Genomic DNA, 72,089 nt, shown 5'->3' on the forward strand with positions numbered 1-72,089 from the left:
TCAGTGGTTAGGACGCTCGGCTACTGGTTCGGAGTTCCCGGGTTCGAACCCGACCGCGGCGGCTGCGTTTCCATGGAGGCGAAACGCTAAGGTGCCCGTGTACTGTGCGATGTCAGTGCACGTTAAAGATCCCCAGCTAGGTGGTCGAAATTATTTCGGAGCCTTCCACTACAGCACCTCTTTCTTCCTTTCTTCTTTCACTCCCTCCTTTATCCCTTCCCTTGCGGCGCAGTTCAGGTGTCCGCCGATATGTGAGGCTACACCATTTCCTTTCCCCCCAAAATAATAATAATTGGTTTTGGGGGAAAGGAAATGGCGCAGTATCTGTCTCATATACATATATCGTTGGAAGCCTGAACCGCGCCGTAAAGGAAGGGATAAAGGAGGGAGCGAAAGAAGAAAGGAACAATGAGGTGCCGTAGTGGAGGGCTCCGGAATAATTTCGACCACCTGGGCATCTTTAACGTGCACTGACAACGCACAGCACACGGGCGCCTTAGCGTTTTTCCTCCATAAAAACACAGCCGCTGCGGTCGGGTTCGAACCCGGGAACTCCGGATCAGTAGCCAAGCGCTCTAACCACTGAGCCACCGCGGCAAAAACTAATTTTCATTTTTTCATTGGAAATAAATGATCTGATTACCCAAAATTATTATTATTAATATTATTTTAAGCAACGTAGTAAACAATGCCGCATTTGAGGTCTCTGCAATTTTTTTTATTGGGAACATTTCATTCGCGTACAGTCCGCAAAAAAAAAGAATTTTAATAAGTTTCATTGCGACGTGGGCACTCCTTCGCTTTTAATGAGTGGTAGGATGGTTTGGGGCGACCACCGGCAAGCTCGATGTGTTTGCCGCTGTCAATGCCTAGCCTATTGTGAACAGTCAAATACATAAAGTTTAGTCTTTCGTGGTATCTTCTGAGCTCCAAAGTAGTTTTATGTTTAAGAAAAATGATAGAAGACGTCTGCAATGTTCTCTTTACTGTACCGCCTTAGAACTTTGCTGATGAAACACTTGAATGAAGAATCCGTCGTGTTGGGTGAGGAGACCTTCCTCCTCCGCTGGTCAACGAGGTTCATTGTTGTTAGCGATAGAGGTACGTCCACGCCCATCCTACCGTGTTAGGAGGTTTGGCGAGTGTTGCTAATTGTTTCTTTTCTTGTATTCCACTTAAGCGGATAATGAAGCAGCTTTAAGACAGCTCGTGTAGAAACCACGGATTGTTCACTGAAATGTCATTTGTATATATGTGATGCCTGTACAATGATGGCTCATTGTGATGTCCTTGGAAACCAGGCCACTTGTATAAAGAGTCCTAGCTTAGCACTGTAGATAATTTCGGGAAAATAAAATTCTCTTAAAAGGTGTTGTGACTAGTTCCTGCGTGCCACAGTCAAAAGAATATTGTCTGTGGTTGTCCACACGCGACAGCGCGCAAGATTGGAGCTAAAAGTATTAGGCAAAGTCAGCCGTGCTGTATGCATATGAGAACGGCCTCGAAAGAACACGTGCTCAAGAGTCCAAGCGGGCGTCTCGCTCGAGTAACCATCAGTACCTCGGGTAGAGCGGGGTGCGCTTGGGGACCTTCTTTCCGGATGCACTGCTTTTCCTTTCGCTGTGCAGTTCTTTGTACGCGGTGGATAATGCGCACGAAAACACGCGCACATGCAACCTCTCAAGCACAGCACGGCATAGTTCATTTATTAAAGGTATGTATACGATGCCTGTGCGCTGTCGCACATGGGCTAGAGAATACATATCCTAGATAACGTATTTCTACTGTATAACACTAGGCGCAGAGAAAGAAATTAGTGCTATTCGTCGGGTGCTAACGCTGACGAATCTGGTTTGCAGCGACTGCGCAACTCTGTGTTTGCGTACACAGCGTCGCAAGGCAAATGGTTTCGTTCGTTCCGGGCAACGACGTAAACTGACGAAAACCAGTAGCGAACGTGAGGGGTCATCCTTTGCTTTTTCATACCATGTACACCCGAACTGCACGCTGTTCTATAATAATAATAATAATAATAATAATAATAATAATAATAATAATAATAATAATAATAATAATAATAATTGGTTTTAGGGGAGGGGAAATAGCGCTTTATCTGTCTCATATATCGTTGGACACCTGAACTGCGCCATAAGGGAAGGGATAAAGGAAGAGAGAGGTGCCGTAGTGGAGGCCTCCGGAATAATTTCGACCACCTGGGGATCTTTAACGTGCACTGACATCGCACAGCACACGGCCGCCTTAGCGTTTTGCCTCCATAATAACAAAGCCGCCGCGGTCGGGTTCGAACCCGGGAACTCCGGATCAGTAGCCGAGCGCCCTAACCACTGAGCCACCGCGGCGGGTCTTTTAAAATTATTATTTTTTTAATTTTCTTTCCAATTTCTAATTTCCAAGGCCGCGCTGCTCAGCTCGGACCCGGAGGATCAACTCCGAGTCACGGAGCGGGCCGAAGAGGTCGCCGAACGACATCGTCGGTCGGCCACCTGGCGTCCTGCCTAGAAGGGGAGCTCACCGAGGGGAGGGGAACGTCACCCCAACCCGCGCCTAAGACCTCTTCTTTAATAAAGTTTACCCCCTCCTCCTTTCCAATTTTTCCCTAACCCCTGACACCGTCTTTCGGTGCTCTCAGCAAGCAACCAGGCCGAGCGTTTCTCGTGTCGACATGGGTTGCCTCTGCCATTATTCTCATAAAATATGGCAACATTCATTTGCACTACACTGAATTGCGCCATTGAAACCCATTTCGTCCGATTAACAATTCGATGCAATTTACAGAATGCATTATTATTTATTATTGGAGGAACGGTTTCCTTGTAACCTTAACAAACATATAAACTGAATATGGCAGTTAAACCATCGCATGTTGTAGCGGTGGCTGTGAAAGCGTGCTCTAGCATACCTAATACCTGCCAGCGACATCAGCATTGCAAACGACCAGTTTTGGGCCTGTTTATCTGTCTCTTATATCGTTATCAAGCTTATCACGTTATCCAGCTTACCTTATCAAAACAAGCATAATTGATTCCTTATTCTACGCCGCAAAAATATCGCGCCATCCTCGCCGCGTCCTCCATGCTGGCCATAGTGTGCGGATCTTTTTTCTCGGGTGGACACGCAGAGAGCGTCGCAAGAGTTTTTATCCGCCTGTCCAAGGACATTTGCGCTTCAGCATCCCGGATCTGGAAGTTAAGTGCCGTGTATTGGCCTTAACGGCCATGTGGGACCTTATCTCAGACGCAGCGTACCGAGGAAGAGCACTCACCGCATATTTGACGGGAACATAGCGTCGCTTCTTTCAGATCAAAGTGGAAAGGCCCTGCGGCTGAAAAGTAGCCAGCTCTCTATACATATGTCGTGAGATCCTTACATTTTCTTGAAGGTGCACTTCCTGATTGTGATTTGAAAGAATTGTCCGCGAGTGAAACTTGCGAATATGCTGCTTTTCGCACCCTGAATGTAGACCAGCGCAGGAAAGTGAGCAAATGCGGAAACAATGAATCTTTGTCTCTCTCCCCGCTGATATATCCAATTTTACCTGGCTTCGCGAATGGGAAGCGTTACCTACAGCTGACCGCCTTGCGGGGTTGGGCGCGGCGCCCTCCGCCTCATGTCCGCAATGCGGTCGAACTGAAACTCAGAACCATGCCGTTTTTGAATGCCCAGTCGCGCGCAATTCCTGGCGCTTGGTAGCGCGCATGTTGTAGTAGTAAGTGGATTTTTATTAAAATAATAGTAAAAAGGAAGGAAAAGATTCTTGCTAGACCCGGCATCTGCCATCGACACTGAAGCCCCTGAGCTGCTGCAGCGGAAATAAAGGATAGCAGGCAGAATGGAGAAATGTGTGCGTGCGTGCGTGTGTGTGTTTTATGCCGCATTTCTTTGGGGTACTTGCCTGAATAATTAAGAAAAAGTCAGCTATTGGCATCGTCTGCGGCGACGACAAAACGAAACAGGCCGCTCTCAGCGATTCTATTGGTGGCGGCATCTCGGTGGTCGACCGTGGAGATCAGGCAAAGGAGGGGGTGTAGGGTCTGCGAGAGGTTTGAAGACTCTTTAGACGCTGCTTTATCAATGATCACACCTTAATTAGTATGAAAACTCCACCCCGATGATTACGGCCCGGAATGTACACTATGTGGCGAAATAGCCGCCGCGGTTTCTGAGTGGTTATGGCGCTCGGCTGCTGGCCCGAAAGACGCGGGTTCGATCCCTACCGCGGCGGTCGAATTTCGATGGGGGCGAAATTCTGGAGGCCCGTGTGCTGTGCGATGTCAGTGCACGTGAAAGAACCCCAGGTGGTCGAAATTTCCGGAACCCTTCACTACGGCGTCTCTCATAGCCTGTGTCGCTTTGGGACGTTAAACATCCAAAACCCTAAACCCTAAACTATGTGGCGAAATAGCCACTTAACGATCACGTATTGTAGAACTGTAAAGAGAAGCAATTGCTGAGCAAGCGTTGCTCAGCTCAGACATGGGCGTTCAAACCCGGGCCATTAAATGAGCTACTCAGGTCGCCATCAGTCATGTACTGACAGCCACCTAGCAAAGATCATCTGCATTTTGCCTTCTGACGAAATAAATAATTTGCAATCCAAATCAAGGATCACAAAAAACTTAACCTGGCCAAAACTGCACTAAGCTTGAATGAATGAATGAAGTTTGTTTCCGTCATTATGGGGCCGCATGGTTGGGGCGCAGCATTAGGAAGGGGTGCCTACTAGCCGGCTCTCAGCACCGGAGACCGCGGAGAGTGTTATAGTAAGCTGTCTCCGCCTGACGGATGATGAGTCTTTGCTTATCCGGGTCGTGGTTCCGGATCAGCTCTTCCCAATTGGCAAGGTCTGGGATGCTTTGGGATTTAGCTCCAGGAGCATCCTGACACTCCCAAATTAAGTGATTTTGCGAAGTCATCCTGTGGCAGCTACCGCAGAGCTCAGGCTCTCCAGTGTCTTCATCGAGTAGTATAGAGTACGGAAAGAATCTGTTGACTTGAAGCCTCCTCCAGGAGGCTTTGGATAGGAGAATTTAAGAGAACTTCTTGTTGGGCTAGTTGGTAATTGATCACTGTACTTTTAAGGCCGCAAACACACACACACACACACACACACACACACACACACACACACACACACACACACGCACGCACACGCACACACACGCGCGCGCGCGCCTTTTTTTAAAATGAGAATGGGAGGCGCTCTGTCCCGTTCTCTTCCTGTGTGTGTGTGTGTGTTCGTTCTCGTGTGAGTGTGTGTGGTTTTGGCGCCTTAAAGGTATAATGGATAGGAGAAGACTCTCACTTGCACTAAGTTTGAAGACATTCATGGTACAGCATCTTCAACCCTCCCGCAGAACACCCCCCGTTTCTTCTGCCAAATCTCTAGGACCTAGGACCAAGAAACGAGATGGCGCAACCAGTGCACTCGCTGAAAAAGTGGCCTTTTTCGTTTCTTCATCGCCCCAGACGATGCGAATATCCGATTTTTCTTGTCGATTCAGGCAAGTACCCCAAATAAATCTGGTATAAAACAATTCTGCCTACCAAATGCCATTTTTGTGCGAAATTTCGCCTCGAACAATTCACCGGTTTACTTGTGAGGAGCATTATACGCGCTGCATATGCTCCCGCTGGAAGCATTTACAGGAACACTTATGTCATCGTACTACACTCTTACTGCCAGCGCCCTGTACGGTTTTCGTCGCTCCGGTGCGCTACGGGGACCACATGCTCCTCAGTATTCAAGGCTTATAGTAGGGTGGCTCATAAAGAAAATCAAGAACAATAAAATTGTCATTCGACAATCCTCATGAAGCCAATCCGAGCTGCTGGCTGTCTGTTTGGCGCCAAAGTTTTCGTACTTGCCATGCGTACATGGGGAACTTGGGGTACTTGTTACTTGCGTAAGCCCGGTTGAACGGCGCGTGAATCTCCATATCGGTCGTGGTCTGTCCCTGCAGTGTACTAACGTTTTCAGTCTGGCATCTTCGAAGAGAGCTGAAATGGCGGCAGCCAACCTGGCAAGTGGTGAGTATTCGGTTCGTCTTCCGAAAGGAGCGTCTCGGATCCGTCAAAGATGATGAGTCAGTGGCGGCAGTTTCGACGGCTGACGAACCGGCGTGTAGACGAATGCATCGAACTTTTGGCGTTTGCCTAAAGTGACCATATTCCTCAGACCCCAAAGCGGGACATAAGCGGGACGTGGGTGGGGGGCCCCTGAATGACACGGCTAGTAGTTTAGACATTCACTTTTTTTTATTCTATCCATATCATGCAGCATTTCATTTCCTCCAGCTTTGGCCTAGCTGGCGCAAACATCTAATACTTCTGGCTTTAATGGATCTTCTGCAGCAGTCCATTTTTGCAGATGTGTCCGTGGTATTGTTCACATGTCATGTGCCCATTCACTTTGAGCATCTGCAGCGCTTTAAGTGTCGTCACTTGAAACTGCATCTTCTCTGCAGACCACTGCTTGTTCATCAACAAAAACGCCCTCCCCACTGGTGCATTTATTCCTGGCAAGCACATGCAGTACTCAATATATAATTGCCCTCATGTTGACGCAAGGCATATCTTTTGTCTCAAAGTGCTGGAGAACATCCACCCGCCGTTCCCCATGCGGCTTTTTCTGTCTCCCATTCCTCTAGTTTCTCAGTCGTGACATAATGTGAAACGTTACAGGCTTCGTCAAATAAAGCATTCTCATCAAGACCGATGTGACAGAACTCTCAAGTCATAAGCGCCTGCCTATGGCTTGTTTCTTCCATTATTTAGGCTGGTTTAATGGAGCTAGGCAGAGCAGGTGCAGCCAGTGTAGCCAGTGCAGCGAAGGCGGGACAAAACGCTGTCCCACAAGCATGCTGACGGGACAGCGGGACCAGACCCGCAAAACATGGACAGGTCCCGCCTAAATTGGCACGTCTGGTCACTTTACGTTTGCCAGTGATGAAACTTGTCGCACTACATCTGCCGATCACCAATGTCAGCGAGTAGAACCGGATGCAACTAACGCTTGCGTTGAAGTTAATACATCAATACGCACATTACTGAGTATGCCTTGTGACGATTTCTCGGAGGTCTGCAATGATCATCGTGCTGTGGACATCCAGGAACATGCAATTGATACTGAACAGCATCGCGATATCGCCTGTGCCCAGTATAAGTGAAAGACCCCGAAGTTGCAGAGATGACCTTTCTGCATTCCTGTTCAGACTTTGGCAGTGGAATCGGGCACCTCGCATGCATCCGTGACTGCTCCTTTGGGGGTATTGCGCAAGCATTCGTGCTTTTCTTCTTTGCCACGTTCGACAAGAGCGTTGTTAGAAATGCCTAGGAAGTCCCTCGGTAGTGTACACATTGCCGGTGGAAAGTAATGCCATTTCGGCATTGCTGAACGGGTTCGTTAAGCAGTGAGCCACGCCAGGGAGGTGATTGAGAGAATGCGGCTAGCACCGTGTCTATAAACAAACCTAACCAATGATACGCCGATACTCCAAAGCATGTCATGCTTAAATCAAGTGTTGATGAGGAGATAGTCTGGAATTTTTCCCCCAGTACTGGCATATCATTTGACTCAACATGAATAAGTGTGAGTGCACATCCTGCATATGTGCATAGATGGTATTTCAAAAGTTACAGCACGGAAAATGGGGACTTCAAGGGTAGAAAACACAGGACAAGCGCTGACTCTCAACTAAAGTTTAATGACAGCAAACAGGCAAATATAAGTGAACAAGCAACAACCAAACATTAAGACCACAAGGCACTCTCCCCGTTTTCCGCGCTGTAATTTTTCAAATATGTATCACCAACTCGCCCGCCTTGCTATTGTATTGCATAGGTGGTGACTGCGGGAGTGGAATATGTACTATTATAAGTGACTGTGCGCAATGCGGGGCAGGTCCGACAGGTCTTTTGGTCATTATTAACATATAAGTGACGCTACGGTGGAGCAATTGCTGGCCGACAAGCAAGGCTAATCCCACCGGTAGCATACAACAAGTCCACTAACATCGTGAGCAAGAACTTTTATGCTGATTAATAAAAATATTACTTGTGCAAGGATAGCCGTTTATGGGCTCGCTTATTTTTGCGGGCATCACTCAGCTTTTGTTAAGTACTGCATCTTTGCTGGAGTGAAGCAGGCATGTTTTTCTGCTCTTATTCCTTGTAGGGTCATATCCAGAAGACACTTCTGCTTTAATGGGAATGTTGCATTCCTGCGTCTGTTTTACATAAAGAAACTGCTCCTGTGGCATGTGAGCCTGGACAGTTAAGTTTCTTTTTTTCATCTGGAAAAGCTTTCAAGCTGAAACTGTGCTTTGTGTTTATGTGTAGATTTTAGGCATTGAAATTTGATATTTTAAGGCAAAAGCCTTGGCTCATGGGTGTGCGCAAGGCCTGTCCGCAGGAAACGTGTGCACGAAATGTCCGCCCCACCTGTCAATCAAAGAAATATAAAAAAATCTATGAAAGGCAAAATAAAAATAAGTGGGAAAAATAAAAATATAAAAATAATACAAATAGAAATAAAATGGCCATGACAAAAAGAAAAATATAACAATTGAAGAAAATAAAAAGAATAAAAATGAAGGGAGAAAGGACATGGAAAGGCTTTTTGCTTTCGCTTTTCCACTCATAAGCAGACTAATTGTAAATAATTTTTTTTAATATACATTTTCAGCAATTTTGTTTTGTTTCAGAGACGGCAACTTGCAACTTTTGTTCTCCATAAGAATTGATTCTATGGCTCTTTATGGCCATGTTGGTGTTTGTCTAACCCCAAAAGGCGTATTTGTTGCCAAGAAAAAATGGGTTTGATCATTTGAGCCACTCAATTCAAACTCGTGTCATCTGCGCTGAAACAGAAAGATGTTCTCCAGTTATCACTGCAATCTGCACCGAAACAGACCCTATGATCCCAAATTTTAATCTAGAACACTAAAATTTTTATGCTCTTCAGGCAAACTAACAGGAAACACTTTGAATATTTAAGCAATTTAAAAGTATACTTGCTTTTCATCTTAAAGAATACAATTACTGTTGACATAGTTCTTGACAAATGTTGTATTGAATAATAAATTACACTGTAGAACCTAATATTTTAGCTTGAAATGCATTTTATAAGAAAGCACATGACTCATATGACTGTGTCTAAGTTATGAATTATCTTGCCGAAAAATAATAACCAACAGAAATGGCCCACTTTTTCCACCACAAGTAAAGAATAAGGTAGGTGTGCTTTTAGCAGAAGCAGTGATGCATTTTTGTCTGCAATATTGTGTGCATTGATTTCTGTGTGTGGATATTATTGATGGTTTTTGTATACAGTGTGCAGTCTAGGTGGGCTTGTCAAAGCAGTCAGACCACCGTATAAAGTGTACAATCTCTGGTCAAGCAGGCCCTTGGAAAAAATGCTTTCAAGGAACAGTCTCCACATATGCCAAAGCCATTGCAAACATCATGCCTTCAGAGACACTTGCCACAAATTTCGTCCACTGGAGCAGATGTTACAGTACAACTTGTTTCATTCATTTCTGTGTTAAAAAGGTGAGCTATGGAATGTTAGGCATAGATTTTTTGCATCAGCCACTCCCATGGATTCTAACTTTTTATGGTACTACATAGTTGCTAACAGTTTTTTGAACTTAGAATTGGGAGCTGAAAGAATTGTACTGTGTGGTTACATAGATTTCTTAATGCTGGTAAAAGAAGTTTAATCTGTTTTGTGTTGCATAGATCCTCAGGCATAGACATACATATGTCTGAAATTACTGAGGAAGATAGCTACAATTTCTTGATTCATGAATTGATTCATGATTTCATGAAAGTGTGTATCTGTCAACTTGCAGCAAATGTCTTTTTTTTTAATGCACCATAAAGTTTCAATGGCATTAATATTTGTTTATTACGCACCTCTGTATAACTCAGCTATGATGTGCTGGTAAAGTGTTAAAACCACTGCAGCCGTGTGAAGAGCCTCTTAACAACGTAAAAAAGGTAGAAATAAAGAGTTTGGTTATAGTGCCTGCCTCATGTGAAGGAGGGACTGCTTTCAAGTGTTTGAAAACAACCACTGGTTACATAAAAAAAAAAGTCTGTTCAGGGCTGAAATTGCACATGCTGTGCTGCCTATTCGTAATGAACAATTCAGAGGGTCAGTGAGGCTATTTTTTTATTTGTTTATGTTTTTTCACTTTCAAGCCAACAGCACAGCAGCCTACAAGGACGGTGCACATTACAAGAAGAGCACTGCAATGCACAAAGAAGACCACTACGATACACACAGGAAGTTAAATGACACAGTGGACATAGTGTGCAAAAGAAGTAAAGATTGCAATGAAAACGTAATAATAGTGGCAGCCACCTCCAGTTATGTGCTGATAGATAGAAAAAACATCAATGCACTACAAGAAAAATCATAATAACAAATAAGATAAATAAATGTCACAATCTGTATACTTGTAGTAGCACAGACATAGAAGTCTGTTGATGAGATTACAATGGCCAGTGTGTCTTCGTTAAAAGACAGCTTTTTTCCTTAGGCTTGTATTCGATGGCTGCCTGTCCAGATCCAACAATTCTTAGCACCTTTCGCTACATCGGAGGCATGACCGCCACCTTGGTCAGCTCATCCACAGCCACTGGGGACTGAGGGCCGAGGGTTAACTCACAAATCCACAAAGGCGGCGGTGGCAGCCAAGTACAGTATTAATGGCCAATTCCTGTTCTGTGGAGGGAGCATGCTTATATAGCTCTTCACTTAGTGAGCATTTCTTTCATGGTTGCATCTCACTTATTTACTATTTTTTGGTAGCGCAGAGAAAAGCAGGATATTGCTTTCCTGTACAAGGTGCTCCACGGTACCACTGATTGTCCTGAAATGCTATCAGATATTTTTATAAGAGTTCCCACGAGAAACTAAAGTTTTCAGTGTTCAATGCAAGAATGTTATCCAGTGAGGCTAGCCTAATTGTTCTGTTTGAAGAATATCGGGCAGTGAATGGGACTTCACAGTGCTTTACAATGTTATAAGGAATGATGCAATGCATACACTAAATAACAGGTACATAAGGAGGTGGTTGTCATTATAATCAAGATTAATAAAAAGCGAAAGTTGAAGATACTGCGAGCCTATGCACCAACACCCAGTCAAACTGGCAAGGTGGTTAAAAGGAACTGTAAAGATGCCATATCAGTGATGAATAAAATAGGAAAATAGAGGTTTATAAACAAATAGTATGTAAACCTAAGCTGTAACTTTCGAGCCTTATACTATGCCTTATACTTAGCCTTATACTTAGCCTTATACTTAGAGCCATGGAAAGAAAAATGATAGGTGTAACATTATTAGACCGGTAGCAGGCAGAGTGGGTGAGAGAACAAGTGCATGTTAATGACATCCTAGTCGAAATCAAGAGAAAGAAATGGGCTTGGGCAGGGCATGTACTGCAAAGGCAAGGTAACCACTGGCCCTTAAAGGTAATGGAGTGGATTCCAAGAGAAGGCAAGCGTAGCAGGGGGCGGCAGAAAGTTAGTTGGGCGGATGAGATTAGGAAGTTTGCAGGCATAGGGTGGGCGCAGCTGGGAAAGGACAGAGTTAATTGGAGAGACATGGGAAAGGCCTTTGCCCTGGAGTGGGTGTAGTCAGACTGATGATGATGATCATGATACTAGAGAATCGTAGCGCAGGTTAACCTCTCTGCCTTAAATTAAGTAAGAATGCACTACACTGTACTGATGGGCAACTTCGAAGTCAAAGTATGGAAGTTGGAAAGAAACATGCAAACAAGAAATAAACATAAAAGAGACTGAGTGGGGAGACAAATAATGAAATAGACTTCACAATGAATGCCCTTCGTGGCACCATGCAGGATGTAGAAGAACTAGAGGAGGTGAGGTGTAGTGACTGTACAGTTGTGACGTCTAGAATCAGCCTGGATTGAATAAATTGTGGAGGAAAGTTGTCATGAAGAGGGTAAATGTGATGGCCTTCCCAGCATAATTCCGCAGTGCTCAGTTGAAGTGGGAGGTACGCTAGCTAGGTAGAATATTGGCAAGCTCTCCAAGGAAACAAGGTGCATCATACTATGAAGTGGTAACGCATGAAAGTCTCAGACCTCTCAGATAAGGTAGAATATGCAGAACCATCAAAATTTATAAGTGCAAGGTAGTTATGCAAAGTAAAAAATTGTACTAACATGAAGAGAACTCAGCAAGCACTAAAGCATCCAGAAAGCCTGAAAGGTGCAAAGACTAGAATAGGCGTGTGCAGAGATACATGTTTGTAGAAGGGACAAAGGCAATAGTGTCGTGAGAAATTTAAGTATAGTAGGCAAGGCAGGAGAAAAATTCTGTGTAGCCTGCTGATGATGGTGCTGAATGTAATATATACATTGATATCTGTGTTTCACCTCGATGAGAAAGATAGCTGATGCTGCCTAGTTTTGAACCATGGACTTTTGTTTTTCCAGCTAATCTCTTTAGCTGCTCCACTACTTTGATGGACCATGAATATGCTGAAAGGTCGCAGCTCTGAAGCTTCTATAGCTAACTTGGGCTTGTACTCAGTGTTAACATTTCTTTTACGGTAAATATGCTATGATCATAACAGTTAAGGTAATATTAGACACTTGTGGTTCTGCTCATGAATGCAACCTAAAGGAGCCACCATTCAGACTCTTGTCTGCACAACCCACATTGTCCTTTGAATTTGAAAGGACAAAGGCTAGCATTAAAGAGGTGAACCTTACGAATTACTTGCTCTTACTGTTATCATCATTCTATTTCCAATGCTTAAAACTATTTTCATTATATGTTTTGTACATATTTCATTTCCTAATACAGGCAGCAAACAGGCTTGGAATGAGGAGGAGTGCCATATCCTGCCTAGTTCAACATAGAATCTGTGGAGTCCCAAGACAAAGCCATACCTATCAGAATGATGCAGCTGCAAGTGCTTTTACAGCTTATGGCTGTGATTTGCAGGGTGTGTGCTTAAGATGGTTAAGAACCATCTTTTATCATATTAGTATCATTTTATTTCGACAGATCCCGCCATTTAGAGTTACAGCAAAACCGCGTTGATACATTCCCAGTTCGTACTATTTACCAGTTTGTACGCTCAAAGTCACGGACATTAAAAATCTCCCATACAGTTTCACTGTTTTTTTTGTTTTTTTTTTCTGGTGAATATGTTAGTGGATAACATGCTTTTCCGGCTTCTGTGTTTCATATTTTGACAAATTGTGGTCGCATAATACATTTCTTTACCAACCCGCACACGTGCAAACATATAAGTGCACCAAACATGAGGGCATGCGACATGAAAAGCTGAAATGCAGCGGCAATCATCCACCCTGGTGGCTTCTCTGCGGTTCCTTGGTGCGAGGAGGCGAAGCACCACCACCACTGCCACCACCACCACCACCGCTGCCGCCGCCAACAACAACAAAAATAAAAACGTTGCGCTAGCACTCAAGAGAGCCGTTTTTGCGGGGACGCGACATAAATTATAAACTCCAGCGACACACATGCATACGAGCGGGCCGGGTCTGGGAAATGCTGCTCAAAAATTGCAAACTCCTAACTAACTCTTAGGAAGCCGCAAACGACAGCGTTAAAAGTCACTTAGCTCTCCTTCGCAACTCCACAAGCACAAATTGAAAAGGATGTATCTGTAAAGCTGTTTGCCGATGACTGTGTTGTTTTCAATGACATAATAAGTGATTATAACTATACTTGTCACTACAAAAAAACCATAGTAGCAATCACAGAACGGTGAGTGTTCTTGGGTGTGGATAATAACAAAGATAAAACCATATTGTTACAAATTACAAGGAAAAAAGTTCCCAGGCAACGTAGTTATATACCTTACAGCCTTTCTATTTTAGAAGTGGAGAGCTATAAATACTTATGAGTAACCCTCACTAACAAACTTACTTGGTCCTCACATCTGCTCTAATGTCTCCTCAATCCGCAATGAAAAAATTATGGTTTATTAAAAGAAAACTTAGAAATTCTCCCATCAGCACTAGAATCACGGAATACAAGTCTTGAATGTGCAGGAGCAGTCTGAGATCCACATAATTAAAAAGACAGTGCTGAACTGGAGCGTGTACAGCGAAAACCAGTTCATTTTATTTATGATAAATATAGAAGGACAGATTCTTCAAGTGCATTAATTCTAAAGAATAATTTACAGTCCTTAGCAGTAAGAAGAAAAGTTACAGGTCTAGCATTACTTCAAAGTTTCATTTCAGGAGACCTGAAGCCAGATCTTCCCGATTTTGCGAAATTGGGGACAAAGCTTGGCAAAGTAAAATGGATACGGTCTGTAAAGAAAATTACATCCCTAGGGGTGTGTTTTTACCTATAACTCGCACCATTGCACTCCCAATGTGGCTGGAAAGTATCTGCCACACTCCTACAGTGAATTGTTAAGAGTTGTACTGATCTTCTCAATTGTGTGAAATTCGCTAGCACTACAATAACTACAATTTTTTTGAGAAGCACTCCTTCGCCGATTCTTTACCCCCCCCCCAGCCAGGTCATGCACCCTGTCACATGACATGGCGTGTGATTCTGAATCATACTCGGGGGTTTGCCGGGCTGGTGGGGTGCCAGTGCCAGCTGCGCAACAGTCAGCATGTGGAACGTTTCCACTGCTCTGTGGTTGGCGCGTCGAGTCATCTGACATGGGGCATGAACTAGCTGGGGAAGGCGGATAGAGAAGCGGCGAAGGAGCGCTTTTTAAAAAGAAAGATGCTCCGAGACGGATGCATGCGACTCGACTCTTTGGCCATGTCTGACGTCATACCTCACTCACATTGGTTGACTATGCTGTGACGTCATGAGCTATGACCAATCCTGAATTAGTGTGGCAGCGCTTACGGCTTCTCCGAACGTCAGCTCTACAAGCTAAAAGCTAAAACGCTGCGGTTATAATGCTTGGCTACTTATCCAGAGTACCCGAGCTCGATTCTGACCGCGGCGGCCGCGTTTCGATGGAGGCGAAAAGGAGAGGTGCCCAGGCGGTCGAAATTATTCCGCAGTCCTCCACTACGGCACCTCTTTCTTGACTCAGTCCCTCCTTTATCTCATCGCTTAGGCCTTACGGCGCGCGGTTCAGGTGTCCGCCGAGATGTAAGACAGATACTGCGCTATTTCCTATCCCAAAAACCAATTTTCAATTTTTTTCGAGTGATGTTGCGGTGGCTTACCCGCAGTACTAAGGTGCAAAGGGGCGAAGCATCCGAAATTGACGCGAAAGAGATTTTTGTTACCTTCGTCGTTGCCGCCGACGGACCGGATGCGTTACGAAGTTCCTTCCGAGCTTAAGACAGCGAAAATGCGGACTGGATTCTGCGAGCGCTAGAAAAGGATATGTTCAGATCCTGTGCCAAGAAATTCTGACATTTTTGTGAAGTGAATTTGTCAATAAATGTTTTTGTACATCTTTCAACAGCCAAATTAAAAAAAAATTAGGTGCTTTGGATCATGTTTTCCCGAATAATATGTTTTTCTTGCAGTTTTTTTTACGTATCAATGAGTTTTTACTGTATTGCATAGGGAGTAGGATATCAATATTTTTCTCATGAATGATAAATTATTACTTCTTTCTTCCCATCTAGACGAGCAGTGATGTCTCGAGGAAGGCCATTTCAGTCAGCAGCTTTGCTGCGGAAAGAAGATGCTGCAAGAATATTTTGCAGGAACATATGGGAGCAACTGGGAAGGAATGGGATATACGGTGAAATCTGTTGGCTGGCAGAACAAGATATGGTACATAATGAGGTGAGCTGTGGAAAAACATATGAAATAAGCAAAAGATATGGTGATGGACAGCGAGATTCACAGGCCAGATTATTTTCTTTGTTAAGGGATGCTGCCATCACATAGAATATTATGAGTCTATGAACTTAGTAGCGTGGCGTTGAAGGGACTGTAATACATTTACTGGATACATACTTGATGGCGGTTCTTCATTGCATGTGCATATTCGAGTCTGGAATATATGAGTGTCTGGTATATGCAAGTACTTTGCTTGCTGTGGAGCATTACGTAGGTGGACGTTTTTAGTATCCAATTATTTCATGTGAGCAGCATATGATGCGTGTGTGTGCCATATGACCAAGTAGTGCACCAGCTGGCAGTGCAGAGGAGATGTTATCAATCGAGGAAGCACTAAAAAGCAACTTGAGGAGGCAATGACCTAAAACTACTTTGAAGAGGTAGGCTTAATTAAGGTTCATCACCCAGTAATCATCATTCTGCTCATGGTAAATGTCATCTTTAGGGATGGTTAAATACATCAACCGGTGTACTCTTATAGGTATTCACACACGTGCGCACGCAACACACTGACCAGTCCCTATATATAGCCTTCATAGATAATGAGAAAGCATTCGACTGAGTCGAAACCCGAGCCAGCAGTCATGCAGGCATTATGGAATCAGGGTGTAGATGAGCCTTACGTAAAACAACCGGAAGATATCTATAAGGGCTGCACAGCCACCGTAGTCCTCCATAAAACCAGCAATAAAATTTTAATAAGGAAGGGTGTCAGACAAGGAGACACGACCTCACCAATGCTGTTCATCACCTATTTACAGGAGGTGTTGAGAGGCCTGGTTTGGGAACAGATGAGGACAAGAGTTAATCGAGAATACCTTAGTAATCTGCGATTTGCTGATAACCTAACCTTGCTAAATCACTCAGGGGATGAACTGCAAAGCACGATCAGTTGCTTAGAGCAGAACGATTGATCTAAAAATTAACATGCAGGAAACGAGAGTAATGTTGTACAGTTTCGGAAGTGAACAGCAGTTTACGATTGTTAGCAAGGTGCTGGAAGTGGTAAGGGAATACGTGTAATTAGGGCACTTAGTGACCACAGATCCAGATCACATGAGTGAACTTACTAGAATAAGAATGGGTGGAATTCATTTGGCTGGCTGTCTCAGACCATGAATGGAAGTTTTCCAATATCCCTCCCCCGCAGGGGGCCGCCTGCAGCTTGCAGGCGTCGCGACGGTGAGTGGCGACACCGCGGGTTCCCGAGCATCCGCAGGGACATCCCCGCAAGGGGATGATGGTGAACTGTGCATCACCACGGACCCGAGCACCCGCGCCTCGCCGTGCGTGGCATCGCCGTGTCCGGGGAAAAGGGGATCCTGGTGGTTGAGCCGATGCCGAGCGTTTGGACCCTTAAGGCCCCTTGGCGGAGGCAACACACCACTTTGGCCCCAGCTTCCTGCAGACGGCACCTCCGGCCTGACACGACCGGGAAAAATCCTCCTCTCCATCTTTCACTTTCCTATCTCTGTCTCACAACTCTCCTATATCCTACTCACTCCTTGGTTTTTCCTGTTTTCCTGGCGGCGAGGGTTAACCTTGTGTGACCAACTACCCTGAGTTGAGTCATATTTGGTTATAGTTGAGGTGTACAGCTGGCGTGGGCAGGACTTGCTTTCAAGTTCCTGTCCCGTCCCCTTGTTGGACTCCGTGGTGGGTTGCTGGCACCATGACCGAATAACAAAATTTTCTTTATGGCTCCCCCCCTTTCAAAACCTGATCGCTCTCTGAAAAGAGGGCGGAACGAAGCAACAGACTTTTTCCCGAAAAAGAAAACAACCTTCCCAAAGTTCCATGTCATACATAGTACAGTAGAAGGAAAGCAGGCAAGAATACTATCCCCCTTTCTTGTGTCAAAGTGCCTAACAGATGCACTGGACCCCGGATATAAGCTATCGAAAATGGCCAGTGGCGACTTATTACTAGAAATCCGTGACCATACCCAAAACTATAAGATCTCAGACATTCTCTCTATTGGAGACATCCCAGTCTCCATAACAGCCCACAGATCCCTCAATACCGTCCGTGGTGTCATCTCAGAAAACGACTTCATTCATCTAACAGAAAAAGAAGTGCTAGAAGGTCTCAGCGACCAAAATGTCACATATGTCTATCGAATTAAATTCCGCAAAGACAACAAGGAAATAGATACTAAACACCTGGTACTCACATTCAGCACAAGCACATTACCTGAAACTATCGAAGTCAGATACCTTAAAGTTAATGTCAGGCACTACATTCCTAACCCACGCAGATGCTTCAACTGTCAGAGATTCGGACACGGCTCTCAGAGTTGCCGCGGCCGCAAAACCTGTGCGAAATGCGCTTCTAAGGACCACAATTCAGAGGAATGTGACGCAGCACTGCGCTGCGCAAATTGCGAAGGAGACCACGCTGCGTACTCCAGGGCGTGTCCATCCTGGAAAAGGAGAAAGAAATTATCACCATAAAGACCAAAGAAAACATTTCATTTAAAGAATCCAGGAGGCGTTTTGCACTAACCAACACATTCTCGTTCACAGCGAAACCAAACTTCGCTGATGTGGTGCGCAGGGGCGTAGCACCACACAGCACTCTGGCACCTGCCGAGGCCACTTCCACCGAGCCTATGGCAGGGCCATCCACGCCCCAGGCAGGGTCAGCGAAAGCTGCCCTGCCATTGTCACAGCAGGGAGCTCCGGTCCATGGGTCGGCATCCCGCAGGACTTCCCCCCGTCAGGGGAGGCCTGAAACTAACACAACCGCGGCTGCGCGGTCCTCTAGCACCTTTGGCGAGGTGATGGATACAACTCCCAGTCCGCCCGCATTGCAGCGGCGGAACAGCTCTCTTGAGCGAAAAAAAGACAGACCCCTCATAACGGGCCCTGAGCATAAGTAAACGCCTTAGCGTTCTCACCCCAAAAATAAACATGGCTTTCTTAATTCAGTGGAATTGTCGATGAATTATGCGGAACTACAGCGACGTAACACATATTTTAGGGTCAATGTTACCCACAGTTTTATGTCTTCAGGAAACCAATCTTGGTCCACAACATGTGCATATCCTTAAACATTATAACATTTTTAGACGCGATCGCGAGCAGGCAAATCGACTCTCGGGAGGCGTCGCGATTGTCCTTCAAAGCGGCGTCCCTGCTCAAGAAATCAAACTTTACACAAAATTTGAGGCAGTTGCAGTTAGCGTCGTTACCTGCAAAACAATAACAATTTGCTCTTTATATCTCCCCCCACACATCACATTAACAATACAAGATTTAGAAGACCTGATCAATGAATTGCCGGAGCCATATCTGGTAGTTGGCGATTTTAACGCTCACTCCCCGTTTTGGGGAAGCGAACGCTGTGACTCTAGGGGCAAAACAATCGAAGATTTTCTCCTCTCGAATAATGTCTGTCTTTTAAACACAGGAAAGGCCACATATTGTTGCCCAAGCTCAGCAAAACTGAGCTTCCTTGATTTAGCTTTCACATCACCGTCGCTTTTTAACGATTTTAAATGGGATGTTTTAAATGATCCTCTGGGAAGTGATCACCTGCCCACTGTCATCAGGCTCTCGTCTTCCACTCCAGTCATCCCCACAAGACCACGGCGCTGGAAATTTCACCTCACCGACTGGTCACTTTTTACAGAAAGTGCCACTCTAGATAAAGAATTTTCTGAAGACCTCAGCATAGATGAAATTAATGAAAGATTTACTACATGCATAATATCTGCTGCAACACTCGCTATACCACAAACAACAGGACTCGTACAGAAGAAACACAAAGTATGGTGGACAGAAGAATGTACATTTGCAAAAAAACAGCAAAATAAAGCATGGGGCACCCTGCGTCGGTATCCCACTGCAGAGAACTTACTCACTTTTAAGAGGGCCAAGGCGAGAGCGCGGTACGTGCGCAGGAATGCTGAGAAAACCTCCTGGCAGAAATATGTGTCCTCTATAAATAGTTCAATACCATCAAAGAAAATGTGGGACAAAGTTCGTAAATTCACTGGTGACCATACTTCCTTCACACTTCCGCTTTTGACAACACCCGGTACACAAACATCGTTGGAAGAACAGGCCAATTTATTGGGCGAGCACTTTGCTGAAGTCTCAAGGTCATCCCACTACACAAACACATTCCAGAAACACAAAGCTATAGCTGAAAAACAAAAACTTCCATTCGGAGCAGGCATGCAGGAAGACTACAACCAGCCTATTACGCTCCAGGAATTAAATAGGGTATTATATTCCGGTAAAAAGACAGCACCAGGCCCAGACAATGTGCATTACAATATGCTTGCCCATCTCTCTGAAACTGCCGTACAGGCACTGTTAAAATTCTTCAATAAAATATGGATGACTGGCAGAATACCTGAGGAGTGGAAGAAAGCAGTAATAGTACCTTTTCTGAAACCCGGAAAACCACCAAGTCCTGACAATTACAGACCAATAGCCCTCACCAGCTGCATTGCTAAATATTTTGAAAGTGTAATAAATATTAGACTCACCTTTGTACTCGAATCTCGGCAACTATTAGATGTATATCAATGTGGATTCAGAAAAGCATGCTCAACCACCGATCACATTGTCCGCCTAGAGAACACCATACGGGAGGCGTTCATCCACAAGCAGCAGTGTATCGGGGTCTTCTTCGACATGAAGAAGGCATACGATACCACGTGGAAGTTCGGCATCCTCCGCGACCTAGCAGAGCTAGGTATCCGAGGCAGGATGCTGAACTGCTTGAACGACTTCCTGGCTAACCGCACATTTAGGGTCCGCCTAGGAACAACTCTCTCCATGACTTTCACCCAAGAGAATGGCGTACCCCAAGGTTGCATTCTAAGCACGACACTCTTCGTAGTAAAAATGAATTCGTTAGCCAAAGTAATACCCAAGTCCATAATGTATTCGGTTTATGTAGATGACCTAGAGATAGCATGCACTTCCTCCAGCATATCGTCCTGCGAGAGACAAATACAAATCACACTAAATAAACTAACTGCTTGGGCAGAGATAAATGGGTTCAAGTTCTCTCCTCAAAAAACAGTAGCTGTTCTGTTCTCATTGCGACGAGGCCTACAATTCAATCCCAACCTATACTTGAATCAAGCAACACTACCAATTAAACAAGAATATAAATTTTTAGGACTCACTTTTGACAAGAAACTCACATTTCTACCACACCTTAACAACCTTAAAAAGAAAGCATCCCAAGCCCTCAATGTATTAAAGGTGCTCTCGCGAAAACGGTGGGGGTCCGATAGAACATGCCTATTACACATCTATCGCTCTCTGGTACGCTCCAAGCTGGACTATGGGTGCATAGTATACGGTTCAGCAAGAGCATCCTACTTGAAACGACTGGACCCTGTTCATAATCTTGGTCTGCGACTATCAACTGGAGCATATAGAACATCCCCGGTAAACAGTCTTTACATTGAAGCTAATGAGCCTGCACTAGAGGATAGAAGAGTCACACTGACATCCGCATACGTCCTAAAAACCCGTTCTCTTCCTAAACATCTCTGCCATCCCATTGTTACCAAGTGCCCATCCAAAAGATTATTCAACAATAAACCACAATCCATCCGGCCACTAATAATGCGCTTTGAAGATAAATGTGAAGAGTTAGGAGTACTGGATGGCCTGCCGAATATTGCACAAAAATATGAAAATTTACCACCATGGTACAGCCTGCCTTCAGTGTGCGACTTCACACTGACACACTTACATAAAAAGGAAATGCCACATCAGCTCATACTACAAGAATTCTTTGAACTGCAAGAAAAATATGACACCTTCACTGAATTTTACACTGATGGGTCAAAAACAGAAAGTCATGTTGGAAGTGCAGTAATTCAAGAAAAAAATGAAAAAATGATACGACTGCCACAGTATGCATTGGTTTTTACTGCCGAGAGTTATGCAGTCTTTGTAGCCGTAGACCAAATAGTAAAAGAAAACATTAAAAATATCGTCATTTACACCGATTCACTGAGTATGCTCAAAGCGCTGCACTGTAGAAACGCTGCTGAACCCATTATAGGAAACATCATACATAACATAATTAAAATAAAAAAAACAAAAACATAACATTATATTCTGCTGGGTGCCCAGCCATGTTGGAATTGTCGGTAATGAGAGAGCAGATGCATGCGCAGCACACGCTCGAATTGATCAAATAAAACAAGATAACATACCACACAGGGATTTTTTGAAATTAGTGCACAGTAAACTCAGAATTAAGTGGCAGGCTGCATGGGAAGAACAGGCAAACAACAAACTGCATTCTATAAAACCCGTTTTAGGAGAATGGAAATCATGTAGACATCAAGAACGTTTCACTGAAGTTATTTTATGTCGGCTACGCATTGGGCACACACACCTTACACACAACTTCTTACTGACAAAACAAGACAAACCTCTCTGCGAAATGTGCGGCGATGTACTCACTGTAAACCACATTTTAATTTCATGTACAAAACTGGAACAACTGAGGAAAAAATATTTTACAACACTCTACAATGAATACATCCCATTGCACCCCAAGTTGCTTTTAGGTGATCAAGCACTGGTTGATCTTTCAAGTATTTTTAAGTTTCTTAATGAAGCCAATGTTTTAAACAAACTCTAGTTATAAAAAGTGTAACATTTAACAAAAACCTAACCTTGTGTTTGGCGCATCATAGCCATAGTTGCTTTTGCGCCATTAAAATCAATATAACTAACTAACTAACCAATATCCCTCAAGAGAAAAGAATATATAACAGCTGTATCTTACCATTACTTACAGGGCAGAAACATGGAGGGTGATGAAAAGGGTTCAACTTTAATTGCGGACAACACAGTGAACTATAGAAAGGAAATGGTAGGTGTAACATTAAGAGACAGGGTGAGGGCAGAGTGGGTCAGGAAACAAACGCTGGTTAATGACATTCCTAGTTGAAATCAAGAAAAAGAAATGGACTTGAGCAGGGCATGTAATGCGAAGGCAAAATAACCGATGGACATTAAGAGTAACGGACTGGATACCAGGAGAAGTCAAGCATAGCAGAGGGCGGCAGGAAGTTTGTTTGACAAATGAGATTAAGAAGTTTGCGGGGATAAGGTGGCCGTAGCTGGCATAGGACAGGCTGACTCAGAGAGGTATGGGAGAGGCCTTTGTCCAGCAGTGTTAGAACAGACATGTGTAGAACAAATGTTAGAACAGACATGTGCAGGTAGGCCATTAATATATATTAAAGAAGGGGACATAGCGGTGAACATCTTTTTTTGGCCTTCATTGAACTGTTGCACCCACAACCACAGAATATTAACGTTCATGGTGCACTTGCGTCACACGGCTCAGTCGATGACGAATTTCACTTGGTACCATTCACACAAGGGGAAAAAACGTTCTTTGAGCAAGAAAGTTATGTTTTAGAGTATCTAAAATACTTATGGCATGAGACAAGATCAGACGATTTTTATATACTAGACAGTGTTGCCGTCTGGCTGACCTAAGTGTAATCAATGGCTGCATTTTTTCAAACACACTGCAAGATGGCAACTACTTCTATTTTGGAGAAAAAAGAATTTAATAGACCTCGAAGTTGAATACGCTTGATAATTGGGCGTTCAAGCCGCCAGAAGAACGCTGCTTGGGTATTTCCGTTATGGCTGGTTTATTGGTTTATTGGGGTTTAATGTCCCAAAGCGACTCAGGCTATGAGAGATGCCGTAGTGAAGGGCTCCGGAAATTTCGACCACCTAGGGTTCTTTAACGTGCACTGACATCGCACAGCACACGGGCCTCTAGAATTTCGCCCCCATCGAAATTCGACCGCCGCGGTAGGGATCGAACCCGCGGCTTTCGGGCCAGCAGCCGAGCGCCATAACCACTCAGCCACCGCGGCGGCTCCAAATTTCAGTTATAGACGTTATGCCAGATGTGGAGAAAGTGACCACCAACATGGAAGTTGCATATTTTAGTTGTTAGTGTTGGAAGGTCTGGATTAGTCCCTAACATGTGAGAGATTTACTTTAAGTGAACAGCCGGAACCCTTTCTGCACCTTCTGGACCATGCGTGAAATACCTTCAACAATACTCTGAAGACTTTAATGAAGACTGCTTTGAGTTTATTGCCCATCAGATTTCTTCCATTTTAAAGTAAGGTATTCTTAGTCTTAATGAGAATTTCACAATTAGGAAATGTTTATGTTTTGGTGTGTCATGACCAAAATGGCTAAGCAGACACATTTATATCTTTTGGTTTGATAGAGATATTTGAGTCTGTAACAACATTGGTGAGTGACTGTACATTCTGACTCCGAACAATGTCTTTGATAGGGTATGGTGCGGAAAACTATTATATATCAGGTTATCATGACATGAACGGTTTTCTCTGTCATCAATAGAAGCTTCAAAATTACGAATCTGAGTTACTGTTTGGACAGCCTTATTTTGCAGTGTTTCAAGTTGGACTCGTGTGGATATAAAGCTTTGAATGGGTCTCAAGTTCACTTACTTGCTTTGTTCAAAAATAGTCTTGTTGGTAATGGTTAGTTGAGACTTCAGGCTTTGTATTTCAGCAAGTAGTATTGAAAGACTTAGGTTTAGTTTTTGTAGTTCATGACTAAAGTGCTGAGCTTGTTTCAACATCACTTGGCAGCTGCAATGACAGTACCTGCATGGCATGAATACACCTAACAACAGTTACACAACACCCTAGGTCATCTGCTGAGCTTAAAAGTATTCAGAGACTTTCTCGTGAGAAAAACTAAGGGCTTAATAACCTGTGTGATATGTAGAAATGGGTTAGCAAAGTTTGTGGTGCAGCCACCAAAGCCACAAACTATTGTTTTTTATGGTTACTGCTATTTAGCTGGCATATCTTTTGGTGCTAATTGAAGATGGGCCCACTAAGATGGCTTTAATGATTATGATGATTCTGGATTTTTATTGCACAAGGGCGTCTGTGGCCAAAGAGCGCCATGGCACAAGGTATTTTTAATCACTCAGTGTGGGGTCAAAGACCCATTTCCCAAGCATTTCACCCCTGATTAGCCGAGCACCAGGCCAGGGGAAAGCTTGCACCCATTGTATCACCGGTGGGTCTTTGGCGGCACTGGGGATCGAACCCCGCACCTCCCGCATGCAAGGCGGATGCTCAGACCACTTGGCCACTGCTGCGGAAGGGATGGCGTTAATAATGTGCTGTTCTACATTCAGTGGCATTGGGCATGCTAGGTTGTTGCAGTGCATTGAAATCCAGGATGCCATGGAATGTCAAAGGGGCTTGCCTCTGTTCTGATGACGAGTGAAGTGATTAGTGTAGCTAGAAAGAAAGCACAGGCAAAGGCCACATGTTCATGGCTATTTCACAAACTGAGACTGAGAAAGCTTGGAGACTAATGAGCAGCTTGAATTTAGATTACAGAAAAAGCAGAAGCTATGAAAAGGAAAATGCGGGTTACAGCTAAGAGACAGGATTAAAACAGCGGATCTGAGAACAAACTCGACTTAATGGTGTCCTAGCAGAAGTTAAGAGTTGGAAATGAGCTTAAGAAGGACATGTAATGTGGACGAGGATGGTCTTTTAGTATGATATAAGGTAAGAGAAACAGGTGGCGGTAGCAGAAAGTCGGGTGGGTAAATGAGAGAGGGAATTTGCTAGGATAGTATTGCTGTGGCTGATGCTGGACAGAGCCAATTGGAAGTGAATAAGAGAAGCATTTGTTTTGCAGTAGATGCTTGCTTGCTGATGACTACATGTGCATGTCTCACCACTGTTAAGGTTAGTTGCTTCAAGAACTCTTGCGGAATGAGGGCCTTGCTCTTCGTTGCAAGCAGTGATGTGTGAGCAGCAGAAATTTCTTGTGCACTTAATGCATAATAAAAGCCACACATTCTATGTCTAAAAAGTAAGAAAAGTTTGTTGAATTATGCATGTTGCTTGTGCATCTACGTGAACAGCTATCGCCAAACTAACTAGATTCTCCAGATTTAGGGAAAAAGGTACCTGAAATAAAGGGCAGTCTCTGTCCCAGTTTGTTATTGTGTTCATTGTGTCACTGCCTGTTCAAAATGAATTACTCTACTTCTGAATGCTGCACAAAGTGCATGAGCCTCAGATTGAGTTGGTACATGCGAAGTAGCACCTACGAAAAGTAGCTATTTGCTGTTGGAAACAACATTCTGCCATATTTTCTGAATGCAAGAAAGCGTTTTCTCTTGGGTGAGTTAAGTAGCTTTCTTTTTCTCTCCATGAATGAGGATTTTTGCCTCAGCAAGAATGGCTGTCTGCTTCCTTATAGTCGGGTGCACCTGACCCTTATCATGGGAGGGTGCCTGAGAAGAGCCTTTGGGAGAATACTTGCAGCCACTCTTGAATACTACATAATATGGCTTGTTCACTGCCTTTCTCATGTGTGCAGCCTGATTTTCATGGAAGCGGTCTGCCAAGATTACATATACTACCTTGGCTCCCAAAAGCAATTTACTCTTGGAACAAAAGGAACAATAACGCTTTTTTCCAGTTTTTTTATTTTTGAGTGGTGTTTATTGCTTCATGTCATGAATAGGGACGATTATACTAAATGGAAAAGGTTTTCTGATCTAATGAAGTCCAGAAGAGACCAATGATGGGGTCCCTGTATCTAAACAGAATAGGATGATACGCTTTTCAACAAAAGACCTATTGTTTCCAGATGCCTGATTCTCATTGGCTTCAGTGCTGGGCAGACTAACGACAGTTTTCAATTATTCTTACTCTATGCTGCCTGTGCTGGTTTATTGGTTTGTGAGTTGCTGTTCTGCCTTTGTGATGTCTTGTACTGAAAATCTGTGTCTCATAAATCTCTCTAATTCTTGTAACGTTATATAGGTTTTTGTCGAGACCATTCGCATGTGATGCAGAGAGGAGGTAACCAATGGTCCCTAAGGGTAAAGAGGTGGATTTCTAGAGAAGGCAACCATGAGTGGGACAGAAGAAAATACCTTGTGTCATGGCACTCTTTGTCCACAGACGCCTTTGTGCCAATAAAATCCATCATCATCAGGAAGTTTGCTTGGCCAAAGGGGGTCACAGCTGGATCAGGACAACCTTAATTGGAAATCAATGGGAGGAGCCTTTGTCCTGCAGTGGACATAAGTACGCTGATGACGATGAGAGGCCTTTCCAAAAAGCACTCCCAACTAGGGCACTGTACGGACTCAGGCTCACCCGAAAGCCCGGGCCGGACTCGGGCCTGTATACTGACGGGCTGGCTTGAGCCAGGCTCAGGCTTGTGTAGTGAGCACGTACTTTCTCTTAGCGCCCGCTTCTTATGCTCTCATGTGGTTAACAAACTGCAGGTCAAGACAATATTGTAGCTATTTTTTTACTTTTTCCAGAATATGAATTTGTTAATCTTCAGTAATATCATGTGATAGGTTGAGCATCCAAAAAAATGAAAATGATGCAGAAAACAATAATTCAGGCTAAACAGCATATATAGCACTCTTTACAAAGATGAAGTTCTGATGCACCGAAAGGCACAAACACAGTACTTTCGCTTGCCACCTTCTTAGCTTCGCGAAATCGTTAACCATGAAGCATAAGTACGGCGTCCACACACAAAATAAAGTGGAATGAAGAAGATGAACCAGCCCCGAAGCCAATGACGACGAAGCGCTCGTGCCGCCGGTTGAATGCTCGTGCTGGATGGAACACTGCCGCTTGTGTCTGGTCTCTCGGCTCTCTGCCTCGTAGATTGCCTGTGCCAAGGTCTTCGTAGCCGGCGCTTCCATCGTGCTAATAAACCGCTCTACATTTGGTGGAGGTTGCTGTGTTCCCCTTTTCACCATCACCGTGGACCTTCGCAGCCGCACCATCCCAATGTCCACTACCAAGGCTAGTCAACAGCCCGCCGCCGCGTCGCAACCAGTCATCTGCTCCGGTGCCGTCCGGCAGCGCGACCCCGCTGTCTTCAGTGGTCATAGCAACCAGGACGTGGAAGATTGGCTGGAATCACACGAACGGGTGAGCCGCCACAACAACTGGGATGACCGCGTCAAGCTTACCAACGTCATCTTCTACCTCAGCGATGTCGCGAACCTCTGGTTCCGCAACCACGAGGCCGACATTCCCACTTGGGCCGTTCTAAAGAGCACCCTTGCGGAGGTTTTCGGCCGTCCTGCAGTGCGGAAACTGCGCGCTGAGCAAAGCCTGCGCGTCCGAGCTCAGCACACGGATGAGACTTTCACCAGCTACATTGAAGACGTAGTAGACCTCTGCAAGCGTGTTGATCCGGCTATGTCCGAGGCTGACAAGATCAAACACATCATGAAGGGTATCGATGACGATGCTTTTCAGCTGTTGTTAGCGAAGAGTCCCACCACCATTACCTCGGTGTATACCCTTTGCCAGAGTTTCGACGAGTTGCGCAAGCAACGTTTTTGCGCTCGTCGGCCTCCTCCGCCTGCCGACTCCATCTCCGGCCTGGCCATCAATCCAGATCTACTTGTTACCATCAAAGACTTTGTGCGGGACGAGGTCGGCCGGCAGCTCTCGCTCCTATCTCGCCAACATCAGACACCGACCCCCCTCAGCTCTGAGATCCGGCACGCCATCACGCAGGCGGTCGCTGACGCCCTCCCTCCTCTTCCACAACCAGCCCCCTTGGATCCCCAGGTCGGCCTTCCCCCGACCCCGCCACCGCCTGTTGCTGCTCCGTTGAGCTACGGTCCTCTAGTTGAAGTGCCGCCTGCCCCCACTCCCGTGCCTCTCACGTATGCCGAGGCTGTCGCGCGACCACCGCGACCGCAGACTTATACGTACGTTCCTCAAGTGGTGCCTGCGCCTGCTGCTCCACGGACCCGCTTCACGCCCCCTACCTACAACCCTTGGCGCACGGCTGACAATCGACCGATATGCTACGCCTGCGGTCTTCCGGGCCACGTCGCGCGCCTCTGTTGACGTACTCTGCATGCGCCTGTCCACCCTCTGCCAGACTACCCTGATGCAGACCGTACCTTTCGCCCACGTTTCGGACCACAACCTCAGGAGACCTCTCCTGACCGCGAGCACGGTCGCCAGCCCTACGTTTCCCACCGCTCGCCTTCGCCTCGCCGCCGCTCATTGTCGCCCATGACGCGTCGCAACGTCCGCGCCGATTCGGAAAACAAAGCAGCAGCAGTTCCGGGGGCACGAACTGCGCACTCATCGCCCTGCTTAAGTCCTCGCCTTTCCCCGCCGAACCTTCTTGACGTTTTTGTCGACGGAGTCAAGACACTTGCGCTTGTGGATACTGGGGCCACCGTTTCTGTTATTCACGAAAACTTCTGCCGCTCGCTTCGCAAAGTTACAACCCCATCTTCTGGACTCTCACTCCGTACCGCCAGCGCCGATACCGTTCATCCCTCTGCCGCTTGCACAGCACGCGTCATCATCGCCGATGTTTTGTATGTTGTCGAATTTTTAGTCCTCCGTGCCAGCTCCCATGACGTCATCCTTGGATGGGATTTTCTCTCCCTGCACAGTGCCGTCATTGACTGTGCCCGTGCGCACGTCGTCTTCTCTCCACTCTGCGATGCGCTCCTCGACGAGCCTCCGATTCGTTGTGCTGCTAAGCTTGTTGTCGCCGAGGACACTGACATTCCCCCTGACAGTGCCGTGCTTGTCCCTGTTTGCGCCGCCTCAGTTTTTGACGCCACCGTTCTCTTCATGCCTTCCCCTGTACTTGCCTCTCGCCGACACCTATGTTTTCCCTTCGCCGTCATCGACATTCACCACGGTGCTGCCGCCATCCTCGTCTCTAACACCTCATTCTCCGCGCTCTCCTGCTCCGTGGCGAGTGCCTCGGCCATTTTGAAACCGCTGCTTTGATCTCTTCCTTCGACACTGATGTAACCTCCTCCAGTGCCGAAGTCGCTGCCCTCACCCCACGTGGTGCTACTCCGGCTTTGTCATCGGACATTTTCTACCGCTGCATTGACCGCGCTCTCGATGCTGCTCACCGCGCGCAGCTCCTTGCCCTGCTCAACCAGTTTCGCTCATAGTTTGACCACCAGTCGACTTCTTTGGGCCGTGCGACCACTGTCGAGCACCACATTGACACCGGAACCCATGCTCCTCTCCGTCAGCGCCCCTACCGTGTGTCGCCTCCCGAGCGCCGCGTCATAACTGAGCAAGTTGACGACATGCTACAACGCGGCATTATTCAACCTTCCGCCAGTCCTTGGTCGTCCCCAGTCGTCCTGGTTAAAAAGAAGGATGGCTCGATACGACTTTGCATGGACGATCGCCGGCTCAACAAAATTACGCGCAAAGACATCTACCCGCTACCACGTATTGACGACGCCCTTGACTGCTTGCAAGACGCCGAGTTCTTCTCCTCCCTGGATCTCCGTTCTGGCTATTGGCAAGTCCCGATGGCTGAGTCCGACTGTCCTAAAATGGCGTTCGTCACCCCTGACGGACTCTATGAGTTCAACGTGATGCCATTCGGCCTCTGTAACGCTCCCGCAACGTTTGAACGAATGATGGACAACATCTTGCGCGGCCTGAAGTGGACTGTTTGTCTCTGCTATTTAGATGATGTTGTCGTGTTTTCGCCCGATTTTCCGACGCATCTCAAGCGCTTGCGCCAGATGCTGAGCTGCCTCACCAATGCTGGCCTTCAACTTAATCTCAAAAAATGTCATTTTGGTACCTGGCAGCTGACAATACTCGGCCACCTCGTCTCCAAAGACGGCGTCCTGCCCGATACTGACAAACTCCGTGCTGTCGCTGACTTCCCTATACCGACTTCTACAAAACAAGTGCGCCGATTTGTGGGCCTCTGCTCCTATTTTCGGCGATTTGTTCCCAATTTCGCCTTCATCGTCGCGCCCCTGACGAAACTTCTTAACGGTCCCGCCGACCTGTCTACGTGGGACTCGGCCTGCGACGACGCTTTTGCTGCGCTCCGTCGTTTTCTCACCTCACCACCTATCCTTCGACACTACGACCCCAGTGCCCCTACTGAAGTGCACACCGACGCAAGCGGAATCAGTCTCGGGGCTGTCCTTGCCCAGCGCAAGCCCGAATTTCCTGAACACGTCGTTGCATACGCCAGCTGTGCCCTCACCAAGGCTGAGTCGAACTACACCGTGACGGAAAAGGAGTGTCTCGCCGTAGTGTGGGCTCTAACAAAATTCCGCCCATACTTATATGGCTGCCCGTTCACCGTCGTCACCGATCATCACGCTTTGTGCTGGTTGGCTTCACTCAAAGATCCCTCAGGGGGCCTAGGCCGCTGGGCCCTCCGTCTTCAGGAATTCGATATCACCGTAGTTTACCGATCGGGCCGCAAGCCCTCCGACACCTTGTCCCGCTCCCCACTGCCCTCTCCTGCGCCCTCTTCGCCAATATCTGTATCCCTACTCGCAGCGCTCACTACCATGGACATGCCCCATCAACAACGCCAAGATTCATGGATTTCATCGTTGCTCGACGTACTTCATTCACCCTCTACGGCCTCCTTCCCTCGAGCACTTCGTCGCCAGGCTTCCCATTTTGCCCTTCGCGACGGTCTTCTGTACCGGCGCAACTATCGTCCAGATGGCCGCAAGTGGCTTCTCGTGATTCCCCGACATCTCCGTACTGACATTTGTGAACACCACCATGCTGATCCTCAGAGCGCTCACGCTGGCTCGCTGAAAACGTACGAGCGACTACGCCAGAGGTACTATTGTCGGGGCATGTACAACTTCGTTCGTCGCTACGTTCGCTCCTGCACGGCCTGTCAGCAGCGGAAGTCGACACCTCGCCCTTCGACTGCCCCGTTACAGCCAATACCGTGTCCGGCTCGCCCTTTTGATCGTGTGGGCATCGACCTATATGGGCCACTTCCCTTCACGACCGCTGGGAATCGCTGGATCATAGTCGCCGTGGACCACCTCACTCGGTATGCTGAGACCGCTGCCCTACCTGCGGCTACTGCTCGCGATGTAGCCTTCTTCCTTCTTCATCACTTTGTCCTGCGTCACGGCGCTCCTCGCGAACTTCTCAGTGACCGCGGCCGTGTTTTCTTGTCTGAAGTTCTTCACGAGCTTCTCGCTGCGTGCCACACAGTCCACCGCACCACTACTGCTTACCACCCTCAAACCAACGGCCTCACCGAACGCTTCAACCGTACTCTTGGGGACATGATCGCCATGTACATTCACTCCGACAGCTCCAATTGGGATCAGGTTCTTCCGTTCATCACCTATGCATATAACACCGCCGCTCAAGCAACCACCGGCTTTTCCCCATTCTTTCTTTTATTCGGACGCGAACCTTCTTGTATGTTGGATACAATCCTTCCCTACAACCCCGACAGCTCGGAATATGCTTCCCTCTCTGACATCACCCGCCATGCTGAGCAGTGCCGCCAGTTGGCTCGCTCCTTCACCTCCGAACGTCAAGGTCTCCGTACCCATGCTTCCGATCAAGACACGCCCGCGGTTCACTTCTCCACTGGCTCACTGGTCTGGCTCTCTGTTCCGAATACGTCCAAATTTTCGGCCAAGCACATCGGCCCTTACCGCATCTTGGAGCGTACGTCACCGGTCAACTACATTATCGAACCGGTGACACCTTCTTCGGACCATCGCCGCCGTGGCCGCGACGTCGTTCACGTCAGCCGCTTGAAGCCGTATTATAGCCCCCTCGTAGTCTCCTCTCCTTGAGTCGCCAGGATGGCTCCCTCTTTCCGCCGGGGCACTTGGAATGAAGAAGATGATCCAGCCCCGAAGCCAACGACGACGAAGCGCTCGCGCCGCTGGTTCTGATGCACCGAAAGGCACAAACACAGTACTTTTGCTTGCCACCTTCTTAGCTTCGCGAAATCGTTAACCATGAAGCATAAGTACGGCGTCCACGCACAAAATAAAGCAACATTTTGCTTTACTCACTCGGATATAGCCTGAGAGGAACAGGAGCTGTGAGGCTGTCTTCGCTGTTTGCTGCCAGTCTTGTATTTCCTGATAACTGCTGTATTATTTGTTTTGCTTAGTTGTGGTACCCCCCAGGCTTTCCGGACCATAGGGGAGACTGCGCATGCGAAGAAATCTGGGTCTTGAAGGGTGCATGTAATAATTGCACCCGTGTAGTGTAGTTTCTCTATTTTGGTCTCAGTATTATGCTGATCACTTTTTATAATGTATGGAATAATAATTACGAGACTTCTTTCGTCTTTCAAGTCCTTCCTTTTTTTCGATTTTTTGGGACCATTAATTCTACAAAAGCTTTCTAAATGAATTGTCTAAGATATGATCGCATTAACACTGTTTCAGTGAAGTGTGGGACCTGTAGAAGTTAACATCTTCATTGTGTAATATATCCAAGTCCAGTTGATCTTACTGCATTTTGTTATTGCTGGATGGTAATAGACAAGTGACAGTGGGATGAGCAGCTGTTTGAACAGACACAATAGGACACCTCACTGCTTTGCGGTCTCGTGTGACCGTTTCCGTTTCGGTGGCGAACCGATTGCAACGTTACAGCCTGTTTGACATAAGCTTATGAATATTAAATCCGAAGCTAAGAGACAGAAAACGGCTTGAGTTGATTATTTTCAGCAAATTTATATGCGTGGTATTCAGGGCACTGCACTTTGTTCTGGGCAAAAAAAATAAATAGGTACCAACTCAAACAGAAGCAGACACTAGAGAATTTTAGACCTCTGTTCTAACAACCACTCATGTTTTTTCACTGAAATTCATAGTAACAACAATGTTTGTGTTTCTGTAGCAGGCTTACAGCTTTTGTGTTGTTTTGGGCCTGAGCCGGGCCCACCGACTTGTTGGGACAGGCCGGCCCTGGTAGCCGAGAGCTTCCTCGGGCTCGGGCCAGTTCGGGGCATTAGAGAAACCGGGCTGGGCTCCAGCTGGTAGCGGTAAAAGGTATCAGGCCCAGGCTGGGCCCGGGGCTATAACTATGGCCCGTGCAGTGCTCTATTCCCAACATTCACCATTCTTCTCACTGGACTCTTGTACGCATCTGGTGCAAGCACAGAGAAAGTAGTGGTGTGACTGTTTTACTTGTGTCGTCAACAGTTCATGGAGTGTATTTTGGCTGCTGTGTATAAACAATGGAATGGTCTGTGGGGATGCATGTTCTGATTCATCATGTGGTCCAGCAGTGCATATTCATCAATAGTCGGGTCAACTCTTAATTAAGTAGTATTTCCTTGCTGCAGCCTGCCATGAAAGTGAAATGCATGTGCACATTGTGGCGCAGCTGAAAGAAATCTTTGCCACTAGCTTGCTTATAAGCTGTCATCCTGTCTGATTGCTTGTATGTGAATATAGTTCTCACAGCTGCCATGCCTGGTGCGTCAGCAAAACCATGAGTTTCTCCCACGCTTGCTGTATGTCGGTGCCTCTTTGAAGCTTTAGATTCTGGATGCCAACCCTGCTGATAAAGCATAAGACAACAAGTAGTTTTGCCTTAAATACACAACACGCCATTTGCTCAAATGCACGTGCATATTATTGGCATAGTTGGCATGGCACATTTGGAGGCATATAGTAATATTATTTAGACTGTTGGCAACTTTGGGGTGAACTGTTTTCTCTTCTTTGTTAATTCATCTGTAGAATACTTAGGAAGTAACTGTTGCAGCAGCACATCGGACATGATGCTCAATCAGTTCTGCTTTATCGTGCAGGCCTTGGCGCTCTTTCTTCAAGTTCAGCCTTCCCTTGGTTGCGCTGAAGAAGGATTTACTGCTGCTCTTCCGTATCAACCAGACATCAAGTCATTCGCACGAGCCAGCCGTTGCCCCGTCATCGAGATCGTCCAGCCTTTCTTCGTTTCAACTTCTGCCACCCCATCGGTGACGTCAAGTCACGTGGACATACCTGCGGCTATAAGAAGTTGTCCCCCGGCCATCTCAACCAGTGGGCTAGGCAGCAGCACATCGGACATGATGCTCAATCAGTTCTGCTTTATCGTGCAGGTTAGTGATTATTCTCGAATGAAGTGTTTTCGCAGTGATGACCGTTTTCTATTGCTGCTGCCATGCCCACTTGGCTTACAAAGTGTTGTCTCTGCTGTTTCTTTCAAAATAAGCCTTTTGATCTGTGGTGACATTGAGTCGAATCCGGGGCCTACAGACCAGGAAATATTGCAACAACTTCTCTTGGGGCAAAATAACATAACTGCATCAATCAACAATGTACTGACTAGACAAGAAAAACTTGAAAAAAATGTAGCTAGCTTACATGAACGAATAAGTGGCATAGAAACTCAAATGGCTTCTCTTGGTACATTGAAGACAGAGGTAAATGGCCTGAAATCAACTATAGCTGAACTAGAACAAAATGTTTCCAGCCTCTTGAATAAGGTTGATGAGTTAGAAAACCGGAGTCGAAGGAATAATCTGATAATTTATGGCATTAAAGAAGAGAGCACTGAAACATTTGATGATCTTATCAAGAAGATAAAAGAGAGTGTGTTTCTTGAAAAGCTTGATTTAACCATTAGTGGAATTGAACGCTGTCATAGGCTGGGAAAGAAGAAAGATGGTGATCGTCCAGTAATTGTGAGGTTTTTAGACTACCGTGAAAAAGTATCGATAATGAAAGCCTGTCCCAAACTCAAGGGCTCTGAAATATCGATTTCAGAGGATTTTTCTCTTGGCGTTCGTCAGATAAAGCAAAAACTATGGGAAAGCTCTGCAGAGGAAAGGTCGAACGGTGCGAAGGTCAAGTTATTCTTCGATAAATAAAGTGTGAACGGGACTTTATTTGCCTGGGACAAAACTGAAAACAAGCGTTACAGGATTACCAAGCACACCTGACAGAACAAAACTAAAAAAGGTTGTTTTCGAGTTTTAAATACTAACTGTCGCAGTGTTGTTAATAAAGTCGTTGAGTTGGAAGGTCTTTTACTTACGCATGACCCTGATGTAGTAGTGCTAACTGAGACGTGGTTAAGTGAAGATATATATGACAGTGAATTTGTTCCAAATAACTACCAGGTCTTTAGAAAAGATCGTGACAGAAGAGGTGGGGGAGTTGCGATACTATACAAAGCATCTCTACAACTTATAAGATTACCTGATGTCACCGGAGTAGAGGGCATATTCTGCAAAGTTTATGCTGATAACATCAAGTATTTACTAGGCGCCATTTACAGGCCCCCTAACTCTCCTGTCCCTGTCTTGCACCATTTAAAAGAGTATATCCAGTGTCATGTAAAACCGGGAGACAGAATAATTATGACTGGTGATTTCAATTTCCCGAATATTGATTGGTGCACTTTTTCTTCACAGTCCTGTAATTTGATGGAAAACGAAATGCTGGACCTTGCCTTAAACTTTGATCTGCTGCAAGCTGTAAATGAGCCTACAAGAATACAGCACGGTTCGATGTCCATCCTAGATCTCTTCTTTTTAAGTGGCAACATTACGGAAAACATCTCTTGTGATGTTGCTACTGGTATATCAGATCATAAGGCAGTTTTATTGTCTCTAAATGATGTTTCTTTAAAGCATGAAGATGCTCTTCATTCCTTTCCAAATTTTTCACGAGCAGATAATGAGTCCATCATTGACATTCTTGACCTTCGTTATGACGATTTCCAAACGAATCCTTGCAGTATTAATGACTTGTGGCTCATCTTCAAGAACATGGTTCATGAATGTATCCGGTGTTTCGTGCCGAAGATATCTAAGCAGTCTTGTAGCCGCAACCCTTGGATCAGCAGAGAGACGCTGCACTTGCAACGTCGACTAAAACGTCTTAAAAAGCGAGCGAGATCAGCCACCCCTTCCATAGTCCGTGTTATTGAGGAGGTGTCACAACAATTAAATGATCAGACTTTACTTGACAAAGAAAGATATTTTGGTGTCCAACTCCCATCATTTATTAAAAAATCTCCTGAAAAATTCTGGAGGGCGATTACCCCGAGTTCCCGCAGTGCCGACATGTTTGTAATAGATGGAAAATGTATTCGCGATGATAATGCAGCCTGTGTAGCCTTTAATAACCACTTTAAAACTGTTTTTACTGCAGACAATGGTCATCTCCCATCTTTCAGTCTGTCTTTACCCCCTATACCTGATGTTACCATATCTGAAAATGAAGTGTTCAATTTACTTCTAAATCTTGATGTTAAGAAATCGTTTGGCCCAGACGACATCCCAAATGCCTTTCTGAAGCAGTACGCGCAATGGTGCTCCAAGTATTTATGTGTCATTTTTAGAAGGTCTATAGAGGAAGGCGCCCTACCCGATGACTGGCGAGTTGCCAGAGTTAAACCTTTACATAAAACTGGTGACAAAACACAGGTGCAAAACTATCGCCCTATTTCACTTACTTCCACAGCGTGTAAGATACTTGAGCACATTATTCATAAACATTTATCTACCTTTCTTGAAGAACATAACGTAATATCGAAAGCTCAACATGGTTTCAGGAAAGGATATTCGACATGTACACAGCTAATACAAACAATTCATGATTTTGCAGAAGCCATAAACGAAGGAAAACAAACTGACGTAATATTTTTAGATTTCCGCAAGGCCTTTGATACGGTTTCTCATAACAAGCTAATATATAAATTGAGTTCTGTAATAAAAAATGATAAACTAATAACCTGGATTAAGGCCTACCTGACAAACAGGCGCCAGTTTGTTACACTAAATGGTGCCCTCTCACATTGCATTCCAGTTGAATCGGGAGTTCCTCAAGGATCTGTGCTTGGACCGCTTTTGTTTATTATTTATATTAATGATATCGTCCAAGATCTCTCTGTTAATGTTAAGTTATATGCCGATGATTGTGTCCTCTATGAACAAATTAACTCAAGTGAAGATCAAATCAGGCTAAATAATGACTTTCGGAAGGTAATGCGCTGGTGTGATAGGTGGCAATTGGTGATAAATTTTGATAAAACAGTATATATGAGAATAACGCTTAAAAGGAATCCTCTTCTCTACCAGTATGGTACTTCCGATAATGCACTCTCAGAGGTAACATGCTACAAATATCTCGGCCTATGGATTTCCAATAATCTTTCCTGGAACAAACATATTGATACTATCTCGGCAAATGCTCTGCGCAAAATATTCTTCTTGAGGCGTGCACTACGGTTCGCTACTCCTGAAACACGTTTCCTTGCGTATAACACTATTGTGCGGCCAATCTTAGAATATGCCGTAATGATCTGGGACCCATATACCAAGATTAACATTAACAAATTAGAAAGGATTCAAAAGAAAGCAGTAAGATTTATTTATAATTCCTATGGTCGCACTTCTATCACTAATCTTATTAAAAAGAGTGGCTTACCATCCGTTACTGATAGAAACCGTATCTGTCGTTTGAAATTCTTTTTCCAGTTAATTCATGCGCAATACAACTGTGATGACCCCCATAATGCGCAGGTCCACACGGGACGGAGAGGCAAAGAGACACCGTATGGCTCAGTTTAAACAAACAGATATATTCAATAATTACACATGATTAAGATTATACATCAGAGGCTGGGGCGTCCGAGCTTACGTGCCGACGACTTCATGGGGGCGATGGAGTGGCTCCGGAGTTGGGCTCGAGCGGTTGCTGGCAGAAGCTGCACGCCGTCGGGCTTCGGCACTGAAGGCCCTTATGGCGAACGATGTCGTCCTCAGCGTGTATGCAGTAGAATTTCAATAGTCGTCCGTTTCTTCGAGGATGGTTCACAAACCCTTCCTCTAGTGTCGTTCGTCTTGGAAGATGAACAGGAGGCGAGCTTGTAGATGATGACAGCAGAGCATAATTTTACAACATACATATACAGGGAGTTAAACTGGAAAAAGCAGAACTGAATTTACAAAAGAACAAACTTTGCACTACTTTACTCATCGACCGGGCAGGTTAGTGCCTAAGTAGCATCACATTACATGCTAAGCATGGAGCCCCAGCTCAGACTGAACTGCATCCGTTTACATGCGCTTTTAAGCACTTGATTAACAAAGGACTAAGGGCGGTCATTTCCCTGGCCCGCCCAAAGCATCAATTCTCCAATCCAAAATAACATGCGAGATGGGGACCACCCCTTGGGTTGGGCTTAGCCTCGACCCCAGAGTCTGTTAACAATACAAACTAAATAAACAACAAAAAACGCCACCACTCTCTCTCAAGTGAGAGTATACACAGGCTCTCTCTTCGGAGCTAATTCACTAGCGCCTGTCTTTCCACATTCTTGGCGAGTACTGCCTGTCTGTCTGACAGGTGTCCGTCACGGCCCTTCTGGGAAGCTGTGGGTGCCTTCCCGGCAATAGCCCACGACAAAGGGGGGGGAGGGAAAGAATGTTGTCTTCGCGGTAGCGCATAGCGTCGGCTGTGGTACGGCGCGCTCTGGCCCGCTGACAGCTCCCTTGTCCTGGAATGTGCCCGGAAATTGGGGAGGATAAAGCCTGTTTCCCCGGGGCGGCGGCGGGTCCGGTTGTTCTGGTCGTTACTCAAAGAGCATGGCTGGGTAATTGATGATGCCGCTGTCACGGGTCTCCGTCTACGCCGCGCCGTCGAACGTGGATCCTCGTAGCACACACGGAATGTCACACTCGCTCACCCTCCAGAAGAATGTTCTCCGAACATTTGAGTCCACGCAGCTCCCCTTGTCTTTCTGAATCGCCTCGCACAGTGCGTCCGACAAAACACTTTTCGCTGCACTCAACACCACTGCACAACACCATATGCCTCCGCTGTCAATACTGGCGTCTCCAGGGGCAGCACTGATCTTCTTTTACGGATAAACATGAAACTCAGCACCCAAGCCTCTCCTTTCTAGTCCAAACTGGACGAAATAAATTTACCACAGTTACAAAGGAGCTCCCACTTCTAGCACGATCACGGCACAGACAAAAATATAGATAACGAAAGGAAGTAGGGCAGGTTCTGCATGCGCTCCGCATGCTCTCCTGTGAAGGTGTTACTTAATGACAGAAAGGTTTAACTATTAACTCCGATAACATAACACATACGCATATAGCAATGTTATGAGCTGCGGCATTACACAATTCTAACCAGTTCACAACTCCGCTCTGTTTACGCCATTAGTCCGACTTAGCTTTCCGATTTCGCAGCGGATATCGGCCTTCATGAGTCATACTAAGTAAGTCTGTGCCCCTTTGTCTGCTTTGGGACTCGCGAGGGCTCGTGGCAGGAGCCTCTCCTGGCGTTATCTGCGCGGCAACCTCGCGCGCTTCTTCTTCTAGCAATGCATGAAGTAAATCCGGTGGCATTCCGGCCGTCACCTCGGGCGCCTGCCGAACAAATGCAGGAGAGGGCGTTTCTTGCGAACTATCTGCGCGCTCCGCTTCACTTCTGTCCCCATCAAAATCCGCGCTTTCCCTTTCCTCATTTCGTGAATACTGAACCGGTGCCGACTTGAGGCGATTTGCGTGTATCCTTATCAAACGCCGGTTCACGTCTCGGACTCTGAAGTTTACCGGAGAAAGCTTCTCGACAACCTCGCACGGTCCTCTCCACTTCGTCTGGAACTTACGAGCTAGCCCAATCTGCCTTTGGCAGTTTTCAATGTACACGCTGTCCCCCACATCAAACGGCGCGTCTCTAGCACTGCGATCGTGCACCTCCTTCCTGCGCTTCGCCGCTTTCTTTAAGGACTCCTTTGCGATGTCCCTCGCCACTTGCAAGCGCGATTCTAGCTCAACCTTATAGTCGTCCAGTGAAGCGTATGGGACACGACGGGGGCCCTCTGGCACTTCACTAGGCTGGTCCGGGTCTCGGCCGTAGAGAAGAAAGAATGGCGATTCGCCCGTGCTCTCGTGTGCTGCGGAATTGTAGGCAAACATTGCATACGGGAGCCACAAGTCCCAGTCCCGCTGGTCGCGCGAAACAAAATGCGACAGGAACCCGGCCACGGTTTGGTTCAGTCGCTCCACCGCGCCGTTGCAAGCCGGATGGTACGGTGTTGTCTGCTTCTTAGCGATCTTAAGCAGCTCGCAAACTCTCCTCATTAGCTGCGACACGAAGTTCGTTCCCCGATCTGTCAAGAGTTGCCTCGGGGGTCCATGTCGGAGCACGATCTGTTCGACAAATGCTCTTGCAACCGTGTCTGCCTTCTGATCTGGGAGTGCTACCGCTTCCGCGTATTTTGAAAGGTGATCGACAAATACTAAAATGTACTTGTTTCCGGAAGTGGTCGTGGGCAATGGGCCCATTATGTCCATACCTGTCCGCTCGAAGGGAGCCGAAACCTCAGGGAACGGCTGAATTGGAGCTGGTCTTCGTCCCTTGGGTGTTTTTCTTTCGAGACAGGAATGACACTTCGCACAGTAGTCTCTAACATCCTGTCGCATGCCACTCCAAAAGTACAAACGCTCCACACGCCTGCGTGTCTTCGCTACGCCAAAATGACCGGCGCATGGCGCATCGTGAAACGCGCGAAGAACCCTTTCTGTCCACGACCGAGGTATGACGACTCTCTCCCGAGCGGTTTTCTCTGGTCTCCCTTTCCTGGTTGGCCTCGTGCGCCGACACAGGGTGCCGTCTTTGTCAATGAAATAACCTAGCTGTTCGGGGTGAGACGGTGCGCCCTCTAAGCTTTCGATTATTCGCTTCAGGTCAGGATCTTTGCCCTGCTCTGTGCGTAATTCGGCGGGGTCGACTACGGGGACAAACTCATCTATAGCTGCCACGGCAGCTGTGCGGCTGAGTGCATCAGCATTCAGATGTGTCTTTCCTGACTTGTGCTCAACTTCAAAGCAGTATTCCTGCAGGTGTAGATTCCATCTAGCGAGTCGCGAGCTAGGGTCCCTGACACTCATCACCCATTTCAGAGGATGGCAGTCTGTGACTAGCTTGAATTTGCGGCCGTAAAGGTAGCATCTGAAGTGCTTTACTGCCCAGACAACGGCGAGGCACTCCCTTTCCGTAGCTCCGTACTTTTGCTCTGTGGGGCTCAGCTGTCGGCTAGCAAAAGCAACGGGATGTTCTTTGCCCTCGATAACCTGAGATAGCACGGCACCCACTGCGAACTTTGACGCATCTGTGGCCATAACGAAGGGCAAATTAAAATCCGGGTGGCGCAGCAGCGGTGCACTCATTAGCTTCCTTTTCAGGGCCCCAAAAGCATTCTCCGCGTTTTCGTCCCAGCGAAAGGCGACATTTTTGGCTGTTAAGGCGGTGAGCGGCTTAGCGAGCTTGGCGAACTCCTCTATGTGCCTTCGATAGTAACCGATCAGGCCGAGAAACTGCCGGAGCTGGCGGACGCTAGTCGGGGATGGAAAATCCGAGACACACCTTAGTTTCTCAGGGTCCGGTCGAACGCCGTCAGCTGAAACAACGTGCCCGAGGTATTTCACCTCGTTTTTGAGGAATTGGCACTTAGAGGGCTTCAGCTTGAGACCCGCTCCTCTTAGTCGCACCAAAACCTGCTCAATATCGCGCAAATGGTTCTCAAAACTGTCACTGTATATGATAATGTCATCCATATACGCGAAGCACAGCCTCCCCAGAAGACCTGCCAGGATAACATCAGCGGTTCTCTGCCAGACAGCAGGGCTGTTGGCCAGACCCATCGGCATTCTTTTCCATTCATAGTGCCCTGAGGGCGTGTTGAATGCCGTTTTCTCGGCATCTGCCGGATCCATTGCTATCTGCCAGAATCCCGCCGCCATGTCCACTACCGTGAAGTACCTGGCAGAGCCCAGCTGAGAAAGCGTCTCCTGTATATTGGGGATGGGGTATGGATCGATGCGAGTTACGGCATTTAGTTTGCGGTAGTCCACTACCAATCGATACGAGCCATCTGGCTTTTCCACCAATAGTGCTGGTGCTCTCCAGGGTGACTTTGAGTGTTCGACAATGCCGCGATCAATCAGGTCCTGCACCTGCCACTCCATCTCCTCACGTTGGGAGTAAGGAATCCTGTACGCACGCTGGTAAACGGGCGATGAAGTGCCGGTTTCTATCCTGTGCTTTATAACGCCACAGCAGCCCAAATCCAGGTTGGACGCGGCGAATACCTCCGAGTAGTCGTTCAGCAAACCAGCCAGAGCCTCCCTCTCCCTGGATTTTACGTGAGAAAGATCGAACGACACCTTTGGAGCAGCCGAAGGACTAGCATGCTCTACAGTTGCGAGTACCGTATCGGTGGGCTCACGTTGCTCTATCGCAGAGGTGAAGAAAGCCAATGTTTTGTTCTTGGGAAGGCTCAGTGGCTGCTGGCTACAGTTAACCACCCGTAGGGGCACTCTGTGGGCGTCATTAACTGTCACGAGGCACGCGGCTGCCTTCAGGCCATTGCTGAGAGAGTCGACCGGCTCAAGCACTCCCACGGCGCCGCTCTCTACATCTGAAGGCACAAACGCGTACAAAATGTGCTCCGACCAAGGAAGGACGACCGCCTCCTCGACCAGCCGGACGGCAACCCGCGAATATACCTTCTCCACTGATCCCACTGTTTGACGGGTGTCAATATCGGTAATGCGAATCTCAGCCCCTCTCCTGTTCAAAAACGGAACCTTTGAGCCGCCCGCATTAACCTCTTCCTCAGAGAATGAGACTACTACCTTCCCTTTTCTCAAAAAATCCTGCCCTAATATACCTGACACTCCGTTTGGCAGAGACACCGTGTCCGGGCATACGTAGCAGGGGTGCTCCAATGCAATTCCGCCGAGAGAGAAGTGTAACCGGTAGAGTCCACTTATGCCAAGAGGATCCCCCGTTATGCCTACAAATTTGGTTGCCATACCACCTGACGCTTCCAACACCTCGCGGTCCCCCTTCCTTCGAAGCGTGTTAAAACTGCTCTCCTTAAGCAATGTCACCTTTGACCCCGTATCTATCAACAATTCCATACAACAACCATTTAACTTGCAACGCACAACAGGGCATGCCTCGTCGGCCACACAAACTACCACCACCTCATCATCTACTGCTCCCTCCCCACGCTCCTCAGGCTGGGGAGGACTAACTAGTTTTTTGTCTCGGTATCTGGAGCCCCGCTGTCGGCTTGCTTAGGGCGTGTCTCGCCTGCTTCTCTTTGTGGCTCCCCACGGTGCACGTTTTGGCAGAACCTGGCGATGTGTCCGCGACCCTGGCAAGCGAAGCATACGATTTCTTCAAAATCTCGCATACCGCGCCTGTAGCTTTGTGGCGGTCTCCGGTTTCCAGCGAATGGGCGCTGTTGAGCGCGCGCTTCAACCTGGCGTTCTACCTGCTGAGTTAGCAGCTGTTCCAAGCGATCTAACCGCTCTGTCAAGAGAGCAACCTCAGGGTTGAGCACCGCTCTCTCTATGACGCGTACTCTCGCTGCGGCTGTCGTTAACGCCTCATTTCGTTCCTCATCCAATGCGGCCTCCACAGCTTGGTCGAAATTGCTCGGCTTGCACGAGAGCACGAACCGGCGCACGGGGTCTTGCAGACCAGCCACGAACAAAGCGGTCATTTCCTCTTTAAGTATATCCTCCGCGTATTTCTTCCTTAGCTGGTCTCCTTCCTCCTCCCTGCTTAACGTATCGCGTGCTAGGCGCTGAAGCCGCGACGCAAATGTTCGCACGTCCTCCCCTACCATCTGTCCGGCGTCACGGAACCTCTGTACCCGCACGTGACGTGGTTCAGTGTCGAAATGCTCAAACGCGAGCTTCTTAAATTCCGCAAATGATTTTGTGGATTTTACTTTTTCGTCTCGCCAGGCAAAATCATGAGCAGCTCCTGCCATCTTACACCTCGCCATTCCCAGCATTTGAGCATCGGACCATCCCCCCATTTTCCCAATCTCTTCTAGCATGGAAAAGAAATCGTAGATTGGAACCCCTGTCTTATCTCCCGTAAACGTCGGAATGACGCTTCCTAATGCCAGCATGCTTGCTCCGAGCGACGGCTGTGGAGTGGGAGCTCCCTCAGATACAGTCATTTTTTTTTTTTTCAAGCCCTCCAGTGCCTCAAGCCTCTCAAATGGGGGTAAAAGTCCCACAATCAGTCCCGTGATTCCCTTTTGATTACAATTTTGAAGTCATGAATGTCACAGCATTCAGAGGACATTTGCTTTTGAGACCCCACTTCTGACACCAGTGTGATGACCCCCATAATGCGCAGGTCCACACGGGACGGAGAGGCAAAGAGACACCGTATGGCTCAGTTTAAACAAACAGATATATTCAATAATTACACATGATTAAGATTATACATCAGAGGCTGGGGCGTCCGAGCTTACGTGCCGACGACTTCATGGGGGCGATGGAGTGGCTCCGGAGTTGGGCTCGAGCGGTTGCTGGCAGAAGCTGCACGCCGTCGGGCTTCGGCACTGAAGGCCCTTATGGCGAACGATGTCGTCCTCAGCGTGTATGCAGTAGAATTTCAATAGTCGTCCGTTTCTTCGAGGATGGTTCACAAACCCTTCCTCTAGTGTCGTTCGTCTTGGAAGATGAACAGGAGGCGAGCTTGTAGATGATGACAGCAGAGCATAATTTTACAACATACATATACAGGGAGTTAAACTGGAAAAAGCAGAACTGAATTTACAAAAGAACAAACTTTGCACTACTTTACTCATCGACCGGGCAGGTTAGTGCCTAAGTAGCATCACATTACATGCTAAGCATGGAGCCCCAGCTCAGACTGAACTGCATCCGTTTACATGCGCTTTTAAGCACTTGATTAACAAAGGACTAAGGGCGGTCATTTCCAGTGGCCCGCCCAAAGCATCAATTCTCCAATCCAAAATAACATGCGAGATGGGGACCACCCCTTGGGTTGGGCTTAGCCTCGACCCCAGAGTCTGTTAACAATACAAACTAAATAAACAACAAAAAACGCCACCACTCTCTCTCAAGTGAGAGTATACACAGGCTCTCTCTTCGGAGCTAATTCACTAGCGCCTGTCTTTCCACATTCTTGGCGAGTACTGCCTGTCTGTCTGACAGGTGTCCGTCACGGCCCTTCTGGGAAGCTGTGGGTGCCTTCCCGGCGATAGCCCACGACAAAGGGGGGGGAGGGAAAGAATGTTGTCTTCGCGGTAGCGCATAGCGTCGGCTGTGGTACGGCGCGCTCTGGCCCGCTGACAGCTCCCTTGTCCTGGAATGTGCCCGGAAATTGGGGAGGATAAAGCCTGTTTCCCCGGGGCGGCGGCGGGTCCGGTTGTTCTGGTCGTCACTCAAAGAGCATGGCTGGGTAATTGATGATGCCGCTGTCACGGGTCTCCGTCTACGCCGCGCCGTCGAACGTGGATCCTCGTAGCACACACGGAATGTCACACAACATTGACATCTCGAAAATTGTTAGTTACTCTAGTGGTTATGCAACACGCCTGAGACATTCTCTTTCCGTAAAACCTTTATCCACAAGAACGAACTGCTACAAATATTCCTATTTTCCTAGAACTATTACCGAATGGAACAACCTTGCTGGTCATATAGTCGAAGAGAATAATTTGTCCCATTTTGAGGCGCTGCTGCAACAAGTGACGAAATTTTGAATGTTCGGTTGATGAGTAATTTGTTGAGATTTACTTAATTATATGCTTGGCTCTATGACTGCAGTATATATATTCTGAGGTTGTGAAACGATACAGTACAGTGTGATGTACTAATTTCGTTGCTGTGATGCCTTGTCTGCTGTATTTCCTTTTTTTTTTGTCCTTTGGTGTTACACAAATTAGGTACCCACCTGCGATGGTCTTGTTGTTCAAGACCGCAGTATTTATAAATAAAATAAATAAATAAATAAATAATATGACACTTTTAGTGATGCTGACAAAATCAGTGATGCTGATTACTGCACTGAAAGGACATTGCAGTATTTATGCTTTCAATACATCCTTTGTTCAATTTTCAACTACTACACTTCCCAGCATATGGTTTCAGTTTCCCTGACATGGATAAAAGCTATGAAAAGAAGCATTCCTGCCTGTTCATGAAGACAATCAGTGCAATTAATTCTAATTTCTTCACCTGCAGGAGTATTAGCCCTGAAAATAATTATAGGTGTGTTAGCACCAAATTTTTCTTACGAGAGACAGTCTGGCATCTGGTTAAGCAACTGATGAAATCTAATAAATGAGAGGTGGTTGCTGCATTTTACAAAGCTTGGTGCTGGGCAAATTGTTTCCATTCTGAAGGAAACATGTTAAAACTTTAAACTGACAGCATCAGCACTCATCTTGTTCATTTTCTTTCTTGCTTGTGTCTTACTAAAGTATTGGTGCTAACATTTTTTCCGCAGATGGCACTGGTGCTGTGGTGTAGTCTGGTGCAACACAATTCTGATTGCCTCTGTGGTGAGACCTGCATTTATCTCATGATTGGAATCACATTACTTGAGTTGCTGCTTTGTTTTAGACTGCAGATATACATGGAGGACAGTGTTGCTTCTCATGCAACTGCATACAAATCACTTCACTTTGTGCTTCTTTGTGCAAAGTTTATGGTCAAACAAAGTGATACTGTCATGTGAAAAAATGGAAGCAAACTTGCTTGCTGCATGAGCACAATGCAAGAAACCGGTTTCTTCATTTGCATCATATATAATATACATGCAACAGACACTGTGCAGCCACATATCTAGCTTAAGAAAAATTGCTTTTGAAGGTGCATTTTTAGTTTTCTTGGCAGTAATCTAGTGCTATGGCAAGACAACCAAAAATGTGGTCATGTTCCTTGATAGATCTGTCTTGCTGATAAACCCATGTTCATGTGCCATTAGCTGAGCATTGAACATCTGAACCCAAGAAAGAGATAGCAAATAATGGAAAGGCAGGGAGGTTAACAAGGCAACGTCCTGTGAAATTGACATTTTAAAGAAGCATACCTAGACACCTAGCTTTTGGATGCATGTTTTCTTGTTTGTCATGATGTGTAAGGCATTATTATACGTGGATTACCATGTGATATTCTCCTATGACCGTTAAATAATTTATAAGTGAATTTGTTTCTCGTTCTGTTTCAGTTTCGCTTTCAACAGCCGACTGATGACTGTATCTTCAAAGTGTGCTTATAGGCCATGAGAGGAATGAAAAACTGCAATATAATCACTTCTTCTACATGTATTGTCATTGCGGCTGATGAGGAAGGCTGGCTTCAGTACTGTAGTGAATTAAAATGATGAATCAGCGATTATATCGACATTTTTCCATGCCTCACGTGACATAGAACCAGACTGACGTAAGGCCATTATTTGAAACCAAAAGAGCATGACAGAAAAATTCTACTGTAATTTATTTTAGTGGTCGTAGGCGAATACCACATGGAAATTCATGCATAGTAGTGTCTTCCACATCATTGTAGAGCATGAAAATGCCACCGAAATTAGGTGTCTATAGTCCTTTAAGTTCTTGTATTGTCAAAGATCTTGTGATGGACATCAGGGTCTCCTTGCTAGTACGTGGGCATCGCAAAGAGATGAGTCTAGATGGCTGTGACAGGAAAGAGCAAACGCATTTAATGACTGATGAAGATCAGCACTGCTGGAGGAGAAGTGCAGCACCATGCAAACTTGTAGTGATGATGGTGACGGAGACTTCTGGTGTTGGCAACACGAATTTCCACCATTCTAACTCCGCCAGATAGGTTGCGCTAAGGGATTTCCATAGGATATAAGTGTTGTGTGGGACGTTTCACAGTGGTTCTGCAGGGGAGTCAGAGCAAGCACGATCTAACTTTTCCGTCTTGACCACGATGTAGAACCTGTATTCGCGCTGATGTCTGAATACCTCAGGCATTTGTTATTAACTAGCATGACACAACCCCATTTTATGAGATCGAGGTGTTCTGAGTCGTTCACAGAAATGTTTCTCAACTTAATCAAGTATTCTCTAACCCAGTGGGACCAAAAGGCTTGTAATTGGTTGGTTCTCTCTGAGTTGCCAAAAGTTCCTCAGTTGGTCTGATGGGGAGCAGGGAGTGTTTGACATGCTAAACAAAGGGAATGATGTGAGCCGTTGTCCAGCCAGAAAACTCGGTAAGAAGAGGGCAGGGTCCATCAACACTGCTGAAAACAAAAGTGAGGAGATGAGAGTTGAACATTGCCTCCAATTCTTCAAGAATGATAATGAGGTCATTCTCGCTGACCACTTGTCTTCCCAGCACCCTTTACTGACAGCACAAGTCTTTCATAAAGCCCTACCCACCACGGGGAATTTGAGCAAATAAACTTCCATTGTATATTCAAATCATGAAGAAGGAGAGAATGTCAGGATCTTGAACCATGCTCCATATTCAGTTGCATGAAAGATTTCATGCAAGTTCGTGCATTGTCAGTGTAGACTAACACAGTCCCCATCTGGGCACAAATCTATAAAAGCCATGATGGAAATTGACAGCCGTCATGTCATCAACTGGTTTGAAATGTACAGCCGTTGTAACAGTACAGTCAAAAACGGGGAGGTATACTTTCTTCTGATCTTCTTTTCGGAAAAGAAGATATTCTGCAAATTAAGGTCAATGCCAATGATGAGGAAATAGGTTGCAGTCTTGTAACGTCTACAAGTAGCAGTGTTTCCTGGTGAAATGGTGTAGACTGTGTCTTGCAACAAATAAAACATCCATATTTCAGTTTCTTCGCTGGCTGCCATCCTCAAGGAATCCAATATCTTTCATGGACCTTCATAGGGGTGTCACAAGCACCAGCATGAAAAACCTTCGCGTGAGCTTGCCAGATAAGTGTACTCAACGACGAATCCTTCAGAAGCAGAATAGGACAACTGGCTGCATACATTTCGCTTATGCTTGGTGCTCTTCCTAGGACTTGTAATAAGCCCTTGTTGTTGAAACTCTGTCTGAGTTGTCATATCAAGCATCCTGGAGGGAAAGCTTTCTGTTCCAACAGGCAGTTAACTTCCACTGCAAAGTGGCGCTTTTGCTTGACGCCATTCAAATGCCCTTCAGCATCGACTTCTTCAGATGAACGTTTCCCTGTCTTTTTGGGCCCGTTTTTTAAGTTGTGCAGGTATCTAAAAATCTATGCTGTTATTCACGGTAGCCTCATTAAAGAGCTGAAGCTCTTAATGTCGAGTAGAGGCTCATCCTGGATCTTGATTTCGAATGTATGTATTACAGTAGCCAATTCTTGATTGGGCATGTCACACTGTACAGCTTCTTTTAAAATTTGGCCTGGCCAACCTGCCTTATCCGTTATCCATTGTGGATCTAGATTGCAACAGCTTGTCTACGGAGATGCCTCTTGTAAGTAGATCATCTGGGTTCTCCTTGCCAGGGCAGAATCGCCAGAGTGAAAGATCGGTCAGAGTGCATGTCTCTTGAACTCTGTGGCACACAGATGTCTTCCACATATGTGGATTTTTCCGAATCCAGCTGAGAACTATTTGCGAGTCCATTCAAAAAGGTCACATTGCTGAATCCAAGGTCACAGTTATGAGAAACATAGCTGTACATTAACATAGCCATCAAAGCTGACATCAACTCTAGCCTTGTTAGAGTTACTGTTTTGAAAGGTGCAACCCTTGCCTTCGAGAGCAGCAAAACTGTGTCAACTCTTCTGCAAGATCCATGTGTGCATAAATATGTTGCCACACCATAGGTACTCTGACTAGTATCTGCGGAAAGATGAAGCTCAGCTTGGCAGATAGGGCCTTTATGCTATTGCAGCTCCTAGATTCTTTGGAATGCTGAAATCCTCAAGTGTATCTATATCTTCACTCCATTTAAGCCAGGTGTCAGCCAAATGGGCTGGCAAAGAGCCATCCTTTTGATCATTCGCTTCCAATAGGTCTTGAAGAAGAATCTTTGCCTGCACCAAAAAAGGTGCAAGGAAACCTACTGTGTCATAAAGCCCTGCGACAGCTTTGAGTACGAAGTGCTTCGTGACTTGATGGTATTCGAGGAAATGAATCTTCAGGGCTTAAATGAAAAGTAGTCTGTCCACACATTCCAAGACAGCCCTAAAACCTCGGACATTCATTGGGTAGGGCAGGGGTCTCTCATCTGAAGCAGAATTCCTGAACTTGGTGCTTATGGCAGGGTTATTGCTAGTCCATTAACGAATGCTCATGTATGCATGCTGAAAAATTCCATTATTTCTGGTGCATTCTGCAGGTGCTGACACATGGTTTCTGCTTCTGCAGTAAATGGATTTTTAGAATGTATGGCATGTGAGCATGGCTCTTCTGTCTGTGACGGCTCGTTGGTTTCTACATAAGGACTGTGTATGGGCGACTTATGTAGTGGTTCCAGTCGTTTAAGGTATGATGGCCTCGCTGACCCATACACTATCGATCCATAATGCAGGGTAGAGTGTACTACAGAGCGGTAGGTAGATAGATAAAGAGGAGGAGGGAAAGACAGGGATGTTAACCAGAAAGGGGTTCCGGTTGGCTACCCTGCACTGGGGAAGAGGGATTAGGGGGCTAAAAGGAGGAAGAGAGAAGGGGAAAAAGGCATAGCACACACACACATGCACAACGCTGTCACAATTTGTCACTCAATCCAGTCGCTCTCAAGTAGGCAAAGAGCGCCTTGTATGCCTTGAGGGCAGTCGACTGCTGTGGCCACAGACCGAGGATCTTTTGCTCTGTTAATGGGCGAGGATCAAGGCGGTCCAGGGCAGAACACAGTGTACAGAGTGGTAAATTTGTATGAGACATGTCCTGTCGGCACCCCAAATGTTTTCGTGACATTCCTTTGAGTATATTAAGAGATTGTGAGGCTTTCTTCTTGTGCATTTATATGAGGCACGAAAGTGAGTTTTCTGGAAAAGGTTGTGCCTAGAAACTTGTGCTCATTTTTTCACAGGTAGCTATGTTTCGTTCAGGTGTATGAATGGGTCAGCCTGTAGGCCTCGTTTGAGCGAGAAAAGAATATCCATAGTTTTGTGTGTGGAAAACTGGAAACCATTCCTATATGTGCATGTCACTAATTTATTTAGTGTCAACTGTATTTGTCTCTCGCATGTTACTAGGTTTGAGGACATGCAGGCTATTTGAAGATTGTGAACATAGACTGAATACATAATGGACTTGGGGATTACTTTGGCTGTGGAATTCATTTTTATAACGAAGAGCGTTGTGCTTAAAATGCACTCCTGGGGAACTCCATTTTCTTGGACGAAGTTTCTTAAGAGGGATGAGCCTAGACGTATGTGAAAAGAACGGTTGGACAGGAAATTATTTAGGCAGTTTATCATCCTGTGACCAATGCAAAGCTCTGCTCAGTCGCGAAGAATACCAACCCTCCAGTTTGTGTTGTATGTCTTCTCGGTGTCGAAGAAGAGGGCAAGACAGTGCTGTTTGTGTATAAAAGCTTCTTTGACAGTATTTTTGAGGCAAACTAAATGGTCTGTTACTGAGCATGCATTTTTAAAACCGCATTGATGGATGTCAAAAAGTTTGTGGGATTCAAGGACAAATGTTAGTCTTATATTCAGGACACTTTCAAATGATTTGGCGAGACAGCTTTTAAAGGGCCGCGTCCCCCCTTAAGCGCTGAGGATGCCGAACAGTGTTGGTCAGGCAGCAGTGTAGTGAAGACAGTCCCGCTTTGGCCTGTGTGCGGTTACTGTGCCATATGCGCTAAACTTGGGCTTTCAACAATTGGCATGCGGCTTTAGCTAATTTGAGCTACTAGTTCTTCTAAGCCAATGCTTTGGTCAGCATCGAGGGCAACAATGAGTCACTCAAGAGTGTTCACAGAAGGGCTTTAGCTTTGTCTTGACATGACTGAAATGTAGCAGACCATGTTTGAGGTTTGATGCTGTGCTCATTGCGCTGGCCCTCTCCCAACTTTACTCGTTTAGATGCTTCTACCATGCCGAGATCGACAACAGGCACTGTGCCCTTGGAGAGAGCAGGAGGATTGGCTTGGCATCTTTTCTTAATTTTGGTGCTTGGCAGACTACGAAAGTAAACCGACTATCTGATCTAAAATTTTAACAGCGCTGAACTGGGGACGTCAGTGCCACATATATTTGGTGTAGAACTAAAGAACTCCTTCATGGCATTACAGCTTACCATCTAGCAATGGCAGTACGCATGTCGATTTAATGTTCGCTGCTTGTGTAGTGATGTTAGGCCTGACACATGGTGGTAATGCTAACAATTGCCAAAATGTTCACTCTCATCTGCTGCTAATGGACGAGGTTTACTGCATGAATGCTGCCACTCCTTCAGGTCGATGCACAAGTTGTTTTTCGCTGTCATTGTTTGGAGGCAGAGTTTTTTTCTCTAGTGCAAGAGCACTATTCCAATGGGTAAACCCCAAGCAACATTTCTTTTGTCCTGTGTTTATAAACTTGGCCTCACTGCTATGGAGAGGTTATGTCTCGCACTCGTTAGGTTTCGGCCACGTGGATTAGTACAGTCAGTCCTGGATGCAAATCTGAGTTGAAGGGGGCTGGAGGTTTGTTAGATTTAATGCGGGCCTATTTAAGTGTAGCGGAGCATAAATTTTGGTCTTTTATGTCTGGATAAACGAGGAAGGCATGCAGCATTAACCATTAGCTGTAGCTTTCTGATGCCGCATGCGAGCTAGACTGTCCCACTTTTTGTGCAGAACCCAGCCAGAACAGAGGTGCCAGGCCGAATTATGGGATGTCTTCTCGGCTGACTGCTTAATTTCCGGAGCAGTCCTCTGCCTTTCCTGAAGTGCAAGGCAGTGGCCGCGGCATGGTGCCAGGTGGCTCCGCGGTGGGACCCACACGCAGTGCCGCCTGCCTATATTCGACTCGGGAAGCCGGGCGACGGCAAGTCTGCCAAGGGTGAGTCTTTCCTTTGTGTGCACGCTAGCCGTGGAATGTGAATGCACCAGAGGGGGGTGCAAGCGCAGTGTGTCATGTAAAAGGCAAGTGGTGACTGTAGGTGGTGTAATGTTACTGTGAACTACTGCTTGAGTGGGCTCCATGAAACATAAGAAAAAATTCTACTCAACTCCTCTGAATATATGAATGTGCACTGAGCTGATGCTCAAATTTAGATACACCGTGCATATATCATTGAGGATGCAAGCAAGCGTAACGTAGAACAAGCAACAAATTTTTTGTTTGTCATTAGCTTTGCCTTGCAACTGTTTCTAGCATAGGAGCTGAAAGAAAATGTGCACTCAGCAGCAAGGCTGACATGCAGCTGCAATCAGAATATGATTTGCAACGCAATGCTGGCGTCAAAATGGCAAAAGTGAACAAAGCTGACTTGAAGTTAATGTATCCTGTGCCTATGCTGTCTAATCTTGCCTGCCACTGTTGCCGGCTGATATCGGCATCTCGGCCTTTTAGCGAGTGGGCCGGGTTACATGTATGGCACTGTGCTTGTGCTTTAAAACTACTCCTAAAGTACTTCGTAGCCACTGAGTAGGATAAATTTTCGTATGCAAGAAATTACTGGACAAGTACCTCGCAGCAAAGGCGCATAATTTTGTCTCACTATGTTGATGCTTTGCATAGCTGCTGTGATTGAGGGGTCGAATCGCAGCTAGGTCGGCTAAATTTCAATATAACTGAAATTAAAAACGTTCCTGGGCTGGGTGACGTCGGCACTCATTGGAAGAATTCCCACTGGTAGAAACTAGTCCCGAGCCATCCACTAAGCGTCAGTCGTAGCCAACTGGTGCCTTTGGGGCGCTACATATTAAAATTTGGAGAAGCTGTGTTCCGAAGAGTCTGAAGCCAAAAGCATATAATTGCTTAGGCAGCTTCTTAGACGGTCATTGGATATAGTCTAGCATGTGCCGTGTATACCCGCGTAATGATCCCACTGTCATAATGAACCCGCCCTCCACTTTCATCGGCCAGAATTTACTTTTTTTTTCAGCCTTTAGCTTTTGTTGCGGGGTCCACTTTGCACTCCATCGGCAGTGGGAACCTTGGCAGCGTGGCACTATTCTGCGCCCCCCCCCCCATGCCGCATGCCCTCATTCTGCCCACTTGTATGTTTGCACATGTGCGGTTGGTCAGTAAATTTATTACACGAGCACAGTTTTCCGAAAGTTTAAACGTAGTAGTTGGGAAATTGTGTTTTCTGGAAACGTATTAACCTGGAAAAATATGGCGTAATGCTATGGGACATTTTTAATATCCGCGATTTTGAGCGTATTAACAGTGAGATCGTATGAACTGGGAACATATCAACGATTCATTGTGTTCATTGACATTGGCGTTGACAACGTTCTAGAGGCGGATGGTTTTGAGGAAAGGAAGGGCGCATAACTGGCTCCCTGGATAGCCCTGGCTCCCTGGACAGAGTCTGCGTTTACGTGACGTTTCACGTCGCTCCGTCCTGTGATGCCATATGAGTGTGCAGTTTGAATCGGAGGGCAGGAAAAGCTTCTTTGAAATAAATGCATCTTTCGCTCCCAGACGAGCGGCAAACAGGCCATGAAATGCTGAACTATCAATGATTTTGCTAACCAAAAAAAAAATATATGATAGAGTTCTTTCACTGTCCCTTTAATAGGATGTATTTGCTCTCAGTTGTCAAGAAGTGGTTATTCCATTTGCTTATGGCTACTCTGTATGAATGCTTGCACTTTTGGAGCTCAGTGGCAGCATGGGATATTGGTGATTGGGTCCAAAAATCTGCCTGCTTTTTGCTCTGATGCTTTGCCATGCAACTGTTTAATGGCTTCTTGCAGTTTTTGCTACATTCGTGAAACAAGATGCTTTTGGAGGGCATTGGAAGAAGGCTGTGTTGGCAGAGGCACAAGGCCTGTAGGGTCTTTTTTTTTTTTTTACTTTAACAGCCCACTCACCCGGCTCATAGGAGCTCTTTCAGTTAGGAAGTTGTGAAATGATACAGTTTAACTACGCTGTTTTTCATGGGGCCACGAGGAAAATTATATCAGCCAGGCAATGTAGCCAAACAATGTGTGTGGAAAAGATTGCGAGTGTTGTATGCCGCTAAGTGTGAAGCGCTGGAGGATGCCGAGCAGTGTTGGTCAGGCACCAGTGTAGTGAAGACAGTCCTGCTTCAGCCAGTGTGCGGTCACTGTGCCACATGCGCTAAACATGGGCTTTCAAAAATTAACATGCGGATTTTGCTAATTTGAGCTTCTAGTTCTTCTAAGCTAATGCTTTGGTCAGCATCAAGGGCAACGATGAGTCACTCAAGAGTGTTCACAGAAGGGCTTTAGCTTTGTCTTGACATGACTGAAATGTAGCAGACCATGTTTGAGGTTTGATGCTGTGCTCATTGCGCTGGCCCTCTCCCTACTTTGCTTGTTTAGGTGCATCTACCATGCCGAGATCGACAGCAGGCACTGTGCCCTCGGAGAGAGCAGGAGGATTGGGTTGGGTAAGGCATCTTTTCTTAATTTTGGTGCTTGAAAACAAAAAAAACTGACTTTCTCATCTAAAATTTTAACAACGCTGAACTGGGGACGACAGTGCCACATATATTTGGTGTAGAACTAAAGAACTCCTTCATGGCACTACAGCTTACCATCCAGCAGTGGCAGTATGCATGTTGATTTAATGTTCGCTGCTTGTTTAGTGACGTTAGGCCTGACACATGGTGGTGATGCTAACAATTGCCAAAATGTTCACTTTCATCTGCTTGGTTCTAAAATTCACTCGCATCTGCTGCTAATGCGTGAGGTTTACTGCATGAATGCTGCCACTCCTTCAGGTCGATGCACAAGTTGTTTTTCGCTGTCATTGTTTGGAGGCAGACTTTTTTTTCCTTAGTGCAAGAGGACTATTCCAATAGGTAAACCCCAAGGAACATTTCTGTTGTCCTTTGCTTATAAACTTTGCCTCACTGCTATGGAGGGGTTATGTCTCACAATCATTAGGTTTCGGCCAGCTATGGAGAGGTTTTGTCTCGCACTCATTAGGTTTCGGCCACGTGGTTTAGTACAGTCAGTCCTGGATGTAAATCTGAGTTGAAGGGGGCTGGAGGTTTGTTAGAATTAATGCGGGCCTATTTAAGTGTAGCGGTGCATAAATTTTGGTCTTTTATGGCCGGATAAACGAGGAAGGCATGCAGCATTAGCCATTAGCTGTAGCTTTCTCATGCCGCTTGCGAGCTAGACTGTCCCTCTTTTTGTGCAGAACCCAGCCAGAAAAGAGGTGCCAAGCCGAAGTATGGGCTGTCTTCTCGCCAACTGCTCAATTTCCTCTGCCTCGCCTGAAGTGCAAGGCAGTGGCTGCACTCACTCGGGAAGCCGGTCGCCATCACGTCTGCTAAGGGTGAGTCTTTCCTTTGTGTGCACGCTAGCAGTGGATTGTGAATGCACCAGAGAGGGTGCAAGTGCAGTGTGTCATGTAAAAGGCAAGTGGTGACTGCAGGGGGTGTGATGTTACTGTGAACTACTGGAACGCTGGTGACAAGACGACCTGGTGTCATTTTGATGCAGAGTTGTAACACCTAGAAAAGAGCAGTGGAATGCCTGTGGCCATTTCAAAAGTGTCTCGTGACCTCCGTAAGAAAGGCTAGTTCTGAAGGTTGTTTGACTGCTGTGTATTGCGGCGCTGGCACATTTACAGAGAGGCAAGATGGCAGCCAGCCATACTCCCTGCCGAGCACCCCGACGAGAGCAGTCTCTGCACCGCCTGAGAAATGACAATGTTCAACTACGGGGTCAGGTGGGTGGTCCTTTCCTAATACTAATAAAAAATGTTGTTATATATATCATATGTTATGTAAATTGCGTGGCCTGTTGCTTGAGATGAAATATGTTTTCGGCTCATGGTTGACTCTTGCTCTCGGTGGCCCTGACCAACGTTCCTTTATTAAGAAGGTAGTGACATTCTCAGTTTCCTGCTGGCTTCCTTCTAAAACCTCCATGCCCATCACTGCGTGAGAGCGTCGCTGGAAGGTTCGAAACTATTTGGTGCACTTGCAAAATTGCAAAGCTTTGCCTTTGTTTTGCCATTTATTGGCCGGGCAGGAGTTTCCTGCTTGAACTGTCTGCACCCATTGGTGGCTCCTGCCCGACCTGCTTTAACTGCACCACGTGATTGTGGTCTGTTCACCACCAGAAAATCGGCTCTTCAAATACAATGTTTTCAGTGCATTAGGTTCGACATAACTGCAGCGCGAAAGAAAGACTAACACAATGGAAGGAAAACACTCACGACACGGAGAATCGGTGCACTCACAATTGTTTTATTTTGCCAATGCATGGGAAATATAAAGGTTCCGCCGTGCACGCACTCACATAATACAGAAGAAAAGGAGACGTGCCAACGACAGTATAGCTCTTCTTAGCTCGTGCCTCAGTTCCAATACCATCGGGGTTGATGCCGTCTGTGGTGCAGGCCACGGCAATGTGCCAGGATGCTGCGCCAGTAACAGCATGGTGTGTTTATATTTTGACGAGAGCGCCAGCGGCAATGGCTCACTTGGGAAACTTGGCAGCGTTACAGTACACTGGTGTGGCCGGCTGCCGACAGGGTATGTGGTGTAAAAAAAGCCGGCGAGACTGTCAAGAAGAGTCATGGGGCGTGAGGTAGCGCGTGTCAGAGTACGTGCACTCTAGCACCGGAGGAGAACCTGGTAGTTTAGGCCAGAATATCACAAAACTTCTTAGCTTTCACGCCACAGCTAACGCTAAAACATTCGCGGTACACACTTGTAACTGTCCTCCGAGTTTTATTTATGTAGAATGTTGTCCCACTCATTTGGGTAACCTCTTCTGTGCAATTGGTCATGAAATCGGCTATGGAGCAGCTGTGTTTCGTGCATACGCTGAAGTTACTATCCTTTCCAAACCAAGAAAAAAAACTGGTAGGGTTTTAACGTAGTTATGGGGGGAGGCTACCCTTGAACACCAACTTTTTTGTTTCTTGAGATATCTGAATGAAATTTTCAGGGTAGGCTAACAGCACAACCATTTGAAGAACTACCAAGTTTCGTGTAGCTGTGGGCACTGGTTCTCAAGTTACAGGAGTATATCAAAGTGGTCCACATAAGGTCGCTTATTCCAGGCTTTGAGAATTTTAAAATAGCCTTGGCACTGTGAAATTCATTACGGTCATTCCTGGATAGGTGCCCCAGGCCAAAAGCTGGAAAAGTTTAGCACAGCACAGAATTAGTTTCAATAAATTAGACCTTCATCAGGCATATTTCAATAACTTGAAAAAGCGATCTTGTCCTGCGCTCAAAAATTTATTCAGGTGCGGAATTAAAAAAAAACCCATGGAAATCCGATAAGCGGTTCCCGAACAGCAGCCAGAATGAGCAGCCGTGCCAGGCAAGAAATACATTCTGAGAAAACGGCCCTCAAAGGTTGCGAGAACACCAGCTTCCTTGTGTCTTGAGATATATCTGAATGAAACATTCAGTGTAGGCTCTAAACACAGACATTTGAAGAAATACTAAGTTTCATGAACCTGTGAACACTGGCTCTAAATTTACAGGAGCATATCAAAATGGTTCACATAGGTCCTTTACTCCAGGCCTGGAGAATTGGAAAACAGCGCCGTAACTGTGAAATTCATTATGGTTATTCCTAGTCGGGCACCGCAGGTGAAGACGAGGCCCTTTTGATGAATTTTCTTGCTGAAAAATTTTAACATAGCACTGAATTTAGTGTCATTGATTGACCTCATTAGCCAATATTAATTGCTTATGACAAATTCCAGACAAAATAATCTGAATAAACGAGCTCGACTTTCCCTCGGAAATTTATTCAGGTATGGAATAAAAAAACCCCATGGAAATCCGATAAGTGGCTCCTGAGATGCAGCCAGAATCTCGATCTTCTCGCACGTCAGGAAATGCGTTTCCAAGTGAACGGCGGGCGACGCGTTCTCACGCCTCGGGGTAGGTGCGAGACAGGAGCTGGAGGCCGCAGTCGCCCAGGTTGATGCGTTTGGTACACAAGGCATGCCCGAAGCAACGCATTCTTGCACCGATGAAGGTGCTGGTGCGTCGCTGGAACCGGCGACGCAATCGCTGTCTAGTTGCGATGTAGCAGAAGTTACGCGGCATGAAGCATCGACAGTCCTTGTTGGCGACACGCTTTGCCGAACGAACACACTTCATTGCATGCTTCCGTGCACCGAACGCGCTCTTTAGCCTTGTTGGACGCATCGTGACTGACTGCGCAATAGTCAGCAGTCTGCAGGAAGCTGTTCGGACGACACGGCGAGAGATGGTAAAGACAGCGACCACAACGACAAAAGTACAGAGCCAAGTCGCTTCGGCCGCCGCCAGAGGGGGCCGCCGCGTCAGCGCGCAGCAGCCAATAGCGGCCGCGCGATCCCCCATGTTTTCAAGGAGCGCGCCCTCCGGCCAATCGCAGCCACGCATTTCAAAGGCAGGAAACTCGAAAGGCGCTTTGAGGGCCCCAATCACATGCGAGCCACGCTCCCACCATGCCGCCGCCTTCGAAAGTGGCAGAAAAAAAGACCAAGAATTCACGAACAAAAGAAGACCAAGATGGCGGCGCTTGGTTCGCTGGCTGAGGAACAGCGTCCGCACGAAGTTGGGGTATTTTCAGCGCTCTCTCGCAGCTCAGCGGCCACCACGGCTCGTTAGATAATTGATTTGAAGTACTTTCACGGCTAATTAGTCATTCATATTTGCAGAAAAGTTAGTTAATGACACATACTGCTGGAATATGCACTTTTCCAAAGCTTGATTTTTCGTGATTTTCCGCTTTTAAGGGCTGTAGCTACTAGGGGAAATTGATGGTTTTCTAAGTTTCAGGAACCGCACTATCACGGCTGTTTTCCACACTTTAGGCATTTTTCCTTCTATGCATATTTTGTTAAAGAAATTCAACAGTGCCTCTATGGCACACTGAGAAAGGCTCCACTGTTTTTATTTGTTTTTTGGCTATATTTTTGTGTTTCAGAAATGACTGGATAGTGAGATAAATTGGAAACTGCAGCAAAATGTTCCCCCAAAATGTCTACCTGTTTCCTTATGATTCTTTGTGTTCCAGGTGTTGTCAGAAAAGGAATTGTGAATGGTGAGAAGTTGTCATTAAATTTTTGAACCTGCTGCCACATTTTTAAAGATTTATTTGGACTTTTTATAGATAAAATGTAACTCTGCCATGAGGCTTTGTCGGCACTGCGATGGACATACCGAGCTTTATCTCCTACCTTTATAAAATTTGCGAGATCCTCCTGTGTCGGATGCCTGAAAAATTTACCCCAAGCTCTATTTCGTTGTTTTCTGCATACTTAGTCTTTTGTCCACCACACTTTGTGGCTTTGCAGCACCACTCCTGAAGACTGAGGAATAGCTAAGTGTGTGGCATTTATGAACAATTCACGAACATTTCGTTTATCTGATCGATGATGAGATTTCTTAAAACTATATTTTCTAAACTGCCTTTTGCTCTAAAAAGCTGCCAGTCTGATAAATGCAACTTCCGACGTCGCGGTTTTGTTCGTATGACTTCTGGTGGAGATGTTCACTACAGAAGTTCCAAAAATGCCCATCTAGAACACTCTTTAACAACAAACCGCAAGCTACCCGGCCACTGCTCTTGCGATTTGAGATGTGCCAAAACCTCAGTGTACTAGACACATTGCCAAACAGTGCTCGAAGGCGAGATCCGCTGCCGCCATGGTACAGTTTCCCTGCAGTCCGTGATCTAACTCTTACGCAGTTCCGCAAAATACATTCCACATCAAGCTATAATACAAGAATTCCATACACTTCAGCAAAAATACAGTACTTTCATAGCTTTTTATTTAGATGGTTCAAAAAGAAATGCTTACATTGGAAGCCCAGTAGTATAAGGAAATTTGAATAAAATATTAAGACTTCCACAATGTGCATCCATCTTCACTGCCGAGTATTATGCTATCTGTGTAGCCACGGAAAAAATAGTAGATGAGAACGTTACCAACAGTATTATTTGCACAGACTTGCTAAGGGTGCTTACTGGCCTTCATTCTAGAAATACAATAACTCCACTGCTTGACGACCTCATACACAACATTACAACAGCCATTGCTCAAGGACAAAACATAAGACTGCTGGGTGCCAAGTCATGTCAGCATAAAAGGCAACGAAAGAGCAGATTTGCTGCTCAAGCTTATGACAAGCAAATTAAGAAAGTAAATGTACCATATAAAGTTTGCATAAACTTAGTACATCGTAAAGCAAGAGAAAAATGGCAATCTCCTTGGAACAATGCAATAAATAACAAAGTGCACTTGGTAAAGCCAGTTTTAGGCGAATGGATGTTGTGTCCACCAGGAACGTTTCAAGGAAGTCGTCTCCGTATAGGCCACGCACATTGCGTACAACTTTCTGCTAACGAAAAAAAGACAAACTAGTTTGTACATGTAGAGATGAACTTACAGTAAATCACGCTTTAATTTCATGCTCGAAACTGGAAAAGCTAAGGAAAAACTGCTTTTTTCCATTCTATAATTTCAACGCATTCCTTTTTACCCAGTGCTGCTCTTACGTGATATTTTCGTTTTCACTTTGGCCCGTACGAAGTGATTCGCCGTATAGGCGAGTTAAATTATGAAGTGCTGCCGATCGTAACGCGGGCGTCCCGCCACCCGCCTGCCTCTGAAGTTGTTCACGTAGCTCGCCTGAAAGCGTACTGTGACCACTCGGAGCACGTGGCCTAACTCTTCGCGCTCTACACATGTTTTTCAACCTTAATTTTCCCTCTCTGCGCATCGGGACGATGCGCCTTGCGGGAGGGGAGCAGTGTCGTGTGTTATTATTATTCCCTCATTTTGCACTTAACGTCTTCAACCAGCTGGGTGCCGATCGACGATGAAGAGGTAGAAGATCGGCAGAACCCGCTCGTGAGCCCGGCCGCGACCGCTTGACCTGTCTCTGGCGCCTGCTACTCTGGTCCTGGTTCCCCATCGTGCCTTCGACCCGCGTCGTCTGAACGACCCGTGACAATAATACTGCAATTAATCGTTGACATGTCTTGTGTTATTATATTTTTAACGGAAGGAGGTTTTCTTCAAAAACGTAAATCATGACCCAGTGCTTCGCGTGATACACCTCAGGCATTTCTCATTCCGGAGAAAAGGTCTCAGGCCTTTATTTGATTGGTTGGGGGCCTCGAGATCCTTGCCCGGGCAAGGATGACCTCTGAGGTTACCCGACCCCCTTTAAAGCTTTTAATAGTACCAATTTCTAATATTTTTTTCCTTTGTCATCACGAGGTCGTTCTAACCACCGATGATTTTTCAAATTTCTATAAAATGATCCAGAAAATTTCTATACCTCGAGCTTGGCGCGTGATGGCCTTAGTTTCTTATGTGCCATAAAGCCCAACACAACACACTGGTTTCTGTAGCAGTGAGAAAGTCATAAGTATACATTAAACTTGTCCTTAAAGTTCCGAGACTGATTTAATTTCTTCCCTAGAAGTGATTGCCCAAAGCAAATGCTGATGCTAGTGTTGATACTATTGTTGTTGTTGTTGTTGACCTCACACAATGGCACATACTAGTTGATGCTTGTGTTTAGCGCCATCTTCTAGTATTGATATTGGCTGTTGTTGTTGCTGTGGCAGCCGCTAGACGGCATCACGTCTTCGGAAAGACTGTTGCCTCTAGTCATTGGAACATTCTGCTGTGAGTGACTGTGAAGAGATGGACGACTGTCTTGAACAGCATATTAACAAAATTCTGGGTTAAACTTGGCAAGGCCGCCACACAGACATATGAGCTTCATCATGATGCATACAGCAAAGAGATGTTATTGGAGAGACGAGTATTCGAATGACGTAAGAGGTTCTTCTCAGGCAAAGTTGTTGTAGAAGACGACACAAGGCAGAGGTGCCCTTGGAATGAAGACAACATGGCTTGGATCACGGAATTTTGCAGCAAGACTGCACCGTTACAGTTTGCATGCTTTCAGATACCCTCGACATCAGCAAGACAGCATGCAGTAAAATTTTGTGTGAGCACTTGGGGAAATCAAAGCTGAATGCCAGACTTGTGCTGCACTCCACACAGCACCAGGAGGACACACACGTCTATATGTGCTTATTAGCTCTCCGATACACACAAGGATGCTGCATTCGTCAACATCTATGGGAATCTGGACAATGGCGCCTTCAGCTATTAGGTAACGCTCGTGATAACATGCTCCTGTAGTTCAACCTTGATGCTATGTCCAATTGGTTTATCGATTGGTTTATGAGTTTAAATGGTAGTAAATGCAAAAGTATGACAAAACTTTTACTACTCATACTAAGACACCTATACCCTACTGGTACAGAATTAACTCTATAGCTCTCAACACTGTCACTTCCTATAAATACCTCGGAGTTTACCTAACAAATAAATTTTCATGGCATGGTCATGCAAAATATATCAGTAACAATGCTAATCTTGCTCTCGGTTATCTGCGTAATAACTTATCTCAATGCGCCGTAGCATCCCAAACTAATTTTGTATTAAACATTAAGTTTCAAAGTTTATTTCGCGTCTAACATTACAGATGGAGCAATTGTAGAAAAAAGCTGCCCTTGGCCAGCTTGGCGAGTCTACGATGATAATGATTGGCAGGGAGGCAGCATAAGAGTTTATTCATTTTAAAAAGAAGCACAGCAAGGAAACACCAAAGAATACACGAAACAGGAATATGTATACATAAGGAAACTTAGAATTTGACATAAACTAGAATATGCCTCCGCAATATGGGATCCCGCACTTTGTACACTAACTGAAGACATTGAAGCAATCCAACATCGATCAGTGCGCTTCATTCTATTATGCCCGAACTGCGCGTGTTTCTCTAACAAAGTCACAACTACGTCTACCGAACTTACACACTAGAAGGAAACCCTCCCATTTGTTCCTGCCTCACTATCTATTTCTCTAACTCCTCACTGAAAAATTTAATTTCTGAACCAACTTATCAACACGTGTCTGTCGATCACAAACAAAATTTGCACTCCACATTGCTGTAATAACGATAATTGGTTTTGGGGGAAAGGAAATGGCGCATCATCTGTCTCTTATATCGTTGGACACCTGAACCGCGCCGTAAGGGAAGGGATAAAGGAGGGAGTGAAAGAAGGAGGTGCCGTAATGGAGGGCTGGGGATCTTTAACGTGCACTGACATCGCACAGATCACTGGCGCGTGTGTGTTTCACCTCCATCGAAACACGGCCGCCGCGGTCGGATTCGAACCCGGGTGCTCCGGCTCATTAGACAAGCGCCTTAACCAAAGGCCGGAGGCATGTCGGCGTTTCCGGCAGCGTTTAGAATTGTTCGTTGCATGACTAGATTACCATGAAACACGGGTTAATTTTTCTTTCATTTTTTATTTCGTTTTGGTACAGCCTTTAGATTGGGTACACGTTCAGAATTAAGATCAACAAATCAGATTATTTCCTACTATATACAACCTGAATTCACTGCACCGTAAAAGCATCACGATTTGCCGACTCAGGCGCCCCGCTGCCTGGTGGTCGGCGGCAGTGTCTCGCGGTCGTGAGCCGCCTCTTCACGTGTCCGTGATGCTCGGCCGTTGCGACTTGGCCAAGGCCTGTCGACGACTTCACAACGACACGAACCGGCAGCACCTCAATCGCGAATGGCTGCCTTCACCTTGTCCTTCACTCAGGCTGCTGTTTGGTTCCACTGGTGGCGGGTTGAATTCCAGTATGAGGTCAGCGACAGACTCATACGGCGGGGTAAGATTGGCACGCGACGAGAGCACAGGCTCGGAGATGCCATCCTCGATTTCAATCCGACAGCAGGATGCAAGGCAACCCGTTTTGCCTGGGCTCGTTTGCTGAGACTTGGTAGACAGTGAGTGGCAGAAGTTACCTTATGCTGGTCGGGGCTTCAAGACCGCCGTCCTCTTGAAATGTGTCTACGCTCCCTTGGTGCATAGGGGTACCAGCGGTAAATAACCGGAGTTCTGCGACGCAGCGACGATCGCAAGCTGTGACATTCGAATTGAATCGCGCGTGGCGCCCCTATTGCCACGTGGCGTTCTTCATCGTCGTCAGCTAAGGAAAGTTGAGTTTCGTTCATGATGCTTACCAACTAATCAGGCAAGTGACCGAACAACAGCCAATGAATATGTATGTTGTCATTCTTGTACACATTTAGTGCTGTAATCGGCATGTATTGTTTTCATTGTTGCGTAAGTTTGAGACATCTGATTTACCCGAATCACTTTCTATGCCGGATTCCGCCGGGCGACGAAACAAACAATGGACTCTCTTGCGAGTGCATGAGGAGTATGCATTGCTCGCTGCGCGCGAGGCTCTTGCTGGCCTCACGCGGCCGACGGAGTGTAAAGGAGAAAGAAGAGGTTATGGAGAACGGGAAGGCGTTGTAATCCTGCTAGGCGCCTTAACTGCGCAGTGAAGGCAGGGATGAAAGGAGGAATACAGGGGGCGGCGAATGAAGTCCAGGAGCCTACCACGCAATGAGGGATGGAAGCTGAGTGCAGCCGTCGCAGTGGTTCAGTGGTTATTGCGTTCGGCAGCTGAGCAAAATTAGGTCACAGAATCAATGTTAAGGTGTTGAATGCTACAGGTGGGATTAGCCTTGCTTTTTCTGCCTGCAATTGCTCCACCGTAGCGTCACTTCTATGTTAATGTTGTCCTAAAACCTGTCGTATCTACCCCACTATACGAACAGTCACTTATAGTAGCACATATTTCTCTCCCGCAGTCACCATCTATGCACACGTTCACTCCACAGAGTCCAATTCACAGTCCACTCGAAGTCAACATCTATGCACATATTCAGTCACAGTAGAAAATATTCCATTGCAGTGCCACAATCCATACAAACATTCAATCACAGTGTAGCATAGTCCAGTCCAGAAGACACCATCTACGCACACATTCAATCACAGTAGACCATAGTCAGTTGTTGCTGTAATCATTTAGAAACAAGATCAGTGTCCTGCAGAAATGTTGAAAGAAGCCGTGCAGCCTCCCTTCTGCATGTCTGGTTTCCACTCGGGTAACCAATGTCCTGAACTGTGCTGTGAAGGGTTCCTGTCTTCTTGAAGGAAGCTAACATCACATAATACCCTTCTGCGTTGTAGACTGGGTGGTACATAATATTATGTTCGATATCCCCGCACACACTAGATAAAGAACATAGCGGAGACCATGCCATGCCCGTCTTATGCATCCAAGCAGGAGTGCGAGTAGAGGCCGTGCGAATTCGACGTAGTGAGTGGCCTGGGATCTTCTCAGTCCCTTGTCACACATGGCTTGTGGGGCGCACTCCACAGGTTGCTGAAATGGTCGATCACCGTTTTTCTGTGGAAACTTTTTCCATCTTGAGGTATTTTTTTTCATGAATTCCTTGACAGAGCTTTATGGGTGAGGCTGTCTGCCACCTCATTGCCTCTGGCTGCTATGTGAGAAGGCACCCATTGGAAATATAGAGTAAAGCCTCTGCTGTGCAGATTCTGAACCAAGCGTAGAGAGCTTATATGCAAAACATCATTATAGAATCCGCGCTGTAACCTCTGAATGGAGGATTTTGAATCAGGATGACAAGAGGTTGAGCCGGACAAGACCCTAACTTCCGTAAAGCCGCCTCAATAGCAACACTTTCGACCGTTGTGGAGGATACGACAGCAGTAAAGCGTACAGACCACTTAAGGTCCAAAGAAGGGATATAAAAAAAAGCCGCTGCGCTGGCTTGTTTGACCTTGTCTACAGAACCATCCGTGAAATTTTGAAGATGGCGGGCATACTCTGTTTACAAATGCTCCAGTACAAGCGAACGTGTTGTCGCCAAAGGAGAGCTGCGCTTTGCGCTCACATGGGGAATCGTGACCTTACAGTCGAGGGTCGGAAAAGACCGGGGCGGTTTCAACTGTTTCCTTTGCCTTCGGACATTAAAGCGTAAAGAACTAAGAGCCAAGTATGCCTTCGACTCATATCTTGCAGAGGCGCACGAGAAGGGAACGCCCAGCTACCGTCTCTCCTAGGCGGCCAAGATGCATTAGTAGTCTCTGAGAAGCGACAACGCTAAGAGGATTTGATAGAGACCCATGAAGTGCGGCCTTGTTCGCAGCTGCCTGAGGAATTCCAGTGGCTCTTCTTAGGCTCTTTCTGTGGACAACTTCGAGACGGTTAAGCTGTGATGCCGAGGGGGTAATTAAAGTTAATTGATACATTATGCGACTGACCCCCAGTGCTTCATGAAGTTTGACCATTGAAGAAGAATGGTTTCCCCGTTACTCACTAGCAATTCTTCGGATCACATTGAGACGAGGAGATATAGATAAACAATCGCGTCGACAGCTTTTCGCCACTGCAGACGGGAGTCAATAATGACGCCCAGGAAACGCGTGTGGTTGAATTTTACGGATGCAAGAGTGACAGAGGCCTATCTTCAACCGCGCTTGACGTCTTCCCACTCCTGGAAACAGAATTAAGCCGGGTTTTCCCACTGATAGAGACAATCCCACACTTTCAAGGTAAGCTTGTACCGAAAGTAGAGCCTGTCTAGCTATCAGGGCCAATCGCTGTTGTTAGTAGCCAGTAACCCATATACAGATGTCGTCAGCATATATTGACATACGCACTTTCCTGCAATTTTTTAGCAATGAACCGGGAAGACCAGTCATTACGACGTTGAAGAGCGTGGGGGTAAGAACACTTCCTTGAGGCACACCTCGTGATAAAACCCTTTCGGTGCTTAAGGTACTCCCTAACCGTACACGAACCGCACGATCACTTATAAACTTGTAAATTAATCTAAACATATGGCCCTGTATGTCCATGCCTTGCAAATTGGTTAGAATTGAGCCCTGAAGCACGTTGTCATATTCTTTTGCAATGGCCGCCGCGGTGGCTGAGTGGTTACGGCGCTCATCTGCCGGCCCGAAATACGCGGGTTCGATCCCGGCCGCGGCGGTCGAATTTCGATGGAGGCGAAATTCTAGAGGCCCGTGTACTGTGCGATGTCAGTGCACGTTAAAGAACTAACTACAGGCGGTCGAAATTTCCGGAGCCCTTCACTACGGCGTCTCTCAGCCTGAGTCGCTTTGGGACGTTAAACCCCCATAAACCAAACCATCTTTTGCAACGTCAAGAGAAATGGCTAAGGTGGAAAGGTCGAAACCTCTCTGGTGTTCAGTGTGACTCGACAAGTGTAAGACGAAGACAGGATCAAATGCGGTCCGAGTTTAGATGGGGGCTGGTACGGCACCTTTTTCTTCCTTTTTTCTTTCTATTCCCCTTTATCCTTTCTTCACGGGGCGGTTCGGGTGTGTACCGAAATATGTGAGAGAGTTTCTGCGCCATTTCCTTTCCTCAAAAACCAATTTTCATTTCTATAACGCAAAAGGTGGTCTTCCTTTTTTACCCTCTCACCTTTAGCGGCCACCCATTGCGTAATGCGTTTCACTTGTAGGAGGGAGAGTGCGAACGCAATCGCGATTTCCTCCGCGTGTGTTGTGCTGTAGGCGCGGAAAGTGAGTCCTGCCATTGTGGTGTCGTGGACCACTGCTGCAGTGAACCAACCCCCACGGCGGGGAATGGCAATGTCCACGTATTACACGTGTTGTTGTCGACCATAATGTCCCTCCAGTGCTTCTGCACGCGCAACGCGACGGCCATTGTGGTCAGAGTGTGACATGTTGCGGGGATGAATCGAATCCTGAGGACGCGTCTCCAGGCTTCTGGCGCTGGTACCAGTTCCTCAAAGGTGATGGTGTGTTGGATGTGGAGTCAGTCAAGAACGCGTTGACCGGATGGCGTTCGTGATAGGTTGACGAGATGGGCGTCTCGGAGTTTCTGATAGGTGTCGACCACCCCCCAGGTCCAGGAAACGCTGCTTGGATGTGGTAATGGGAAGGTCATGAGGCGGTTTATTGACTTTGCGGTGCATGACCTCGAGTTGGTCCTCGTATTTGCGCATGCGAAGGTAGGGGGTTGAGTATAGAATTCTACTCGTTACCAAGGGATATGCCGGCCGCAAAGCACCTTTGCTTCGTAACCCCCCACGCTTGTTAGAGACTCGGCGGACCCTACGGCCCACCAGATCACCATACATGGGGAGTTTTGCGAGTGCTGTGTCCGGTCTGCGTTGCTGGCGAATAAAGAGACTGATCTCCTTGGCCTCTCTAATCGGACCCGAAGGGAGTGTGAGGTGAATTGAAGTGTCGTCCCGAGGAGAGGGTCGAATATGGACAAATTCAGATTTGGTGGGAGCACACTGGAGACCACAGTATGCAGCGTAAGTGTCCGCTGCCTGTTGTAGGCAGGTCTCCATGTGTCCGAGATTGCTTTGTGTTGCCCAGTAAAGAGATATCATCCGCATATAGGTTATATCAGCTGCAGGGCATGGCTCTTAATTTTGCGGGGTCTTTCACTGCGAGGTTGAAGAGGAAGGAAAATAAAACCGCACCCTGTGGTGTACACCGGGATCCGATGGTATAGGGTCCATGTCCTTTGTCTTGAATTCGAATGTAGGCCTGTCGACCCGTGAGAAATTGCCAGATGTATCGGTATATATTCTGACCACAGTTGGTATCTTGGAGGTGGATGAGTATTCATGTTTCACATTATCAAAGGCTCCTGACAAATCCAAGGCTAGGACTACCTTATCATTGTGAGGGAGTTCTTTGGGCTCTAATATGTCATTATATAGTTGTAGAAGGATGTCTTGTGCGGATTTCTGTAATCGGAAACCAAACATAGTGTCTGCAAAAGTGTTATCTGTTTCGAGGCAAGTGGAGAACCTGTCTCGCACCATAGTCTCCATCAGTTTGCCGACACAAGATGTGAGGGAGATAGGGCGCAGGTACTCCACATAAAATGGCTTGCCTGTCTTAGGAATAAACGTCACAATAAGGCTGTTTTCCGATCCGGGGGGAGAGGAATCTCTCCAAGCCAGATATATATGGTTGATGAATTCAAGGAGGGCGCGATAGGCTGCATTTGGAAGGCTCGCCAGAAGTTTGACGGTGACCCTGTCCCGGCCCGTTGCAGTGCCGCGTTTCATTTTGGCTAGGGCCTCCAAATCATGGAGCTTGAAGGGTGCGTCCAGCTCCAGATTTGTTTGCCTTATGTATGAGCATTGAGAAAGGCGAGGGTTCACCTTGGTACGGAGATATATGCCACACAATTTTCGGGCCAGTTGTGTTGTAGTATCGGGAAAGTTATGCATTGGAGGTTGGAGACGCCGCGGTGTTTCTGCACGCGTTTGATTGGGGTCAATAAGTGCACGAAACATACGCCAGGTGTTGCGGCCAGACATCTGGTGCGCAGCAGTGTTGCATCGATCCACCCAGTTAGTGTCGCTTAACTAAGCGGCATAGTCGGCAGCTTTGTGGGCGAGTTAAAGAATGCGGTGTCTGAGTTTCTTGTTGTGTTTCTGCTTTTTCCATCGTTTGGTGAGACTGCTGCGAGCCTCCCAAATATGGAGAAGATGGTTGGCTACTTCGGAGGAGGAACCAGTGAGCTGAATGCATTGTTCGTTTTTGCCGAGGGTTGTCATTAGCGAGGCCACCCATTCTTGATATCCCGAGCGAACAATGTCGACAGAGGGAAGTGTCGAGCGGAACTTAGTCCAATCGGGAATATGTGCGGCGTTTAAGGGGCCGTGTGTAAATGGTCGTGTTAATGATGTAGTGGTCACTGCCAAGGGTTTCTTGGGTGTTAAGCCAGTCTGCGTGCCGAATATTGCGGGTAAGGGTCATATCTGGGCATGTATCCTTGGTTACTGAGTTGCCCATGCGAGTGGGGTTGGCCGAATCGGTATGGAGGGTTACACCGAGAGTCGAAATTAGCTCCGCCAATTTTCTGCCTCGGGGTTCCTCCCTAAGGAAGCCCCATTGCCGACATGGAGCGTTGAAATCTCCTACAATGAGCAGGGGGTCGCGTCCAGCCACACGCATTGCTTCTGTAAAGAGCTTAGAAAAAGTTACGTCTTTAATTTTTGGGCGCAGCATATATTAAGCCCACGAATCGGGGGGCTTTGCTCCGCATACGTAAGACCGTGACCATTACATGGGAGTTTTCGGGGGTCGATGGGGGGGTTACCTCTTGTGCTGTGTAGTCTTTGTGAACTAGGATGCAGGTTTCTGTGTCCAGCTGGAAAGTCTGATAATTAGTGAGTTTGGTGTTGGCTCCGGGCTCCTGAAGGGCGACCAGGGCCACGAGGAACTCAAAGGTTTCAAGGTAAAGGCGAAAGTGGGCTCGCTTCTGCCGGTCCTTGAAACCCCTGCAATTCCACTGGGTTACTGTGAAGGGATGTGTTTGTGTCGATGCTCGCGATCTAGGATTAGGGGCCATGATGAGAGGTTGAGGGGGTGATGGATGCTGCTGTGTTAAGGAGGTTCGATCCACTGCAGCCCGAAGCCGTGCGGATGGCGCATTCCTCGCTATCGGAATTGTCAATACGACGAGAGAGTTTTGTGGGGCATGTGGGAACCCTACGGGGTCCTGCACGT

The 72,089-nt window shown here is 46.4% G+C and overlaps 2 protein-coding genes across 2 annotated transcripts in view; both read left to right on the plus strand.

Annotated features, from left to right (window-relative positions):
- The first annotated feature begins 12,875 nt into the window (after positions 1–12,875).
- On the plus strand, positions 12,876–49,463 carry LOC144114094 (uncharacterized). The gene is made up of 5 exons (XM_077647585.1): positions 12,876–13,009; positions 15,654–15,816; positions 34,524–34,814; positions 47,032–47,086; positions 49,360–49,463. Exons 2-5 carry the CDS (start codon positions 15,664–15,666, stop codon positions 49,413–49,415), a joined length of 555 nt encoding a protein of 184 aa, XP_077503711.1. The 5' UTR covers positions 12,876–13,009; positions 15,654–15,663; the 3' UTR covers positions 49,416–49,463.
- Positions 49,464–55,984: 6,521 nt separating this feature from the next.
- The window catches only part of LOC144114625 (uncharacterized), an 89,270-nt gene continuing 73,165 nt past the window's right edge, over positions 55,985–72,089 (plus strand). The window contains exons 1-3 of the mRNA XM_077648488.1: positions 55,985–56,041; positions 56,800–56,937; positions 57,235–57,333. Of these exons, the coding sequence (XP_077504614.1) occupies positions 55,985–56,041; positions 56,800–56,937; positions 57,235–57,333 (294 nt within the window). The remainder of the gene's footprint in view (positions 56,042–56,799; positions 56,938–57,234; positions 57,334–72,089) is intronic.

Source organism: Amblyomma americanum, chromosome 1, assembly GCF_052857255.1.
Source record: "Amblyomma americanum isolate KBUSLIRL-KWMA chromosome 1, ASM5285725v1, whole genome shotgun sequence".
In the NCBI taxonomy this organism is placed as follows: Eukaryota; Metazoa; Arthropoda; class Arachnida; order Ixodida; family Ixodidae; genus Amblyomma; species Amblyomma americanum.

Excerpts from the sequence above, each read along its gene's own strand:
- LOC144114094 (XM_077647585.1), top strand. The coding sequence starts at position 15,664 with ATGTCTCGAGGAAGGCCATTTCAGTCAGCAGCTTTGCTGCGGAAAGAA. Across the intron at positions 15,817-34,523 it reads AAGATATGGTACATAATGAG|GCCTTGGCGCTCTTTCTTCA; the intron begins GTGAGCTGTGGA and ends TTTATCGTGCAG. Across the intron at positions 34,815-47,031 it reads AGTTCTGCTTTATCGTGCAG|ATGGCACTGGTGCTGTGGTG; the intron begins GTTAGTGATTAT and ends TTTTTTCCGCAG.